Source organism: Oncorhynchus clarkii, chromosome 17 (assembly GCF_045791955.1).
Source record: "Oncorhynchus clarkii lewisi isolate Uvic-CL-2024 chromosome 17, UVic_Ocla_1.0, whole genome shotgun sequence".
NCBI classification, from domain to species: domain Eukaryota; kingdom Metazoa; phylum Chordata; class Actinopteri; order Salmoniformes; family Salmonidae; genus Oncorhynchus; species Oncorhynchus clarkii.
Genome location: NC_092163.1, coordinates 10121669 through 10193757, shown reverse-complemented (window position 1 = coordinate 10193757; position 72089 = coordinate 10121669). Strand labels below are relative to the sequence as shown.

The 72089-nt window shown below is 44.1% G+C and overlaps 2 protein-coding genes across 2 annotated transcripts; one reads left to right on the top strand and one right to left on the bottom strand.

Moving 5' to 3' along the window:
* The first annotated feature begins 26266 nt into the window (after positions 1-26266).
* On the top strand, positions 26267-41939 carry LOC139370549 (pancreatic secretory granule membrane major glycoprotein GP2-like). The gene is made up of 9 exons (XM_071110113.1): positions 26267-26376; positions 28769-29419; positions 29719-29907; positions 30591-30796; positions 35745-35896; positions 37313-37558; positions 37780-37939; positions 38405-38480; positions 41449-41939. The coding sequence occupies exons 1-9, from the start codon at positions 26310-26312 to the stop codon at positions 41937-41939; spliced, it is 2238 nt and encodes a 745-aa protein (XP_070966214.1). The 5' UTR covers positions 26267-26309.
* A 15318-nt stretch (positions 41940-57257) lies between these two features.
* LOC139369554 (polymeric immunoglobulin receptor-like) lies at positions 57258-69810 on the bottom strand. Its single transcript, XM_071108799.1, has 8 exons — positions 69535-69810; positions 69018-69329; positions 66977-67312; positions 66521-66844; positions 59593-59766; positions 59304-59402; positions 58921-58973; positions 57258-58654 (listed from the first exon to the last, which is right to left on the bottom strand). Exons 1-8 carry the CDS (start codon positions 69575-69577, stop codon positions 58316-58318), a joined length of 1680 nt encoding a protein of 559 aa, XP_070964900.1. The 5' UTR covers positions 69578-69810; the 3' UTR covers positions 57258-58315.
* Positions 69811-72089: the final 2279 nt, after the last annotated feature.

Below are 72089 nucleotides of genomic sequence, written 5' to 3'. Positions count from 1 at the left end.
AGCGTGATGTCAGTGTCTGAAACGTGGCTGGTTTTCTTTTTGTAGTCCTTGATTTCCTGTAAACCCTGCCACATACGTCTCGTGTCTGAGCGGTTGAATTGAGACTCCACTTTGTCCCTGTACCGGCATTCCGCTTGTTTGATTGCCTTTGCGGAGGGAATAACTATGCTCTTTATATTCAGCCATATTCCCAGACCTCCATGGTTAAATGAAGTGGTTCAGGCTTTCAGTTTTGCGCGAATGCCGCCATCCATCCACGGTTTCTGGTTAGGGGGACGATGAGCTGATAAGAGGAAGTCATTTCGATAAAGACATTAATAAGCTAGCTAGGACGGATGTGGTCAATTTAACTGTTTGTTTAGCACTTTGAAATGTACAGCGACAGAATTCAGAACATGGGTCGTTCTTACAGTATTTTCCTTGATCACCAAGTCAGAACTGTAGGATAAAAAAAAGGGGGCATATCAACAGACAATGAAAGCTCTAACAATATTCAGTGATGACATTTCTCTAAATCAGCCTATAGATTACATGTGCACCAACAAGTCAGAACAGTAGGTTAAGTTATGAGGGGTCTGGCATTCTCTGCATTTATGGTGCTTTCAAGCCAACTGGGAGGTCGGAAAAAAACAAGGTCATATCACGACATCAGTGATCTTCAGGTTAGAGCTCTAGAAAGAGGCCCGTGTCCCCGACTTGGAATTCAGAGTTGGATGACCAATCAAACCAATTTTTTCCCAGTCTGAGTTCGCTTTTTTCAGACTTCCCAGTTGTGTTGAACTCACTGAAGTTGGATGTCTGAGATTTCCCAGTTTCCAGTTGTTTTGAATGCTGCATTAATGCTCAGAGGGAGACGGCAGGGTATTTATTCCCTTTGAGTCAGAAACCAAAACTCCTCGAGTTTCCAGTTGTTTTGGAGGTGATTAGTCATAATTCGCGTGGGACTCTTACTGATGATGTTTTCTGTTTGAAAGCTTTTGAAAGACTCTCTCCAATAACAATTCTTTCCTCTGATCTGAATCCACTGATTCAGTCAGTCATCTGTATGAGTGCTCTTGTATTTCCCCTGTATACCTCTTGTATTCCCCCTGTATTCCCCCTGTATTCCTCTTGTATTCCTCTTTTATTTCCCCTGTATTCCCCCTGTATTCCTCTTGTATTCCTCTTGTATTTCCCCTGTATTCCTCTTGTATTTCCCCTGTATTCCTCATGTATTTCCCCTGTATTCCTCATGTATTTCCCCTGTATTCCTCTTGTATTTCCCCTGTATTCCTCTTGTATTTCCCCTGTATTTCCCCTGTATTCCTCTTGTATTTCCCCTGTATTCCTCTTGTATTTCCCCTGTATTCCTCTTGTATTCCCCCTGTATTCCTCTTGTATTTCCCCTGCATGCTTGCATTCAGTTCACCAAATATGTCTGTTATAAAGGCAAGGAGACATATTTTCTTACACAGAAAGTCAACCAAGTCTTTTTTTATTTGACCTCCATTGTGAATGACAACAGTTCCTCTCTCAATGTGAAACATTTTAGTCGTTCATGTCAGAGTTATACTGCTAACAATAGCATACATTCTTTGTTTAACAGTGTCACCTGACAAAGGTATTGATGTGGGTTTCTGGGCCTCTTCCTCCCCACTCATTGGTTTCACCATATCAATTGCGTCCGGTAATATCAACGTCTCTGCAATAGAGTGTAGTTTTATAGTGTAGAGGGCCGAGCCAATCACCTTGGGATGATTGGGCAGCGGTCAAGTCTAGACTTTACCCATTATCTATAGACACTCTGGTTGCATTTCATCTTTAGACTTTACCCATTATCTATAGACACTCTGGTTGCATTTCATCTTTAGACTTTACCCATTATCTATAGACACTCTGGTTGCATTTCATCTTTAGACTTTACCCATTATCTATAGACACTCTGGTTGCATTTCATCTTTAGACTTTACCCATTATCTATAGACACTCTGGTTGCATTTCATCTTTAGACTTTACCCATTATCTATAGACACTCTGGTTGCATTTCATCTTTAGACTTTACCCATTATCTATAGACACTCTGGTTGCATTTAATCTTTAGACTTTACCCATTATCTATAGACACTCTGGTTGAATTTAATCTTTCAGATTTTACCCATTATCTATAGACACTCTGGTTGAATTTAATCTGTCAGACTTTACCCATTATCTATAGACACTCTGGTTTAATTTAATCTTTCAGATTTTACCCATTATCTATAGACACTGGGTGAATTTAATCTTTCAGATTTGACCCATTATCTATAGACACTCTGGGTGAATTTAATCTTTCAGATTTTACCCATTATCTATAGACACTCTGGTTGAATTTAATCTTTCAGATTTTAATCATTTTCATTTCGGATTTGTAAAGTTAACCACATTACAATAATTTTGATATACAAACTGGATATTATAATGTATATATGTTTGTACATCAATACATTAATACACACCCCATATTGAACTGTTACTATCAGACCTCAATACATTAATACACACCCCATATTGAACTGTTATCATGTTACCTCAATACATTAATACACACCCCATATTGAACTGTTACTATCAGACCTCTATACATTAATACACACCCCATATTGAACTGTTACTATCAGACCTCAATACATTAATACACACCCCATATTGAACTGTTACTATCAGACCTCAATACATTAATACACACCCCATATTGAACTGATACTATCAGACCTCAATACATTAATACACACCCCATATTGAACTGTTATCATGTTACCTCAATACATTAATACACACCCCATATTGAACTGTTATCATGTTACCTCAATACATTAATACACACCCCATATTGAACTGTTACTATCAGACCTCAATACATTAATACACACCCCATATTGAACTGATACTATCAGACCTCAATACATTAATACACACCCCATATTGAACTGATACTATCAGACCTCAATACATTAATACACACCCCATATTGAACTGTGTTATTCGCTGAACACATCAGTCAATACTGAACATGCATAATTTTATACCTTAGTGATCAATACTGAAAATGTATCATTTTATATCATAGTGATCAATACTGAGTATGTATCATTTTATACCATAGTGATCATGTATTATTGATACCATAGTGATCAATACTGAGCATGTATTATTGATACCATAGTGATCAATACTGATCATGTATTATTGATACCATAGTGATCAATACTGAGCATGTATTATTGATACCATAGTGATCAATACTGAGCATGTATTATTGATACCATAGTGATCAATAGTGATCATGTATTATTGATACCATAGTGATCAATACTGAGCATGTATTATTGATACCATAGTGATAAATACCTAGCATGTATTATTGATACCATAGTGATCAATACTGTATTTTATTATTTTACTACTTTATCATTCAACACTGTTTTACTGTATTGCTGGAGTCCTGACCTCATAAATCAATACTGTACTTTACTTTATCATTCAGCAGTCGACCAGAACCAAACTTTATTAGTTACTAAACAGATCAGGTCTTCATTACTAGTCACATTCAAGGTAATGGTCATATTTTAAACATGTTTCCCTTGATGCTCAGTGTCCAGACATTAGAATAGAACAGAGCTGCCAAGACAGTGATGCTGACAGTTCATCAACAACACAATCTGAGGATGTCTGTACATACTATAACTCTGTGTCTGTGTTTCTGTTGTAGCTGTGGTCTGTGTGTTGTCAGGGGTGATTACAATGAGATGGAAAGAAGGAGGAAACGGTCACATCAACTGCCCTTATGATCGGGGGTATAACAAAAATCCAAAGTACCTCTCTAAAGGGACATACAGAGACAGAGTTGTTGTCATCCAAACCCAAACCCATCGGCACCCAGCGGTGACTCATAAAGGGAGATTCTCTCTGTATGACGACAAAAAGAGAAGAGTCTTCAGTGTGACCATCACTAACCTGGTCCTAGAGGATTCAGGGACCTACTGGTGTGGAGTGGATACCTGGGGACCTGATCAGCCAACTGAGGTCAGGCTCACTGTGGTCAGAGGTTGGTGTTTGAGAATGTATTCTTGTGTGCTTATGATTACTGTGACATGTTGTACTTTATATATTCGTGTTGATTTCTTTCTGTCTCTCTCTCTCTCTCTCTCTCTCCCCCCTCTCTCTCTCTCTCTCTCTCTCTCCATGACTCTCTATCTCTTCTCCTCTCTCTACAGCTCCTGTTCCTCCCAACCCTGGCTCCATCACCTGCAGACCTCTCCTCTCCACGTCACACCCATCACCAAACATCACCATGACAACTGACTCCTCAAACTCCGCTACTGGTACATATATTACCCTAAGGGGCACGGCTCACTAAAGAATGCACACCTACCTGATTGTTGGGGGGTTTTCACCTGACTTATTTGACTCATATGTTCCAACAGATAGGACCAATGGAACAGTAGGAACAACAGCATCACCACCCACAGACATGACTAGAACACAAGGTAACAACAGCATCACCACCACAGACATGACTAGAACACTAGGTAACAACAGCATCACCACCACAGACATGACTAGAACACAAGGTAACAACAGCATCACCACCACAGACATGACTAGAACACAAGGTAACAACAGCATCACCACCACAGACATGACTAGAACACTAGGTAACAACAGCATCACCACCACAGACATGACTAGAACACAAGGTAACAACAGCATCACCACCACAGACATGACTAGAACACAAGGTAACAACAGCATCACCACCACAGACATGACTAGAACACTAGGTAACAACAGCATCACCACCACAGACATGACTAGAACACAAGGTAACATAATGAACCCTCCCCAGCTAGCATTGAGGAATCGGCCCAGAAGCGGCCCTCTTCTGTCCACCGGAATTCAACCCTTTTTGACGGCATCTTACCAGAATCCCCCCATAAGCAGACTGGTACAAATGTAAAAAAATGTATACAAAATGATCCTATTTAGTCATTTTAAATATTACTATTATAAATTTTATACATACAAATTATACCCATCCACATAAAAACATTTTGTGTCGGATAAAACACCGTACACCTGGTGACCGTGTCAGTGTGCATGCGCCTGGCACACCACAAGAGTCTACAGCATGATGGGACAAGGACATCCCAGCCGGCCAAACCCTCCCGTATCTCTGACGACGCTGGACAAATTGTGTGTCGCCTTATCGGTCTCCCGGTCGTGTCCGGCACAGGTGTCGTAGCAACGTAGTTAACACTGCAATTTTTGCCTTGCACAAAGTATCAACACACTAAAATACTACTTCAACAGGACTCTTAAATAATTTAATGTAAATGCTAATTGTATTTTTTTAAATCACAGAAACAATGAGAAAATATTGGAAAATAACTAATGAAATGTTAATTATATAAAGCAACCCGTGTAACCACCTGCCAGAGAGTAGCCCCAATCAGCCACAGCCACAAATAATACATTTGGGACAGATAACTCTCACTGGAATCGGCCTGAGCTCAATCCCTGCATCCTAGCCATAAGTAATACTGCCCAAGACGGCACAGACGACCGACGATGACCGACGACGACTGAGTCTGAATCTCAGCCGAGTGCCCGACTCTCAGCCAGAATCGGCCCAGATCCACTTTGCTAGCTGGGTCAGCACCACATGACACTTAGAGATAAACCTCCAAGCACCATCCTGTAACATGGACTACAACTACCAAGCACCATACTGTAACATGGACTACAACTACCAAGCACCATACTGTAACATGGACTACAACTACCAAGCACCATACTGTAACATGGACTACAACTACCAAGCACCATACTGTAACATGGACTACAACTACCAAGCACCATCCTGTAACATGGACTACAACTATCAAGCATCATACTGTAACATGGACTACAACTACCAAGCACCATACTGTAACATGGACTACAACTACCAAGCACCATACTGTAACATGGACTACAACTACCAAGCACCATACTGTAACATGGACTACAACTACCAAGCATCATACTGTAACATGAACTACAACTACCAAGCATCATACTGTAACATGGACTACAACTACCAAGCATCATACTGTAACATGGACTACAACTACCAAGCACCATACTGTAACATGGACTACAACTACCAAGCACCATACTGTAACATGGACTACAACTACCAAGTATCAAACCCTTTTAAACTACAACCGTGAAGCTATAGATCCACCACCTGGTGGTGGAAACTAGCCATTACATCTTCATCCTTCAGACAGTGAAGGAGATTGAACAAAAAAGCATTGACTGATACTTGGTTTTAGACTAACAAATCTGCCTCTTACTATTGATACCTCATCATTAACATTTCATCTTTATTTCTGCTCTCTTCAACACCACCTGTTTCTCTGTCTAATGTTATCTTCCCTCCTCCCTCCCTCTGAAATGGTAGAAACCCAGAGGTACAGTACAGTAGAGACGAGCTAAATGTAGCATCACAGTAACATTATGCCTGAGTACTGTCTCTGGGTGTTCTAGGTGATGTGATGTTCTCTGGTGTTGTTCTGGGTGTTCTAGGTGATGTTCTCTGGTGTTGGTCTGGGTGTTCTAGGTGATGTGATGTTCTCTGGTGTTGATTTGGGTGATCTAGGTGATGTGATGTTCTCTGGTGTTGGTCTGGGTGTTCTAGGTGATGTGATGTACTCTGGTGTTGTTCTAGGGGTTGTGATGTACTCTGGTGTTGTTCTACTACTGCTGGGTCTGCTGCTGTTCATGCTCTTTAGACAGAGGAGAGACAGAGACAGGAGACCAACAGGTACACTAGTTATCACACGCAAACATTATTTTAAATAATATTTCAACAAATAAATATAGATTTTGTAAATAACAACATTTAATTCAAATTAAATCAAATAAATCATAGAAAATATATAAAAAAATAATTAATAATCTATGTTTGTGATCCTCTTCAGCATCCAGACTGTTGGTGCCTGACTCCATGACACCCAACCTAGATCCAAACACAGGAACCATCACTAACCCCATCTACGCCACTACAACCAATCAGAACCCAGATACAGCCTGTGACATCACAACCATCTATGCCACGGCAACCAATCCTTGTCCAGATGGCCTCTACTCCAATGTTGGTCCGACAGTGAGCTACACTACTGTCAACTTCTCCAGAGATCCAGCCTGTCTCCACTATGCTACTGTCAACTTCCCCAGAGATCCAGCCTGACTCCACTGTGCTACTGTCAACTTCTGCAGAGATCCAGCCTGACTCCACTGTGCTACTGCCAACTTCTCCAGAGATCCAGCCTGTCTCCACCATGATACTGTCAACTTCTCCAGAGATCCAGCCTGACTCCACTGTGCTACTGCCAACTTCTCCAGAGATCCAGCCTGACTCCACTGTGCTACTGTCAACTTCAGTAAAAACTCTGATGCTATTATCCACCCAGACACTGACCCAAAAGCTGTAGACACCTCATACTGTACTGCACCATTAAACACTATGCTACATAGTCTACTACTGTCACTGATCTGTTCGGAACAGAATTAATTAATGTTTTCATTTGTTCATGTTTTCATGTTGTCATTTAGTCATTCATTTGTGCTTTTAAATAATTTATTTATTTCATCATTCATTTGTTAATTAGTTCATATATTCATTTAATAATAAATTCATTTGTTTGTTCATTATTCATATTTTTTTTCATATCGTGTATTCATTTATTTGTTGTTCGTTCATTGATCATTCGCTAGTTAAATCATCTGTTCATTCATTATTTAGTTAGTTTGTCGGTCCGTCTGTTCATTCATTATTTGTTTGTTAATTCATTCATATTTTTATTCATTTTTAAAAATAATTATTCGTTTAATTTGTTCATATATTCATTAATGTATTTTTTGTTTGTTCATTCATTCATCGTTCGTTAGTTCAATCATCTGTTTGTTTATTTGTTATTTTGTTTGTCAGTCATTACATTCAGCACGTTCATTCATTCATTGTTTCTACTGTGAATGTAACACTGACTTGAACAAACAGAGACAGTTTGTAGCTTTTAGGAACCTTTGATTATTCAGTGTTTTTTACTCCACTTGATGGGAAATGAGACTCTGTGTATTTATCAATAAAGCACCAATATATTTATATGTGTTTGATACGTTACATTCTAGACATTACTATAAGTAGTCCTCCCCTCACCAGCCTCCACTGGTGCTGTCAGTAAACTCAGTACCTGTCTCATCAGCATGTACCACTGTCACTAGACACACAGAGCTGAGATGGAGGGAGAGAGAGATGGAGGGAGAGAGAGATGGAGGGAGAGAAAGGGGGGGAGCGCCATCCAGTGGCAGAATAACTCTGTTTCTCTTCTCTGTAGACATTCTCCAGTCTGCATGAGAGTGTATGAATGTATTTCTGTGTTATGAGAGACACCTGGACCAACCTGGAGAGAACACAACATTACATCAGGACCTATAGACACCTGGACCAACCTGGAGAGAACACAACATTATATCAGGACCTATAGACACCGAGGCCAACCTGGAGAGAACACAACATTATATCAGGACCTATAGACACCTGGAGAGAACACAACATTATATCAGGACCTATAGACACCTGGACCAACCTGTAGAGAACACAACATTATATCAGGACCTATAGACACCTGGAGAGAACACAACATTATATCAGGACCTATAGACACCTGGACCAACCTGGAGAGAACACAGCATTATATCAGGACCTATAGACACCTGGACCAACCTGGAGAGAACACAGCATTATATCAGGACCTATAGACACCTGGACCAACCTGGAGAGAACACAGCATTATATCAGGACCTATAGACACCTGGACCAACCTGGAGAGAACAAAAACATTATATCAGGACCTATAGACACCTGGACCAACCTGGAGAGAACACAACATTATATCAGGACCTATAGACACCTGGAGAGAACACAACATTATATCAGGACCTATAGACACCTGGACCAACCTGGAGAGAACACAACATAATATCAGGACCTATAGACACCTGGACCAACCTGGAGAGAACACAGCATTATATCACATGTGTTACTCATCTCTGCTGTCCTGCACCTGACACCTCTGCACCAGCTACACCCAGACCATTTACAGAATAACGCACCTTCTAAATCGAGTCAGCAGGAGGAGACAACCCCACTTTGGCGGTCGAGGAGCACGTCCAGCAGCATGCGACCATGTTGCAACGTCTCGGCACCCCCATGGATCCCGTGAAGGAGATGATGGACCGATTGGAGAGAGTTCTGCCAGCACCTCCACCACTACAACAGGCACCACAGTTCACCCCTCCTTCACCTGGTCCCAGTGGGATTCGGCTTGCGCTCCCGAGGGAGTATGATGGGACGGCTGCCGGATGCCAGGGGTTCCTATTCCAGCTGGAACTCTACCTGGCGACCGTCCACCCAGTTCCTTCAGAGCGTGTCCGCCCTCTTCTCCTATCTCTCAGGGAAAGTCCTGGAGTGGTCCAACACCGTATGGGAAAATCCTGGAGAGGGCCAACGCCGTATGGGAAAGTCCTGGAGAGGGCCAACGCCGTATGGGAAAGTCCTGGAGAGGGCCAACACCGTATGGGAAAGTCCTGGAGAGGGCCAACGCCGTATGGGAAAGTCCTGGAGAGGGCCAACGCTGTATGGGAAAGTCCTGGAGAGGGCCAACGCCGTATGGGAAAGTCCTGGAGAGGGCCAACGCCGAAGGAGAAGTGGTGTAGGACCATTACGCAGAGGTGAACAGGCAGGGGACGATGAGCGCACAGGAGTTCGCCTCTGACTTCCGGACCCTGGCAACCAGCGCAGGATGGAACGACAAGGCCCAGATCGATCACTACTGGTGCAGTCTGCGCTAGGACGTCCGTCGGGAATTGGCCTGCAGGGACAACACTCTCAGGTTGGACCAGCTGGTGGAACTGTCCATCCGGCTGGATAACCTGCTGGCTACACGCAGATGTCCGGAACGGAGCCTGTAAGTTCCATCCCCCAGCACCACTGCTCCAACGCCCATGGAGCTGGGAGGTGCTGCGCTTAGGGCGATCAGAGGAGGGGCTGTTCCCTGTGCCATCTGTGGCCACAGAGGGCACACTGCTGGTCGATGCTGGGGAGGTTCCTCTGGGAGTCGAGGCTGCAGGCAGGGCACTCTCGTGTCACCCCAGGTGAGTCGGCACCAGACTCACTCAGAGCCCCCTGTTGATCGCATGTTTTTTTTATACATTTTCCTGGGTTTTCCCCGCATTCCCAGCATAAGGCGCTCATATATTACGGCGCAGATGGGAATTTTATTGACAGAGCATTTGCCCATTGTTTAGGGATCCCCACTGTTCCTGTGGGTATTCCCTTCCCTGTGCACGCCTTATATAGTCAACCATTAGGGTCAGGGCTAACTAGGGAGGCCACCGCACCACTGGGCATGGTTACGCAGGAGGGTCACAAGGAGAGAATTAGTCTTTTCCTTTTTGATTCTCTTGCGTTTCCCATGACCCCACTATTTTGTGGCAAGAGAGGGCTCTAAAGGGGTGGTCACGAAAGTGCTCGGGGAGGTGTGTAGGGGTTTCCATCGGTGCAACTACGGTGGAAAGTTGAGACCAGGTCTCCACCGTGCACATCCCCTCTGAATATGCCGATTTGGCTCTCGCCTTCTGAAGAAGGCGACTCAATTACCACCCCATCGACGGGGGGATTGTGCGATAAATCTCCTGGTAGACGCAGCAGTTCCCAGGAGTCACGTGTATCCTCTGTCACAGGAGGAGACGGCGGCTATGGAGACACATGTCTCCGAATCCCTGGGGTAGGGGTACATTCGGCCTTCCACTTCACCTGCCTCCTCAAGTTTCTTTTTTTGTGAAGAAGAAGGATGAAGGTCTGAGCCCGTGCATTGACTATCGAGGTATCAACCAAATCACTGTGATAAAGTCAATGCACATGGCGTTCTTCTTCACAAAATTGGATCTCAGGAGCACTTACAACCTGGTGCCTAACCAGGAGGGGGATGAGTGAAAGACTGCATTTAGTACCACCTTAGGGCACTATGAGTACCTCATGCCATACGGGTTGATGAATGCTTCATCAGTCTTCCAGGCATTTGTAGACGAGATGTTCCGGGATCTGCACGGACAGGGTGTAGTGGTGTATATCGACGACATTCTGATATACTCCGCAGCATGCACCGAGCATGTGTCCCTGGTGCACAGGGTGCTTGGTCGTCTGTTGGAGCATGACCCGTACGTCAAGGCTGAGAAGTGCCTGTTCTTTCAGCAGTCTGTCTCCTTCCTAGGGTACCGCATTTCAGGGGTGGAAATGGAGTGACTGCATTTCAGGGGTGGAAATGGAGAGTGACCGCATTTCAGCCGTGCGTAATTGGCCGACTCACACCACGGTAAAGGAAGTGCTGCAGTTTCTAGGGTTTGCCAACTACTACCGGAGGTTTATCTGGGGCTTTGGTCAGGTAGCGGCTCCCATTACCTCACTGCTGAAGGGAGGACCGGTGCGCCTGCAGTGGTCGGCTGAGGGGGACAGGGCTGTTGGTCACCTGAAGGCTCTGTTTACCTCGGCTCCCATGATGGCTCATCTGGAACCCTCTTTGGTGTTCATACAGACCAGGTTCCCAGAACGCCAAGCACACGCACTGTCCCGGATGTATGACACAGAGGAGTGGTCCATGGATCACACTCCCATGCTTCTGGCCTTTTGCTTGGTGGCACCGGTGGGGTGGGAGCTGGACGCGGATATCAAGCGGGCATTACGCACAGAGCCCACTCCTCCCCAGTGTCCAGCTGGGCGTCTGTACGTTCCGTCTGCTGTCCACGACCGTTTGATCTACTGGGCCCACATGTCACCCTCCTCTGGTCATCCTGGCATCGGTCAGACAGGATGCTGTCGTGGGTTGGTTTCTGCGGCATTAGAGCCAGATCGAGGCTCCTGCAGTTGACGAATGGTTTATGCGCTCAGAGGAGACCTGGGACGCCACTCATGTGCACCTGCAGCGGGCCATGAGGCGTCAGAAGGCAAGTGCTGATCGCCACCGCAGTGAGGCCCCGGTGTTCGCACCGGGGTACCGGGTCTGGCTCTCGACCCGAAACCTGCCCCTCCACCTGCCCTGCTGGAAGCTGGGTCCAGCGGTTTGTGGGTCCATTCAAAGTCCTGAGGAGACTGAACGAGGTTTGCTACAGGTTACAGCTTCCCCTAGATTACCATGTTAACCCCTCGTTCCATGTGTCTCTCCTCAGGCCGGTGGTGGCCGTTCCCATCCAGGAGTCTGAGGTGCGGGAGGTTCCTCCGCCCCCTCTGGACATCGAGGGGGCCCCGGCGTATATGGTTTGAGCCATACTGGACTTGAGGCGTCGGGCGAGGGGCCTTCAGTACTTCGTGGAGTGGGAGGGGTACGGTCTGGAGGAGAGATGCTGGGTGCCGGTGGAGGACGTTTTGGACCCTTCATTGCTGTGGGATTTCCATCGTCTCCATCCGGATCGCCCTGCGCCTCTTCCTTCGGGTCGTCCCCGAGGTCGGCGTCGACGCGTGGCTCGGGGGTACTGTCACGACTTCCGCCGAAGTCAGTCCCTCTCCTTGTTCGGGCGGCATTCGGCGGTCGACGTCACCTGCCTTCTAGCCATGACCTATCCACTTTTCATTTTCCATTTGTATTATCTTTGCTTTACACACCTGGTTTCAATTCCCCAATTATTGTGGTAAAGAATGGTAACGAACATCTAGCCACTCGAGAGCGCCCTTACCTGCCGATCTATGTATTACGTCTCCGTAGTCTAGCATGGGTAGGATGGTCATTACGATAGAGGAAACCAAGTCAAGAATTGAACTTTAGCCTGCAGCTTTGATATGTGGTGAGAGAAGGACAGTGTACTATCTTGTCACGCCTGTTCCCGCTCCCCCTCCCTGGTGCTCGAGGGCGCCAGGCTGTTTGTTCCCTGCATTGATGTCGTTAAACAACATAATAACTCTAAATCATACAGGAATAAGCCAGCCATGAAGCTTAATTATAAGCCACACAATAATTTATATTTCCTGTTGCTGCAGGATTATTTTCCTGCTGTGAGAAACTGGTCAAATTAAGATACAACACCTGTAAACAGAGAATCTGATGTAATTTAATCTTGTTCCTGTCTTTTATTTTCTTCATTATTTTCTACTTAATATTTCTGTAATGTGCTCTGTGTGTAGAGGAGTCAGGCGCAGGACAGCAGATGTGAGTAAATAAACATAATTTACCCAAAATAGACAAATATAATACAATAAAGCGAGCCCACATAACGGACCGTCTTACATACAAACAATTACTCACAAACAAACATGGGGGAACAGAGGGTTAAATAATGAACAAGTAATTGGGGGATTGAAACCAGGTGTGTAAAACCAAGACAAAACAAATGGAAAATGAAAAGTGGATCGGCGATAGCTAGAAGGCCGGTGACGTCGACCGCCGAAAGCCTCCCGAACAAGGAGGGGGACCGACTTTGGCAGAAGTCGTGACAGTTTCACACTTAACTTGACTGAACAACAGGACCTAAATCATTTGAGGGTTTGCTTCCTTCTTCATCAATTAGACTTCATGATATGACCATATTTGGTTTTAGGCTCGTTGCTAAGGTGTTGAGTATGTTATTTACTAAGGCTTAATGTTATTTGTATTCCTTTATGGAGACATTTTTTTACGGAGACATTTTTTTTAAGCATATGCCAACTTCATACTCATGGATTCCCATGGGCTCTAAACATTAAATACCTAGCTCTAAAATTGTTCAAGTATGTAGAAGTGACTTAACACTAAAACAAAATAACAAAACTTGCTGTATCGTCTATAAGCCATAGAGAGAGGGATAATGCCTGTGGAACACTATGGCCCCGTTTCAAATGGCACCCTATTCCCTACTTATGGCACCCTATTCCCTATTTAGTGCACTACTTTTGACCATATTAGTAAACAAAAGTAGTGCACTATATAGGGAATAGGGTGCCATTTGAGTCTGTGTTTAGATGAGTGGGAACAGTTCACCTTTCCCTCAGCGTGAATAGTTGATATAATGTCATCGTGGTGACAACTGGCTATTGTTGGTCATCTAGAGCAAAGAGAAAAGGGTTTGGAATAAGACAAAGGGATCAGGTCAGATCTTTTGTTGTTATTAATCTGCTGATTCAGCGTGACTAAATGGAGATGTATTACGTGAGAGCGACACAGTTGAAACAGGCATATCTATAGTACAAACAGAAGACAAAAAACTTAAAGATAAAGGGAACAATGACAAGAACACTTAGAGGTAGCCTATCTGTCAGCACGGCACAGTTGAAACAGGCATATCTATATCACAAACAGAAGACAAAAAAAAACAGATTGATAAAAATGGGACAATGGTTATCAAGCTAGGGTGTATCCGAAAGCATGGCCAGGTCGAAACAAGCATATATACACTGCTCAAAAAAATAAAGGGAACACTTAAACAACACAATGTAACTCCAAGTCAATCACACTTCTGTGAAATCAAACTGTCCACTTAGGAAGCAACACTGATTGACAATACATTTCACATGCTGTTGTGCAAATGGAATAGACAACAGGTGGAAATTATAGGCAATTAGCAAGACAACCTCAATAAAGGAGTGGTTCTGCAGGTGGGGACCACAGACCACTTCTCAGTTCCTATGCTTCCTGGCTGATGTTTTGGTCACTTTTGAATGCTGGCGGTGCTTTCACTCTAGTGGTAGCATGAAACGGAGTCTACAACCCACACAAGTGGCTCAGGTAGTGCAGCTCATCCAGGATGGCACATCATTGCGAGCTGTGGCAAGAAGGTTTGCTGTGTCTGTCAGCGTAGTGTCCAGAGCATGGAGGCGCTACCAGGAGACAGGCCAGTACATCAGGAGACGTGGAGGAGGCCGTAGGAGGGCAACAACCCAGCAGCAGGACCGCTACCTCCGCCTTTGTGCAAGGAAGAGCAAGAGGAGCACTGCCAGAGCCCTGCAAAATGACCTCCAGCAGGCCACAAATGTGCATGTGTCTGCTCAAACGGTCAAAAACAGACTCCATGAGGGTGGAATGAGGGCCCGACGTCCACAGGTGGGGGTTGTGCTTACAGCCCAACACCGTGCAGGACGTTTTTCATTTGCCAGAGAACACCAAGATCTGCAAATTCGCCACTGGCGCCCTGTGCTCTTCACAGATGAAAGCAGGTTCACACTGAGCACATGTGACAGACGTGACAGTCTGGAGACGCCGTGGAGAACATTCTGCTGCCTGCAACATCCTCCAGCATGACCGGTTTGGCGGTGGGTCAGTCATGGTGTGGGGTGGCATTTCTTTGGGGGGCTGCACAGCCCTCCATGTGCTCGCCAGAGGTAGCCTGACTGCCATTAGGTACTGTTACGAATCCCTTTTTGGCCCGACAGTCTAGGGGGGATGGTAGTGAGACGCGTAACATAACTCATGTAAATTATAATTGTGACAAAGTACGTGTGAACGAAATAACCACGACAACCGAAATAATACCGTCAAACTCAGGGTTTATTTCTAAACACACGGTAATGGGGGGGAAGCAGGAAAAGGGGCTGAGCTGGACCCAAGGAAAGAAACAAATATGCAAAAACACCCCTAAGCTAGACTAGCCTATTTCAACAACAGCTAACTAACTAACCAAAAATACAGTGGGTGGTCCACCCAGTTCTAACTAGTGTTTTTAACAAAGTTTACCTACGGGTAGTGTATGCCCATGGGCGACTTGTCTTGGTTTCCCCTTTTCCCACCAGCAACAAACAAACACCATAACCAAAACAATACTCACAGGTGATGACAAAGTGCTATGGAGGTGCTCAAACAAAAGAGGAGGTTAATTAATACACAGAGAGCGAGCGAAGAACAGAGATCTACAAACATGGCATTACAAAGAGATTGAGCTCTCCTGAAATCTACAAGAACAGCGATCTACCAACATAGCATTACAAAGATTGAGCTCTCCTGAAATCTACCAAGAACAGCTATCTACCAACATGGCATTACAAAGATTGAGCTCTCCTGAAATCTACAAAGAACAGCTATCTACCAACATGGCATTACAAAGATTGAGCTCCAGAGCAAACAAATGATAGGGTTTTTAAACCAAGGGAAAGGAACTGTGATAGGGTAGGAAACAGGAGGAGGTGTGTCTTCTGATTGATGGGTTGATTGTTGACTGATTGGGGAGTGATGATTTTCACCTGTGAGGGGAGAAGGAGAGAAAAGAAACACAGGATACACACAGACACAGGATACCTGTATCCGTAACACTCCCACCCTTAAAAGAGCAACCCTAGGGGTTGCGACCACAGTATTTCAATGAATACTCACAACAAAGCAACAACCTTGCAAAACATACAGAAAACATTTTCACACACACACACGAGACAAAAACTGGTTACCCAATTTTGTCTTCGGTAACGGTCCGACACAATCAACCACCACATGCTCAAATGGTTCACCTATTACAGGTATGGGCACAGAGGAGCGGGAGGAATAACCTGATTTGGTTTTCCTGTTATCTGACAGGTGTGGCATGTCCGACAGGACTGAGCCACATCTTGTTTTAAACCTGGCCAAAAGAAATGTCGAAGGATCCGATCATACGTCTTTGTAATTCCTAAATGACCAGACCACTGGTGATCATGAGCAAGGGATAACACATTTTGTCGAAAGGCTGTAGGAATCACTATTTGGTAAACAGCATTCCAATCTCCACCCGCGTCAACATGGGATTTCCATTTACGCATGAGGAGATTACCATCAATGAAGTAAGCCACATTCTTCTTCTTCACCTCTTCTAACGAGACAACACTAGAAAAACATTTAGCAAGCTTGTTGTCAACCTTTTGGTTAGCAATCAGCTGCTCACGAGTAACTGGTAACTGTATTGCATCAGCAATAAGTTCAACGTTCTTTAATTCTTTCCTGGGCTGTTTGTCAGAGGTGATCAACTTCTCAGAGGTATCACACAATCCATCCTCTTGATCATCCTCTTTGAACAGAACAGTGTTCGACAAATCTATCACGTCACCCTCTTGTAGTGCCTGAGCACGAGTGACAGCACAAGCGGGGAACACATGTGGATAACTCTGTGCCAACTCATTCGAGAGAGAGTGGTCACTTTTATCCAATACTTCCAATACGGGTACTACCTTTCCTCCGGCAATATCGTTACCCATTATAAAGGTCACACCTTTCACTGGCAACTTAGGACGTACCCCCACTCTGAATATTCCACTGATTAACTCAGAGTGTACTTTCACAAAGTGCAACGGCACTGGGACAAAACCCATTTCAATACCCTGCACTAACACACTGGAACCACAGTATGTATCGTCAGATAAGGGCAACACATCAGACAATATAAACGACTGCGCCGCACCAGTATCTCTAAGGATTTTAACCGGACGCTGAGACGCTTCGTCATTCGTTAGGGACACAAACCCCTCGAAAATGAATGGTTCATAACTGCGGTCGGGGACTGGGTCTTTCAAACTGCAGTTACCCTTAGGCAGCTGTTTTGTTGTAGACCTCACAACCGTACGAATTAGAGCAACACCTGTTGGTGGCTTGGCACGAAGAGGCATCCCTTGTTTTCGTTTAAGTTTGAAGCAATCATTAATCATATGTCCCACTTTATGACAATAGAAACAGGAACGCTCATTCTTCTGGCGTGCTTGATATACTACTGCGGGCCGACTAGGGCTAAAGGTAGGAAACTCAGTGGTTCTACTCTCAGTATAAGCCGAAAACACACTCTTGTGCGTCAACACAAACTCGTCTGCCAACACAGACGCTTCTGCCAGGGAGGATACTTTCTGTTCGTTTAGGTAAACTACAATGCGTTCGGGTAAGCAATTTTTAAACTCTTCCAACAAGATTAACTCCCGGAGAGAGTTGAAATCAGTTACCTTACTAGCAGCATGCCATTTATCAAACAGATTTCCCTTATCTCTAGCAAATTCCACATAAGTCTTACTAGAAGACTTTCTATGAGACCTAAATCTCTGTCGGTATGCCTCAGGCACAAGCTCATAGGCACGAAGAACAGTAGCTTTGACCACTTCATAATTCAAACTGTCCTCCAGAGGTAGCGCTGACAAAACCTCTTGGGCTTTACCAGTTAATTTACACTGAAGTAATAGGCACCATACCTCTTCAGGCCACTTCAATGCTACGGCTATACGCTCAAATACACAAAAATAGGAGTCAACCTCCGACTCTCTGAACAAAGGTACTAAGGCTATCTGCCTACTAATGTCAAACGTGTTTGAGGACACAGCAGGTGAGGACGGCTCACAAACAGGCACAGTAGGAACGAAGGCTAGCCTCGCTGTCTCTGCCTCCAGTTCCATCTGGCGCATTTTAAACGTCATCTGCCGCTGTTCTCTTTCTGCCTCAATTTTACACATAATCTGCCGTTGTTCTCGTTCTTTTTCTGCCTCAATTTTACACATCTCCAACTGGAGAGTCTCTCGCCTAACTTGGGCTCTCTCTTCCACCTCTAGTTGGAACTGTGCTAAACGGACATCCCTTCTGGCATCACCGTTTGACAGTGGGGAGAGTGGATCAAAATGGGACAATGTGGCTGGTGTTTTAGCCTCGCCCTCATTATCAGACACCAACGGGCTTATAGGAGCAGTTACATCCCCTACAGGGTTAGTATGCTCAGGCAGCGGTAACACAAGCACTTGCTCTTCCAACAATACATTTAATACTAGCTGTTTAACCTCCGCCTTAACTAAACTCTGCGAAAACGATACTGAATAATGGTCAGCCAAGGTCACTAAATCAACTCTACGACATTTATCAAAAACCTCCCACGAAGGATTATCCAAAAAGGACTTCAAATCAAAAGTAGCCATCTTACACTACTTCACAAGAGCCAACAAAAATAGCAAACACTAATGCTACTTCAGCTATGACGCTCAACACTGCACTATACCACTACAACAATCTACATGAGCGGCATGGGTGTCAGTAAAGACAGATCCCGGATGAGCCCCCACTTATGTTACGAATCCCTTTTTGGCCCGACAGTCTAGGGGGGATGGTAGTGAGACGCGTAACATAACTCATGTAAATTATAATTGTGACAAAGTACGTGTGAACGAAATAACCACGACAACCGAAATAATACCGTCAAACTCAGGGTTTATTTCTAAACACACGGTAATGGGGGGGAAGCAGGAAAAGGGGCTGAGCTGGACCCAAGGAAAGAAACAAATATGCAAAAACACCCCTAAGCTAGACTAGCCTATTTCAACAACAGCTAACTAACTAACCAAAAATACAGTGGGTGGTCCACCCAGTTCTAACTAGTGTTTTTAACAAAGTTTACCTACGGGTAGTGTATGCCCATGGGCGACTTGTCTTGGTTTCCCCTTTTCCCACCAGCAACAAACAAACACCATAACCAAAACAATACTCACAGGTGATGACAAAGTGCTATGGAGGTGCTCAAACAAAAGAGGAGGTTAATTAATACACAGAGAGCGAGCGAAGAACAGAGATCTACAAACATGGCATTACAAAGAGATTGAGCTCTCCTGAAATCTACAAGAACAGCGATCTACCAACATAGCATTACAAAGATTGAGCTCTCCTGAAATCTACCAAGAACAGCTATCTACCAACATGGCATTACAAAGATTGAGCTCTCCTGAAATCTACAAAGAACAGCTATCTACCAACATGGCATTACAAAGATTGAGCTCCAGAGCAAACAAATGATAGGGTTTTTAAACCAAGGGAAAGGAACTGTGATAGGGTAGGAAACAGGAGGAGGTGTGTCTTCTGATTGATGGGTTGATTGTTGACTGATTGGGGAGTGATGATTTTCACCTGTGAGGGGAGAAGGAGAGAAAAGAAACACAGGATACACACAGACACAGGATACCTGTATCCGTAACACTCCCACCCTTAAAAGAGCAACCCTAGGGGTTGCGACCACAGTATTTCAATGAATACTCACAACAAAGCAACAACCTTGCAAAACATACAGAAAACATTTTCACACACACACACGAGACAAAAACTGGTTACCCAATTTTGTCTTCGGTAACGGTCCGACACAATCAACCACCACATGCTCAAATGGTTCACCTATTACAGGTATGGGCACAGAGGAGCGGGAGGAATAACCTGATTTGGTTTTCCTGTTATCTGACAGGTGTGGCATGTCCGACAGGACTGAGCCACATCTTGTTTTAAACCTGGCCAAAAGAAATGTCGAAGGATCCGATCATACGTCTTTGTAATTCCTAAATGACCAGACCACTGGTGATCATGAGCAAGGGATAACACATTTTGTCGAAAGGCTGTAGGAATCACTATTTGGTAAACAGCATTCCAATCTCCACCCGCGTCAACATGGGATTTCCATTTACGCATGAGGAGATTACCATCAATGAAGTAAGCCACATTCTTCTTCTTCACCTCTTCTAACGAGACAACACTAGAAAAACATTTAGCAAGCTTGTTGTCAACCTTTTGGTTAGCAATCAGCTGCTCACGAGTAACTGGTAACTGTATTGCATCAGCAATAAGTTCAACGTTCTTTAATTCTTTCCTGGGCTGTTTGTCAGAGGTGATCAACTTCTCAGAGGTATCACACAATCCATCCTCTTGATCATCCTCTTTGAACAGAACAGTGTTCGACAAATCTATCACGTCACCCTCTTGTAGTGCCTGAGCACGAGTGACAGCACAAGCGGGGAACACATGTGGATAACTCTGTGCCAACTCATTCGAGAGAGAGTGGTCACTTTTATCCAATACTTCCAATACGGGTACTACCTTTCCTCCGGCAATATCGTTACCCATTATAAAGGTCACACCTTTCACTGGCAACTTAGGACGTACCCCCACTCTGAATATTCCACTGATTAACTCAGAGTGTACTTTCACAAAGTGCAACGGCACTGGGACAAAACCCATTTCAATACCCTGCACTAACACACTGGAACCACAGTATGTATCGTCAGATAAGGGCAACACATCAGACAATATAAACGACTGCGCCGCACCAGTATCTCTAAGGATTTTAACCGGACGCTGAGACGCTTCGTCATTCGTTAGGGACACAAACCCCTCGAAAATGAATGGTTCATAACTGCGGTCGGGGACTGGGTCTTTCAAACTGCAGTTACCCTTAGGCAGCTGTTTTGTTGTAGACCTCACAACCGTACGAATTAGAGCAACACCTGTTGGTGGCTTGGCACGAAGAGGCATCCCTTGTTTTCGTTTAAGTTTGAAGCAATCATTAATCATATGTCCCACTTTATGACAATAGAAACAGGAACGCTCATTCTTCTGGCGTGCTTGATATACTACTGCGGGCCGACTAGGGCTAAAGGTAGGAAACTCAGTGGTTCTACTCTCAGTATGAGCCGAAAACACACTCTTGTGCGTCAACACAAACTCGTCTGCCAACACAGACGCTTCTGCCAGGGAGGATACTTTCTGTTCGTTTAGGTAAACTACAATGCGTTCGGGTAAGCAATTTTTAAACTCTTCCAACAAGATTAACTCCCGGAGAGAGTTGAAATCAGTTACCTTACTAGCAGCATGCCATTTATCAAACAGATTTCCCTTATCTCTAGCAAATTCCACATAAGTCTTACTAGAAGACTTTCTATGAGACCTAAATCTCTGTCGGTATGCCTCAGGCACAAGCTCATAGGCACGAAGAACAGTAGCTTTGACCACTTCATAATTCAAACTGTCCTCCAGAGGTAGCGCTGACAAAACCTCTTGGGCTTTACCAGTTAATTTACACTGAAGTAATAGGCACCATACCTCTTCAGGCCACTTCAATGCTACGGCTATACGCTCAAATACACAAAAATAGGAGTCAACCTCCGACTCTCTGAACAAAGGTACTAAGGCTATCTGCCTACTAATGTCAAACGTGTTTGAGGACACAGCAGGTGAGGACGGCTCACAAACAGGCACAGTAGGAACGAAGGCTAGCCTCGCTGTCTCTGCCTCCAGTTCCATCTGGCGCATTTTAAACGTCATCTGCCGCTGTTCTCTTTCTGCCTCAATTTTACACATCATCTGCCGTTGTTCTCGTTCTTTTTCTGCCTCAATTTTACACATCTCCAACTGGAGAGTCTCTCGCCTAACTTGGGCTCTCTCTTCCACCTCTAGTTGGAACTGTGCTAAACGGACATCCCTTCTGGCATCACCGTTTGACAGTGGGGAGAGTGGATCAAAATGGGACAATGTGGCTGGTGTTTTAGCCTCGCCCTCATTATCAGACACCAACGGGCTTATAGGAGCAGTTACATCCCCTACAGGGTTAGTATGCTCAGGCAGCGGTAACACAAGCACTTGCTCTTCCAACAATACATTTAATACTAGCTGTTTAACCTCCGCCTTAACTAAACTCTGCGAAAACGATACTGAATAATGGTCAGCCAAGGTCACTAAATCAACTCTACGACATTTATCAAAAACCTCCCACGAAGGATTATCCAAAAAGGACTTCAAATCAAAAGTAGCCATCTTACACTACTTCACAAGAGCCAACAAAAATAGCAAACACTAATGCTACTTCAGCTATGACGCTCAACACTGCACTATACCACTACAACAATCTACATGAGCGGCATGGGTGTCAGTAAAGACAGATCCCGGATGAGCCCCCACTTATGTTACGAATCCCTTTTTGGCCCGACAGTCTAGGGGGGATGGTAGTGAGACGCGTAACATAACTCATGTAAATTATAATTGTGACAAAGTACGTGTGAACGAAATAACCACGACAACCGAAATAATACCGTCAAACTCAGGGTTTATTTCTAAACACACGGTAATGGGGGGGAAGCAGGAAAAGGGGCTGAGCTGGACCCAAGGAAAGAAACAAATATGCAAAAACACCCCTAAGCTAGACTAGCCTATTTCAACAACAGCTAACTAACTAACCAAAAATACAGTGGGTGGTCCACCCAGTTCTAACTAGTGTTTTTAACAAAGTTTACCTACGGGTAGTGTATGCCCATGGGCGACTTGTCTTGGTTTCCCCTTTTCCCACCAGCAACAAACAAACACCATAACCAAAACAATACTCACAGGTGATGACAAAGTGCTATGGAGGTGCTCAAACAAAAGAGGAGGTTAATTAATACACAGAGAGCGAGCGAAGAACAGAGATCTACAAACATGGCATTACAAAGAGATTGAGCTCTCCTGAAATCTACAAGAACAGCGATCTACCAACATAGCATTACAAAGATTGAGCTCTCCTGAAATCTACCAAGAACAGCTATCTACCAACATGGCATTACAAAGATTGAGCTCTCCTGAAATCTACAAAGAACAGCTATCTACCAACATGGCATTACAAAGATTGAGCTCCAGAGCAAACAAATGATAGGGTTTTTAAACCAAGGGAAAGGAACTGTGATAGGGTAGGAAACAGGAGGAGGTGTGTCTTCTGATTGATGGGTTGATTGTTGACTGATTGGGGAGTGATGATTTTCACCTGTGAGGGGAGAAGGAGAGAAAAGAAACACAGGATACACACAGACACAGGATACCTGTATCCGTAACAGGTACCGAGATGAGATCTTCAGACCCCTTGTGAGACCATATGCTGGTGCGGTTGGCCCTGGGTTCCTCCTAATGCAAGACAATGCTAGACCTCATGTGGCTGGAGTGTGTCAGCAGTTCCTGCAAGAGGAAGGCATTGATGCTATGGACTGGCCCGCCCGTTCCCCAGACCTGAATCCAATTGAGCACATCTGGGACATCATGTCTCGCTCCATCCACCAACGCCACGTTGCACCACAGACTGTCCAGGAGTTGGCGGATGCTTTAGTCCAGGTCTGGGAGGAGATCCCTCAGGAGACCATCCACCACCTCATTAGGAGCATGCCCAGGCGAGGTAGGGAGATCATACAGGCACGTGGAGGCCACACACACTACTGAGCCTCATTTTGGCTTGTTTTAAGGACATTACATCAAAGTTGGATCATTCTGTAGTGGATTGTTCCACTTTAATTTTGAGTGTGACTCCAAATCCAGACCTCCATGGGTTGATAAATTTGATTTCCTTTGATAATTTTTGTGTGATTTTGTTGTCAGCACATTCAACTATGTAAAGAAAAAGTATTTAATAATATTTAATTCATTCAGATCTAGGATGTGTTATTTTAGTGTTCCCTTTATTTTTTGAGCAGAGTATATAGTACATACAAACGACAGAAAACAGATTGAAATACTGCACAGTTGAAACAGACATCTACAGTGCAAACATAAGACAAATAAACTGATTGAAAAACTGATGGAAGAAGAAGGGTGGAAATGACATTAAAACAAGGGTGTTGGCCTATCCAATAGCACCAGCAACCCATGACACATTGTCTTTATAACAGAGCCCGAGAGGTAAGAAGTCAGCAAAATGTTAAGTGGTTCTCTGGGATATTGTGAGGCATTATTTACCTCGTTAATCATACGGTGTTGGCCTAATGCCACCCACCCACCAGCCACCAGCCACCAGCCACCCACCCACCCACCAGCCACCAGCCACCCACCCACCACCCACCAGCCACCCACCCACCACCCACCAGCCACCAGCCACCACCCACCAGCCACCAGCCACCCACCAGCCACCCAGCCACCAGCCACCCACCAGCCACCAGCCACCCACCAGCCACCAGCCACCACCCACCAGCCACCAGCCACCCACCAGCCACCCAGCCACCCACCACCCACCAGCCACCCACCCACCAGCCACCAGCCACCAGCCACCACCCACCAGCCACCCACCCACCACCCACCAGCCACCACCCACCACCCACCACCCACCAGCCACCAGCCACTTGCCCTGTCGCTTAATTAGTTTGAAAACATCCATTGTATCTGCCGCCACCCAACAGAGCATATAGACTTTACCTTAACCACACCCCACGGTTTTATGGTTATGCATTCCTTACATCTCAACGATGATACAGATGTAGGATCGTAATTTGAGCCAGTTTGCTACAGAAGGAAAATAATCCTGTAGCAACAGAAAATGTGAATTACTATGTGGATTATAATTAGGGGTTGATACATTTTTTGTAAAATAAAATCAAGTCTGATATTTCTGAGTGGAAATTACAAACTTTAGAATCCTTCTTAAAACTCAAATACACTGGGAAATGTTCAGCAACAACAGAGTGATCAAATTAAGATGATACTGTAGTTGGGATCTATAGTTGTGATTAAACCTCTTCCACACCTATTGTTAGTCTGAAATCCAGTCAGTTTCGTCTGACATTTCACTCCATGTACTCTGTGTCATTGCCAAACAGTTTATCATGACAAGGAGTGGCAAGGAGTGGAATGAGAGCTGAACAGACTGGGACCCAGACTAAGGTATTGTCCCTGGGAATATTGCACAATGTGACCTGCTTCCCCCACTCCCAGATAACCAGTGTATAAATGCCTCGTTTACAGGTGGTTCCAGCAGTCAGCATCAACATTTGGTAAGTCAGTACTTCTCTCAGATCAATATTCATCCTGTATGGTTAAACAAAGTTATTTTTGGTTTGGTGAAATTAATATATCTGAACTGACTAAGTTTGAAATGTTATAATACCCTCCAGAGAATGTGTGTCCATGCTTAATATCTATTATTGTATTAGATGTGTTGTTATAATACCCTTCAGAGAATGTGTGTCCATGCTTAATATCTATTATTGTATTAGATGTTTTGTTATAATACCCTTCAGAGAATGTGTGTCCATGCTTAATATCTATTATTGTATTAGATGTGTTGTTATAATACCCTCCAGAGAATGTGTGTCCGTGCTTAATATCTATTATTGTATTAGATGTGTTGTTATAATACCCTCCAGAGAATGTGTGTCCGTGCTTAATATCTATTATTGTATTAGATGTGTTGTTATAATACCCTCCAGAGAATGTGTGTCCATGCTTAATATCTATTATTGTATTAGATGTGTTGTTATAATACCCTCCAGAGAATGTGTGTCTGTGCTTAATATCTATTATTGTATTAGATGTTTTCTAATGTGGTTTATTGCAGTCTTGTGACAGAAAATAAAATGTGTTTTATCACCATAGGATGACCTGTATAGATACAGTCAAATTAAATCAAGTCCAACTTGCATTGAAACGTGCCAGACGTTCCAGTGGATGTAAATTGTGGATAAAGTGTGGATGAATATAATAAGTGTATTTCCCTTCAGGTTGTGTTCCCCGTTTCTGCCCCTGTAGAAGTAACTAGTGTTGATGAGGATGATCCTGGTGGCTCTGCTGGTGCCTCTACTGGTTCTGTCCAGCGCTGGACATACCTCAGGTACACACATATATACTATATATTTAATACATCAACAGCTGGACATACCTCAGGTACACACAAATATACTATATATATTTAATACATCAACAGCTGGACATACCTCAGGTACACACAAATATACTATATATTTAATACATCAACAGCTGGACATACCTCAGGTACACACATATATACTATATATTTAATACATCAACAGCTGGACATACCTCAGGTACACACAAATATACTATACATTTAATACATCAACAGCTGGACATACCTCAGGTACACACAAATATACTATATATTTAATACATCAACAGCTGGACATACCTCAGGTACACACAAATATACTATATATTTAATACATCAACAGCTGGACATACCTCAGGTACACACAAATATACTATATATTTAATACATCAACAGCTGGACATACCTCAGGTACACACAAATATACTATACATTTAATACATCAACAGCTGGACATACCTCAGGTACACACAAATATACTATATATTTAATACATCAACAGCTGGAGATACCTCAGGTACACACAAATATACTATACATTTAATACATCAACAGCTGGACATACCTCAGGTACACACAAATATACTATATATTTAATACATCAACAGCTGGACATACCTCAGGTACACACAAATATACTATATATTTAATACATCAACAGCTGGACATACCTCAGGTACACACAAATATACTATATATTTAATACATCAACAGCTGGACATACCTCAGGTACACACAAATATACTATACATTTAATACATCAACAGCTGGACATACCTCAGGTACACACAAATATACTATATATTTAATACATCAACAGCTGGAGATACCTCAGGTACACACAAATATACTATACATTTAATACATCAACAGCTGGACATACCTCAGGTACACACAAATATACTATATATTTAATACATCAACAGCTGGACATACCTCAGGTACACACAAATATACTATATATTTAATACATCAACAGCTGGACATACCTCAGGTACACACAAATATACTATATATTACATTTGGAAAGTATTCAGACCCCTTGACTTTTACCACATTTTGTTACGTTACAGCCTTATTCTAAAATGGATTAAATTCATTTTTGATCCTCATCAATCTACACACTATACCCCATAATAACAAAGCGAAAACAGGTTTTTAGAATTTGAATAAAAATATAAATAACTTAGTTGCATAAGTATTCAGACCCTTTGCTATGAGACTCGAAATTGAGCTCAGGTGCATCCTGTTTCCGTTGATCATCCGTGAGATATTTCTACAACTTGATTGGAGTCCACCTGTGGTAAATTCAATTGATTGGACATGATTTGGAAATTGGACATGATTTCCATTCATATATGGAAGAAGTTTGGAACCACAAGACTCTTCCTAGCGCTTGCCGCCTGGCCAAACTGAGCAATCGGAGGAGAAGGGCCTTGGTCAGGGAGGTGACTCTGACATAGCTCCAGAAGGACAACCGTCTCTGTACCACTCCACCAATCAGGCCAGTATGGTAGAGTGGCCAGACAGAAGCCACTCCTCAGTAAAAGGCACACGACAACCCACTTGGACTTTGCCAAAAGGCACCTCAAGGACTCTCAGACCATGAGAAACAATGTTCTCTGGTCTGATGAAACCAAGCTTGAACTCTTTGGCCTGAATCAAGCATCACGTCTTGGGAAAACCTGGCACCAAACCCTACGGTGAAGCATGGTGGTTGCAGCATCATGCTGTGGGGAGGTTTTCAGTGGCAGGGACTGAGAGACTAGTCAGGATCGAGGGAAAGATGATCGGAGCTCCTTGATGAAAACTTGCTTCAGGGCGCTCAGAACCTCAGACTGGGGCAAAGGTTCACCTTCCAACAGGACAACGACCCTAAGCACACAGCCAAGACAACGCAAGAGTGGCTTCGGGACAGGTCTCGGAATGTCCTTGAGGGTAAAAAACAATTTAATCAATTTTAGAAATAGGCTGTAAAGTAACAACATGTGGAAAAGGTCAAGGGGTCTGAATACTTTCCAAATGCACTGTATATTTTAAACATGAAATTATTTCTGTTTATTCATAATGAATACTATATATGATGTAAACTATACTGTATAGCATTTGTTCATTTGATTTTTGCATTGTCTTATTTTAGTTCTGCCATATCTAACTCTGAACAAGATATTTTTGGTTAGAGTTGACAGTGCAGGGATACATGTATTGTGTGTTAAGTGTTTTTATACAGTATAATACTATATAAACCACCACACAACGGACTTTCTCTGCTCTTTAGTCGCAGAACCTAAAAATGGAAGCATCAAAACAATTCAGGTGTATCATGATACCTCAACCTAAAAAGACGATGAACCCATATATTCCCAAATTCCCACAGGTACGATTGTCACCAGCTGCGAGGCGTGTCACGAACAAGCCGTCTGCCGCACCTCCGCCATGGCAGGTGACATCACATGCACCTGTAAGAAGGGCTTCTCCGGAGACGGCCTCATCTGTTTACCTGGCCACACCGCTGCCGCCGACCACCATGCCCCTCGCCGTGTCCGCCGCTCCTACCCCACCTCCAACACCAACCTTGCCCATGTCCGGTTCAGCTGCGGCTTCAACGAGTGCGCCGATGGGGAGGACTGCATCACGGTCGACGGCATCCAGCAGTGCTCCAACCCCTGTAAGATCTACACGGTCCTAAACGACGCCTGGCGTTCCACCAACAACCACGTGGGCAACAAGCACTGTGACCGCAACGTCCGCTGGGACGGCTATTACCGCATGTTCATCGGCAACCAGAGCGTGTCCATGCCGGACAAGTGCGTGGATTCCTTCAAGTGCGGCACCCAGGCTCCCTTGTGGCTGGCGTTTCCTCCCCCCCAGCAGGTGGATGAAATTGTCCAGAGTGCAGTCTGCGCCAGCTTCAATGAGGACTGCTGCTGGGTGCAGTCTCAGCCCATCCACGTCAAGGCATGCCCTGGGAACTACTTTGTGTACAAGTTCGTCATGCCTCCCGGGTGCTACTTCGCCTATTGTGCATGTAAGGTTTTGCCTCCTGCTTTGCCAAGTTCTGAGTGGGGCTTGTTGTTGTTGTTCTGCCTTTTGAATTGAAGTTATTGTATTTTTAAACTGTTTACTGCTTAGTCATTCACCAGCTGGTTATATACACCATGATGTTCTTCTTATGGTCCTAGATATCAACAGTACTCAGCATATTCATCCATTCATTCATACAGGCGTATTGTATGATTCTGGTAATACCAGCATACTAGTTCTTTCAAAACATGAGTGATGAATGTTCCCTCATAACTGTGTCTCCTGTTTAACTCCTTGTTCCAGATGTGTCAGCTCCCACCACAACACCAAAACCAGTCACATCTACAGAAATACCAGTAGAGAACAATCGCACCACAACAACAACACAGTCACAGGTTGCCACGACTACGCCAAAAGCAATGTGTGGTACCTGCAGAGAGGGGGAGACCTGCGTGAGCACCGATGGGGTCACTTGGCGGTGTGAGAGGTCAGGTGAGTTCTCAGAAAACACCTGCTTGAGGACCGATGAGGTCACTTGGCGGTGTGAGAGGCCAGGTGAGTTCTCAGAAAACACCTGCTTGAGGACCTATGGGGTCACTTGGCGGTGTGAGAGGCCAGGTGAGTTCTCAGAAAACACCTGCTTGAGGACCGATGGGGTCACTTGGCGGTGTGAGAGGCCAGGTGAGTTCTCAGAAAACACCTGCTTGAGGACCTATGTACTCTCTTAGAAAAACAGGTGCTCTCTAGAACCTAAAAGGGTTCTTCAGCTGTCCCCATAAGAGAACCCTGTGAAGAACCCTTTTTTGGTGCCAGCTATAACCATTTTGGTTTCAGGTAGAACCCTATTGGGTTCCAAGTATAACCCCTTCCTGTACCCAAAAAGGGTTATCCTATGGGGACATTCGAAGAACCCTCTTGGAACCCTTTTTTCGAAGAGTTTATATGAGAATTTGTAATTCCTTCTTTTCATTTTGAATAACTAATTTTCTGTTGTCTTTATTTTCTCATCCCTCTGTCTCTCTCTTCCTCTCTTACAGATCAGCCTGTTTCTCATCCCTCTGTCTCTCTCTTCCTCTCTTACAGATCAGCCTGTTTCTCATCCCTCTGTCTCTCTCTTCCTCTCTTACAGATCAGCCTGTTTCTCATCCCTCTGTCTCTCTCTTCCTCTCTTACAGATCAGCCTGTTTTGCTGCACCCAGAGGTAGTATGTGGGCGGAGCCTGGTACAGGTGGGTCTCAACAGGACTAACCTGGAGGCCGCTGGTCTGGACGCCACCACCACTAACCTGGCCGACCCCCGGTGTAACGCTCACGAAGAGCGTGGCGGCATGGTATGGTACCAGGTGGAGCGCAAGGAGGGCGCCTGCGGAAACACTCTGGAGGTGAGAACAGACCCCGACCCGTTCACCCAGTTCCTCACCAAAACTATCAAAAGAGAGCACTTGCTGTTAGACATAACCCTGGATACCAGTCTCTTTAGCTAATATTTCACTCGTTGCCAATCCTTGTCATTGCCAAAGACACAGGCCTTCAAATATGAACAGTCCATTTATTGCATGTTTATCACCAGCCAATGTGACCAGTCACACCAGAGAAGCTCTCGCCCTTCAAACTTCCCCGCCAGTTCACTGTGAGCGCTGTAGCCTGAAGCCTATTTTATATCCAGTAAGAAAGAGCAAGGTATTTTTTCCCTCTAATATATATATATATATATATATTTTTTTTTTAAATTGAATTTTCATTTTATTTTTTATTGCTTAAAGTAGGTGACAGAACTATTGTAGTTTGCTACTTCTGGGACATGCTTGGGCTAAAAGTAGGTGACAGAACTACTGTAGTTTGCTACTTCTGGGACATGCTTGGGCTAAAAGTAGGTGACAGAACTACTGTAGTTTGCTACTTCTGGGACATGCTTGGGCTAAAAGTAGGTGACAGAACTACTGTAGTTTGCTACTTCTGGGACATGCTTGGGCTACTGGTTGAGCGGAATACAGAGAGGTTGGAAGAGAGAGAGGCCAGCGGAGATGCATGAATTGCACAAGGATGGAACAGTGAAAACAGATGGTTTATTTTTTAATGTTGTATTTTAACACGGAAGACATATTGAGGTCTAGGTCTCTTATTCAAATGCTTCGTAACACAATATAAATATACATACGTATACACCACCGTTCAAAAGTTTGGGGTCACTTTGGGGTCACACAGAAATGTCCTCGTTTTTTAAAGAAATTCATTAAAATAACATCAAACTGATCAGAAATACATTGCAGACATTGCTAATGTTGTAAATGACTATTGTAGCTGGAAACGGCTGATTTTGAATGGAATATCTACAGAGGCGTACAGAGACCCATTATCAGCAACCATCACTTCTATGTTCCAATGGCATGTTGTGTTAGCTAATCCAAGTTTATCATTTTAAATGGATAATTGATCATTAGAAAATATGTTAGCACAGCTGAAAACAGTTGTTCTGATTTAAAGAAGAAATAAAACTGGCCTTCTTTAGACTAGTTGAGTATCTGGAGCATCGGCATTTGTGGGTTCGATTACAGGCTCAAAATGGCCAGAAACAAATAACTTTCTTCTGAATTTTCCTGTTTTCCTGTTCTGAGAAATGAAGGCTATTCCTTGCGAAAATTTGCCAAGAAACTGAAGATCTCGTACAACGCTGTGTACTAGTCCCTTCACAGAACAGTGCAAACTGGCGCTAACCAGAATAGAAAGAGGAGTGGGAGGCCCCGGTGCACAACTGAGCAAGAAGACAAGTACATTAGAGTGTCTAGTTTGAGAAACAGTCCTAAACTGGCAGTTTCATTCAATAGTACCCGCAAAACACCAGTCTCAACGTCAAAAGTGAAGAGGAGACTCCGTGATGCTGGCCTTCTAGGCATAGTTGCAAAGAAAAAGCCATATCTCAGACTGGCCAATGAAAAATAAAAGATTAAGATGGACAAATAATGATGGGCAAATAATATAATAAATCATTAGAAACATGTACACAAATAAACATTATTTCAGCATTATGCTATAATGAAGCCAAGATACGTTTTTAGGAAAGGATACATTTCATTTGAGGGCGTGTGAGGTGCGGTGGAGGATTTGATTGATGTTTCCTTATAGGATGTACAGGGCCTTCAGAAAGTATTCATACCCCTTGACTTATTTCACATTTTGTTGTGTTACAGCCTGAATTCAACATAGATTACATTTTTTTTGAAATTCGCACACATCTACACACAATACTCCATAATGACAAAGTGAAAACATGTTTTTAGACATTTTTGCAAATGTATTGAAAATGAAATACAGAAAAAACTCAGTTACATAAGTATTTACACCGCTGAGTCAATACTTTGTAGAAGCACCTTTGGTAGCAATTACAGCTGTAAGTCCACGTTGGTAAACTTCCCTACAGTACGACCAGGAATACCACTTCCCTACAGTACGACCAGGAATACCACTTCCCTACAGTACGACCAGGAATACCACTTCCCTACAGTACGACCAGGAATACAGGAATACCACTTCCCTACAGTACGACCAGGAATACCACTTCCCTACAGTACGACCAGGAATACCACTTCCCTACAGTACGACCAGGAATACCACTTCCCTACAGTACGACCAGGAATACCACTTCCCTACAGTACGACCAGGAATACCACTTCCCTACAGTACGACCAGGAATACCACTTCCCTACAGTACGGCCAGGAATACCACTTCCCTACAGTACGGCCAGGAATACCACTTCCCTACAGTACGACCAGGAATACCACTTCCCTACAGTACAACCAGGAATAACACTTCCCTACAGTACGACCAGGAATACCACTTCCCTACAGTACGACCAGGAATACCACTTCCCTACAGTACAACCAGGAATACAAATTCCCTACAGTACGACCAGGAATACCACTTCCCTACAGTACGACCAGGAATACCACTTCCCTACAGTACGACCAGGAATACCACTTCCCTACAGTACGACCAGGAATACCATTTCCCTACAGTACGACCAGGAATACCACTTCCCTACAGTACGACCAGGAATACCACTTCCATACAGTACGACCAGGAATACCACTTCCCTACAGTACGACCAGGAATACCACTTCCCTACAGTACGACCAGGAATACCACTTCCCTACAGTACAACCAGGAATACCACTTTCCCGAAGCGGACCTCCACCCTGGACATGGGATCTTATCCCAGAGGCCGACCCAAAACAACCCAAAACAATTTGCTTACCGCCATCACACTGCACACTGCCCTATCCTATCTGGACAAGAGGAATACCTATGTAAGAATGCTGTTCATTGACTACAGCTCAGCATTTAACTCCACCCTGTGCAACTGGGTCCTGGACTTTCTGCCGGGCCGCCTCCAGGTGGTGAGGGTAGGAAACAACACCTCCACTTCACTGATTCTCAACACTGGGGCCCCACAAGGGTGCGTTCTCAGCCCTCTCCTGTACTCCCTGTTCACCCATGACTGCATGGCCATGCACGCCTCCAACTCAATCATCAAGTTTACAGACGACACTACAGTGGTAGGCTTGATTACCTACAACGACGAGACAGCCTACAGGGAGGAGGTGAGGGCCCTCGGAGTGTGGTGTCAGGAAAATAACCTCTCACTCAACGTCAACAAAACAAAGGAGATGATTGTAGACTTCAGGAAACAGCAGAGGGAGCATCCACATCAATGGGACAGTATTCGAGACGGTGGAAAGTTTTAAGTTCCTTGGCGTACACATCACAGACAAACTGAAATGGTCCACCCACACAGACAGCATGGTGAAGAAGGCACAACAGCGCCTCTTCAACCTCAGAAGGCTGAAGAAACACTCACACACTTTTACAGATGCACATTCGAGAGCATCCTGTCGCACTGTATCACAAAAGACCTGCCCTCCAGGACACCTACAGCACCCGATGTCACAGGAAGGCCAAAAGATCATCAAGGACAACAACCACCCGAGCCACTGCCTGTTCACCCCGCTATCATCCAGAAGGCGAGGTCAGTAGAGGTGCATAAACGCTGGGACCGAGAGACTGAAAAACAGCTTCTATCTCAAGGCCATTAGACTGTTAAACAGCCACCACTAACATTAGGTGGCTGCTGCCAACATACTGACTCAAATCTCCGGCCACTTTAATAATTAGATGTAATAAGGTATCACTAGTCACTTTAAATAATAGCAATTTATATAATGTTTCCATACCCTACATTACTCATCTCATATGTATATACTGTACTCTATACCGTCTACTGCATCTTACCTATGCCGCACGGTCATCACTCATCCATATATTCATGTGTACTAATTCTTATTCATCCCTTTACATTTGTGCGTATAAGGCAGTCGCTGTGAATTTGTTAGATTACTTGTTAGATGTTGTTACATTGTCAGAACTAGAAGCACAAGCATGTCGCTACACTCACATTAACATCTGCTAACCATGTGTATGTGACCAATAACATCTACTAACCATGTGTATGTGACCATTAACATCTGCTAACCATGTGTATGTGTCCCACTACATCTGCTAACCATGTGTATGTGTCCCACTACATCTGCTAACCATGTGTATGTGTCCCACTACATCTGCTAACCATGTGTATGTGTCCCACTACATCTGCTAACCATGTGTATGTGTCCCACTACATCTGCTAACCATGTGTATGTGACAAATAACATCTGATTTGGTATCATCTCATAGAACAAAATGTGTAAGATCTCCTAAGCCTGTGTCGACCTCAGACCTTATTTTCAGAGTTTATTCCAAAACCGTCGTCTTTCCACATACATTTTTTTCCCATAGGGAAGGCTGAATGAACCAGAGGTAAGGTTTTAGGACGACAAGCTTGGGAGCTCCACTGACGTGAATGGAGACGCCCTTTCTATTCATTCTTATTTCTATGATAGACACTGCCTTCTCACAAGGTAATTACAGCAGCAGGTCGTAACGGCTGTTTGTTGTTGTTCATAAGATTCTTATTCTATATTGTGCCAGATTTGCGCTCACCTCATGTTCCGTGACGTTGTCATGGAAAATATCAATGTTTTTTCCAACTACCAATCAGCAACTGCACCGTAAATACGACAGGACACTGAGCATTGAGATTGTCGAAAGCCAGTCTCTTTGGCAATGACAAGGAGTGGCAACAAATGGAATCTTAGATAAAGAGACATGTTGCCATCAACAGAAAATGATGAACAGATGAACTGGAAGACAATAGTCCAAGAATGATATTATTGTGAGAACTGGTGAGAGGTCCTCTCCTGGCTTCTAATCTTCTTCCCTTTTCCCCCTTTCACCAGACAAACGGAACGGACGCCATCTTTTCCAACAGTTTATTCATCTACCACGTTCCCGACGTGTCCTTCAGCCGACCTGTGAGCGTGCCTTTCTCCTGTGCCTACCCTCTGGAATCAGAGACCAGCCTGGATGTGGCCATCAAACCCTACCTGTCGTAAGTGGAGACGTGACGTTACAGTAAACACTGTAAAACATGGACAATGTAACACAACATCTTTGACCAGTTTTATCATTGGAATGTGATACAATACGAGGCAGCGGTGTACTTTAGGACCATGCGGACGCCTCCGAGTGGTTGGGTAGGCTGGGTATCCGACTGGATTTAAAAACAATAATAACTATGTCCCCCCAACTTCTAAAACCAAAGTTGCGCCCCTGTAACACAATGCAGGCTAACACATGTCAAGCTGTCAGTATTCTGTTAATGCGTAGACAGTTTATACTCTAAACCCGTGGTTCTTGATGATCCTTTAGATAACTAGTTAAGAGTTTATCACCTCCTCTGTTGTCACACCCTGACCATAGAGAGCCCTCTAGGTTCTCTATGGTGAAATAGGCCAGGGCGTGACTAGGGGGGTTTCTAGGTATTATATTTCTATGTTGTTGTGTGTATGGTTCCCAGTTGGAGGCAGCTGATAATTGTTACCTCTAATTGGGGATCATACTTAGTGTGTCCTTTTTCCCACCTGCGATGAGGGATATTGTTTTGTATGAGTGCCTATGTGCCCTACATATTTCACTATCGTTATATTTTTTGTTGTTTTGGAATTTTCACTATCGTTAAAATGTGGAACTCTACTCACGCTGCGCCTTGGTCCAATTATTCACTCGACGGTCGGGACATCTGTCCACTCACTCATCACAGTTCTGGTTGTTCTGGTTGTTCCACCAAGATATGTAGCTGAAGCTGGCTGTGTAATAGAGCTAAAACTATAATAATAAAAATAATAATTTCTTATCTAACTGATGGGCTCTGACTCCTACACTTGAAATATTGAATACCATAGTCAGGTTTCTACACCAGATGTTAATGGTTATCTGTAGGAGGAATGTTTGTGGTGGAGGCAGTTAAGCTTGGAATGTATTGAGTAAAGGAAAGGCAATCACATGGTTGCAGGAACTGATAAGGATGGAGAGATGTGGGTTAGTGAGGAATGGAGGTCAGGTCACATTGGGAGAAGGAACAGTTTATTGCCTGCATCACTTAACTTCCTGCCCAGCAATAAACATGTCATGTTTAGAGGGAAGGAGGATGCTCCACCCACTTTGGGGTCTATATATACTACCACTGGTGGAAACATGTGATGTTTAGAGGGAAGGAGGATGCTCCACCCACATTGGGGTCTATATACTACCACTGGTGGAAACCTGTCATGTTTAGAGGGAAGGAGGATGCTCCATCCACATTGGGGTCTATATACTACCACTGTTGGAAACATGTCGTTGTCATGCTGCTGTATGACCCAGTGGTGAATAAACTTGGTTTCAGCTTTACTAGACATCCGTGAGTTTTCTACTCTGTTTATTTGGAATCTAACAAAACCAAACCTCCTATTGGCCCATTTGACAGGCTGAAGGGTTCCAGAGTCGGTAAGGGCTCCAGAGTGGGCTCCAACATGACTCTGTACCACAGCGACGACTTCACAAAGGCTTACCCAGCGGGCGGAGTCACCTTGCCGGTGGGTTCCGTGCTGCACGTGGGCGTGTCCGTAGAGGAGTCCGAGACGGAGCGTTTCGTGGTTGTTCTGGAGGACTGCTATGCCACGCAATCCCCCGACCCTAAAGACATCATGCGATACTACATCATTCAGAACAAGTATGTGTGCAGGTGTCTTGGTTTATACTCAAGGAGGAGGTTTTCCCAGACACAGATTAAGGCTGGTCCTGGACTAAAAACACTTTACATGTAGCTTCTCCATTGAGAATGCTTTTTACTCCAGGATCAGGCTTATTCTGTGTCTGGGAAACGAACCCTAATGTTTGTGTATTTTGTGTTGCGTTATCTAACCTAAACCCATGACCCTCCCTGTTTACTAGATGTCCGACTGAATTCCGTCAGGTGAGGGTGGAGGAGAGCGGCTCGTCTCTCAGGGCTCGCTTCTCTGCTCTGCTGTTCCTGTACCAGGGGGACTACCGGGACGTCTTCCTGCACTGCAGACTCAGCCTGTGTGACCAGAGGAGCTCCTCCTGCACTCCAGTGAGTCCTGCATCTTTCCCGCTGACTCATCCACTCTGTCTCTGGTCTCACTCAGTTTGTGGTCTCTCTCTGGTCTCACTCAGTTTGTGGTCTCTCTCTGATCTCACTCAGTTTGTGTGTAGTGGTTTCTGACTCTCCTGAGTCTCTCTGTCTCAGTATCTGGTCTCTCTGGTCTCTCTGTCTCAGTGTCTGGTCTCTCTGACTCCGTCCCATCTCTCTGTCTCAGTGTCTGGTCTCTCTGACTCTCTCTGGTCTCTCTGACTCTCTCTGGTCTCTCTGTCTCAGTGTCTGGTCTCGCTGACTCTCTCTGGTCTGTCTGTCTCAGTGTCTGGCCTCTCTGTCTCAGTGTCTGGTCTCTCTGACTCCTTCTCGTCTCTCTGTCTCAGTGTCTGGTCTCTCTGACTCCTTCTTGTCTCTCTGTCTCAGTATCTGATCTCTCTGACTCCTTCTCGTCTCTCTCCTCAGGTGTGCGCCAAAAGGAAATACCGCTCTGTCACCCCCTCTGTCCCCCTCGAACCCCTCACCATCGGACCAATCACCTGTGAGTACGACCTCTTATCAATCAAAACCAATAATAGATGTCAATCAAACAAATTATGTTGATGTCAGTGATGGACACTCAGGTAACTATGTAACTAAATAACAGTGTATTTGTTTTTGACTTTCAGGGTCCCAAAATGAAGATTGAACTTGTCATGCTTCCTGTATCCTAAACAATTAATCCAGTTATCTAAATAATTTATGTAAAGTTCATAAATTATGCATAGGTGAGATGGGTTTATGTCCTAAACCAAGCCATTTCTTATTTAATATCTTACATACATCCAGTTATAAATAATGATATTTTAAGGATATTTTTATATTTCTCGTATTTCTAGAATGATTAGTAAAATATTTCTATTTGAACCAACACAATTTCATTGTTGAACCTTTAACTAAGGCTTGAGGCCAGAAAGTGTATGTTCTGATCACTAATGTTTGTAATGTGAAAATACATGGACATCTAGTTGGGATTATATCAACACAAACATCTCCCTTTTCTAGTTTAAACTGCAGCTATAATATAATTTCATCCTATTGCTCTAAAATGCTTTGTATGTGCAGTCATTTAATAGTGTTAATAAAATATAAATGATAAATATATGTATAAATGTATTAATGTGTGAATAATGTACTGGGCATGTAGTGTACTATTGCTATGGCTTAGTTCTTTCTCTTTGGGATCAGTCAAGACAATGATGAACCAGTAGGTGTCAGTATTACCCCAGAAACACTGGTAGAAGTCTGCATCATCACAACACAACAGCAGCCGACTTAGAAAGAGGAAATTCCAATGAATTAAGCAATGAATTAATTAAAAGGAAAATCTCTTTTCATCATTTTCATTATCGACAGCACGTTGTCTATATGTGAAAACGGCGCATTTCTTTACGTTGTAAAAAACAAATATAGAGTTAAAAAGTTATACCCGATGACATCATCAAAAGTTAAAACGTGGTAAAAACATTGGCTGTGTTCCAAAATGCGCACTTGCGTTCTGCGTTCTCCTGTTCTTTCAAAGGGGATCTTCCAAGAACACCTGAGAGAGCAATCTGTTTGGTATGGAAGAATGTAAAATCGCTTCAAATCTGTTTATATTTGAAATGCACTTCAACGTGACCTCTAACCTAAACAGGAAACTGTTTCATCACGCAGCCGGTGTTAACAAAGCTAGCATTGATGCTAGCTATCTTTGAGCAACTAGTTAACAATTCAGTGAACATCGAAGGTTACGCATGTAACCACGGTTATGTGAGCTATTGGATCACTCCAATATGGTATCCTTCCACGTGGCAGGATACATTCCGAGTTAGAATTTCAGATTAGTACTGTGTACCGGGTAGTGCTGCGACTCACCAACTTAAATAGCTGCAGCGCACTACTTCCACCTCGTGTCCTTTTCAAGGCGCTGTGAATCACCAACAAAAAGGATTGGAGTAATCCAATAGAGCACATAAACGGCCCAACTGGCCGAGGCGCAAATATCATTGAGGGGGAACTCCTCGGAGCAGTGACCACGATGTAGCTACTCCTCTAGTAGAATGCACCACTACAGCAGAGGTCAGAGGTCATAGGTGAGAGGCCCACGATGTAGCTACTCTAGTAGAATGCACTAGGAAGGTAGAAGCCGGCTGGCTTGCCGATATGCTGTAGTAATAGTGTCCACAATCCAGTGTGAAAGTCTTTGTATCGGTTGTCTCTGGCACAGAACTCTCTCACCATAGCAAACGAATAGCCAATCAGACTGCCGTATTGCCGGTCTGTGTAATGTAGGTGTCCATGGTAGACTCTCCATGTGGATGCAGAGACACTCTCCATGTGGATGCAGAGACACTCCATGTGGATGCAGATACACTCTCCATGTGGATGCAGAGACAGCAGCTCAGTAGACTCTCCATGTGGATGCAGAGACACTCTCCATGTGGATGCAGAGACACTCCATGTGGATGCAGAGACACTCCATGTGGATGCAGATACACTCCATGTGGATGCAGAGACAGCAGCTCAGTAGACTCTCCATGTGGATGCAGAGACACTCTCCATGTGGATGCAGAGACACTCCATGTGGATGCAGAGACTCTCCATGTGGATGCAGAGACACTCTCCATGTGGATGCAGAGACACTCCATGTGGATGCAGAGACACTCCATGTGGATGCAGATACACTCTCCATGTGGATGCAGAGACAGCAGCTCAGTAGACTCTCCATGTGGATGCAGAGACACTCTCCATGTGGATGCAGAGACAGCAGCTCAGTAGACTCCCCATGTGGATGCAGAGACAGCAGCTCAGTAGACTCTCCATGTGGATGCAGAGACACTCCATGTGGATGCAGAGACACTCCATGTGGATGCAGATACACTCTCCATGTGGATGCAGAGACAGCAGCTCAGTAGACTCCCCATGTGGATGCAGAGACAGCAGCTCAGTAGACTCTCCATGTGGATGCAGAGACAGCAGCTAAGTACACTCTCCAAGTGGATGCTTAGGCAGCAGCTAAGTAGACTCTCCATGTGGATGCAGAGACAGCAGCTCAGTAGACTCTCCATCAGTTGAGAACAAGTTCTCATTTACAACTGTGATCTGGCCAAGATAAAGCATAGCAGTGCGACTCAAACAACAACACAGAGTTACACATGGGATAAACAAACATACAGTAGAAAAAGACAGTCTATATACAGTGTGTGCAAATGGTGTGAGGAGGTAAGGCAATAAAGAGACCATAGTAGAAAAGTAATTACAATTTATCAGATTAACACTGGAGTGATAGATGAGCAGATGAAGGTGAGCAGATGATGGTGTGTAAGTAGTGATACTGGTGTGCAAAAGAGCAGAACAGTGAATAATAACAATATGGGGATGAGGTAGGTAGATTGGGTTATTTACATGTATATCATCGATACCATCATTAGAGAAAAGCAAAATGGTGACAGTATTTGTGGATGCCTGTTCTGTCGTTTTACACACAGCTCCTACTAGACCGTCAACTGTCACTTCATGTCTGCACAACCTTCCCAAACCTCCCTACAACATCCCCATACACCTCCACAACCTTCCCAAACCTCCCTACAACATCCCCATACACCTCCACAACCTTCCAAAACCTCTCTACAACATCCCCATACACCTCCACAATCTCACCAAACCTCACTACAACATCCCCATACATCTCCACAACCTCCCCAAACCTCTCTACAACATCCCCATACACCTCCACAATCTCCCCAAACCTCTCTACAACATCCCCATACACCTCCACAATCTACCCAAACCTCTCTACAACATCCCCATACATCTCCACAACCTCCCCAAACCTCTCTACAACATCCCCATACACCTCCACAACCTCCCCAAACTTCTCTACAACATCCCCATACACCTCCACAACCTTCCCAAACCTCTCTACAACATCCCCATTCACCTCCACAACCTCCCCAAACGTCTCTACAACATCCTCTAACCTCTCCACAACCTTACCAAACCTCTCCACAACCCTCCCAAACCTCTCTACTACATTTCTGCCATCTGGAGACATCAGTGTTGGTCCTTCACAGAGAACAGGTATGATGCACCTGTCACTTCCATCATTCTATCACCTTCAGACAACTATAATATGCTGCTATATAATGTTATCAGGCTATCAGATAATATAGACAGAATCAACTATATCTGGTCAGGCATTGGACACATCTCACTACTTCTCTTTCTCCCTTTCTCTCTCTCTTTCTCTCTCTCTCTCTCTCTCTCTCTCTCTCTCTCTCTCTCTCTCTCTCTCTCTCTCTCTCTCTTTCTCCTGCTCTCTCTTTCTCTCTCTCTCCTCTCTCTCTCTCTCTCTCTCCTCTCCTCTCTCTCTCTCTCTCTCTCTCTCTCTCTCTCTCTCTCTCTCTCTCTCTCTCTCTCTCTCTCTCTCTCTCTTCTCTCTCCTCTCTCTCTCTCTCTCTCTCTCTCTCTCTCTCTCTCTCTCTCTCTCTCTCTCTCTTTCTCTCTCCTCTCTCTTTATCTCTCCTCTCTCTTTTTCATGAATAAACAAAAGTGAAATAAACAATAAAAAGTGAACAGTAAATATTACACTCACACAAGTTCCAAGATAATAAATATATTTCATATTATGTCATTATGTCATATTATGTCTATATAGAGTTTTGTAACAATGTGCAAATAGTTAAAGTAAATAAGAGAAAATAAATATTTACAATGACGTTTGTTTTTCACTGGTTGCCCATTTCTTGTGGAAACTGCTGTGTGATTACACACTGTGGTTTTTCACCAAATAAATAAAAATGGGATTTGTTTGTGGATCTGTGTAATCTGAGGGAAATATGTCTCTCTAATATGGTCATAAATTGGGCAGGAGGTTAGGAAGTGCAGCTCAGTTTCCACCTCATTTTGTGGGCAGTGAGCACATAGCCTGTCTTCTCTTGAGAGCCAGGTCTGCCTACGGCGGCCTTTCTCAATAGCAAGGCTATGCTCACGAGTCTGTACATAGTCAAAGCTTTCCTTAAGTTTGGGTCAGTCACAGTGGTCAGGTATTCTGCCACTGTGTACTCTCTGTGTAGGGCCAAATAGCATTCTAGTTTGCTCTGTTTTTTTGTTGTTAATTCTTTCAATGTGTCAAGTAATTATCTTTTTGTTTTCTCATGATTTGGTTGGGTCTAATTGTCTTGCTGTCCTGGGTCTCTGTGGGTTGTGTTTGTGTTTGTGAACAGAGCCCCAGGACCAGCTTGCTTAGGGGACTCTACTCCAGGTTCATCTCTATGTAGGTGATGGCTTTGGAGAGAGAAAAAAAAATAGAGGTCAGCGCATATAGTTAAAATATGTCTCTTGTGATTGGTCGCCAGTGTGTGTATGTATCTTGTGATTGGTTGCCATTGACTCAGGTGTCTCTGGGTTTGCTGATTGTGGAGTAGATGAGAGAGATTAAAGTAGACAGCACGCGTCAAAGTAATTGATTTATGACCCTGCGTCATGATGATGTGTGCATGTCCAAATATGGGCCTCCGGCCCGTCCATCCTGTTCTTGTGGTCATGTGTTAGAGGGTGTGTGTTATTTTATATCTATAGTGCATCCTTTGAAGTGGTCATGGTGATTGATGTCTAGGGGCCTGGTTGAACTGGGGGGGTTGAGTGTTTGAACTTTTGGAACGTGTATGTCCCCCACCCCCAGTTTTATTGCCCTTATGGTTGTTATCTGATGAAGCAGGAATGTCCTGGGGTATTAGCTGTGGCATATGCATTATAAATGTCCAGAACAAGGCGTGCGAACCCAGAACAGTAAACACTATTTTTAAACATGGATTTTGCGATCAGTGGCAAAGCTGTGATGACTGTAACAACGGAAGCAGGACCGCGGCTGAAACATAGAGAAAGGGAAAAGTATACTGCCGCAATATACGATGCTCCAAAAAAAACGGTTTCTAAGTGTGTATAGAACCCAGATACCGCCCGCAACTGCGCTAAAAGATGAAGTGCTGATGTCTAATGGACAGCAATGGGGGTATCTGTTTGATTACTTGGCCTGTAGAGTCAAACTCTATACGGTAGCCGAAGGAGAAGAATATACCGACCAGACATTAGGAGTGGCCTATGGGGTTGAAGACTGGACGGTTTTTCGCCAGGATTTGTGTCCCGAACTGAGACGTATCACCAAGGGGTACAGCTTGTTCACAGGCTACGAGACCCGTTGGGAAGGTACCCCTGACTCCTCAGGAAGAGTATTTCACCGGGTGACAATACAGAGAAAGAATGGATTTCCCTGTGGCTGCGTGGAGTTCTATATCAGCACCGAGGAAATCCGCAACCAAAACATCCGGGATGGCGGTTTGGTCGGTGATATTAGGCTGCTTATTATTATTTAAAAGTTGGACTTTAATGGAATTGAAAATGTTGGAGTTGTTGGACGCTCTGTTTGTACAGAGCCAACAGCGCCAGAGCATTGTTCGGCTAAAGAAGTGCATAATATAAACGAATCCAGAGGATTACGACTCAAAGGAGCCCCAAGGAGCTACATCGTCAGAAGGGTCACCCCCCGAAGAAAACTAAGTTAACCACGCCCAGATACCCCGAGGGCTGGTTCAACAATAAAAGGAGGGTCCTTAAAACCTACAGTTCTTCACTTACGCATTAACCATGGATATTCCTACCGCATACCAGAACTCCGAAACGTCATGGGGGCCTGACCCTAAGGACTGTATACCGCGCAGCCCTACATTCTACTCCCCCCTGGCAAGACCCGCGACACCCCCTACATGTACACAGCCTGAGGACGTGTTTGATGGGGTGGTCAGTACTATTTTTGTGGACACCATCAAGGCCTCTGTAGCCACGCTTTTAGACGTGGTGATTGGAGAATATATGCGAGAAAAATGCATCGGTTGTGAGATTAATCACCCCAGCCAGCGCAGGCATCCATGCCTATACGACCCCCCAAGATACTACTTCTTCAACAATTTTGAGGCGCTGGTGAAAAGACTTTGGTCCTGCAGGTTTATACCATTGCTGGTCAGAGCCCTGGAGTCTATGGGCCTTGCGGGGACATGTATCCTGCAACGAATTCTGAAACAGGTAGCCGGTTAAGCAATGCTAAAGTGAATGAGTGGCTATCAGAGCAGGATGCGCACACTCTACATAAACCCGTAAGAAAACATTTTCCAAGAAATAGAGTTTTTTGTCCCAATTTCAGGCTGATCTATGTGACATGCAGGCCCTTGCAGATAAAAATTATGGAAATCGCTACATGCTAACGGTTATAGATATTTTCTCTAAAATATATCTTGTCCGGGTCTTAAAAAATAAGAGTGGTGCAGAGGTGACCCGGGCCTTTGACTCTATCTTGAAGGAAGGAGGCGCCCCCAAGAAAGTGCAGACTGATGGCGGAAAATAATTTTTTAATAATACTTTTCAGAAACTCATGAGGAAGCACAATAGAATACATTTTGCTACAGGCTCGGATTTGAAAGCTTCAGTTGTTGAACGCTTTAACAGAACTCTGAAGGAGCGGATGTGGCGCTATTTTACACCTCACAACACGCATAGATATATCGATATAGTTCAAGATTTAGTAATTGGTTATAACAATAGTTATCATAAGAGTATAAGGATGAAACCCTCCGAGGTCTCTTCTGAAAACTCTTTTCAAGTCTTTAAAAATCTGTATGGTTTGCTCCCCCTTCGCCGTAAGAAAAAAATACATTTTAAATTCATTGTGGGGGACTTGGTTCGTATATCCAAGTTGAGGGGTGTTTTCGAAAAAAGATATGAGCAAGGATACAGTGATGAGCTATTCACGGTTACAGAATGTCTGCCGCGCATACCCCCGGTCTACATATTAAAAGATTATGACGGGGAACTTATAGAGGGATCTTTTTATGAGAAGGAATTACAGAAGGTACAGGTGGGTAAAGACAAAGTGTTTCACGTGGAGGAGATTCTAGATCAAAAGAGAGAAAAGGGTCAAAAATGGGTGCTGGTCCGCTGGAAAAACTGGCCCCAAAAGTTCAACAGTTGGGTATTAGAGCAGGATGTGGTGGAGGCATCGGGGGTTAATTTAAACCCACAGGCATGATAAAATACATCCTCATTCGTGTGTACACCGGAGTGCATCATGGAACACAGCGGCTTCTACCTGACTCTCCCCAGTAATGCGTCCGCACATATATATCGTAATAATCAGAGTTCGAATTATACAACCAATTTTCCAAAGCCTATAGAGTTATCAGAGGCCTGGGAAGTAGGTCTCAGCGAGATTACATACCCCCATAGCTGGTATAATATCAAAGATAAGGACCGTGATTTTTATTGCAAAAAGTTATCGGAACCTGCGAAACTTATTAAGGTTAAAAAAGGGTTCTATAGAACCGTCGACAGGATCGTCTCCGAGTTGAATGAACGCCTATCGCAGAACAGTATGGAAATATTCCTCATGTACAACCCCATACATAAACGGGTACAAATCTCAGGAGATGCTTCCGGGGGGATAAAGACCGGCGGTAATTTAGCATACATGTTGGGGATGGGTCCCAATAAATGGACGTATGTGAAAGATAAATTATTCCCATTCCCCGCGGATATACATGCAGGATTTTACAACATATTTGTGTATACCGACATCATATCCTATCAAAGGGTCGGAGACAGCTGTGTGCCACTCCTGAGAACGGTACATATAGACGGAAAGGATGGGGACATAGTCACTGTCACCTACGACAAGCCACACTACGTACCTGTAAGCAAGAAATATATTGAAAACATTCTTGTTGGGCTTAAAACGGATCAGAACGAAAACATTGAATTTACTTATGGTAAAACGATTGTAAAAATCCACTTTAGACCCACCAAAACCTCTCTACATATATAACATTAGTATTATATATTTTATATACATAAGACATCTAAATTAAAATTATGGAACACCGACATCTCGACCCTAACTGGTATGTCTCATACTATGTTGATCAAGTGGGTAATGGGTTACCCGGCTATTATGGTTCCCCCACCATGTATGGTTCGGGGATAGGAGGTATATTTCGTAACCTCTTTAGGATGGTTTTACCATTTATGAAGAGAGGCCTCAGCATAGCCAAACCACATTTAAAATCAGCAGCAAAAAATATAGTAAGTGAGGTTGTAGCCAATGCTATGACCAGAAGGGCGTCACCAGATGTCGAGAGTCAAGAAGGCTCGGGGCTGATGATGTTGTCTCGAAGACCAAAAAAGAGACCTCCGGGTATAAGGCGCAGGCCTGCGGCTAAAAAACGGAGGTTAACGGTTAAAAGAAACTCAGTTAGTCAAAGACGGGGTAAAGTGAGGTCTGGAACAAAAACGGTAAAAAGAATACTCGGAAGTATTTTCTAAAAGAACAAGCACCATGGCTCTTTTACACCGCATGTCCTCTGAAGCTATAAAGACAGAGCTTGATCTTTTCACAGCTCCCTTAACCCAACATTCAAATAGAGAGGTCCAGTTATGTGGAGATAGCCCCACTCTCTGCCATTACAGACAACGGGCCCATAGAGTTTTTCATACCAGGCCACGGTGACAACTATCTGGACCTCAACAACACCTTCATTTGCGTCTAAAAGTGACCAAAAGAGATGGTACTGATTTTGCAAACGATGCCAAAGTGAGTCTCATTAATTACCCCGTGGCCACCATCTTCTCCCAAGTGGATGTGACTTTGGGTGAACGTCTAATCAGCCCAAGCAGTGCCACATACCCATACAGGGCCATCATGGAATGCTTACTCAACTACTCTGAAGACACTCTCAAGACCCAATTCAGCGCAGGGCTGTTTAGCAAGGATACTGCAGGAGTCTCTATGGAATCGACAGACCCATCCACCGGTGCAAATAAAGGACTGGAGGCACGGGCTCGCTACTGTGCAGAATCTCGAGAGTTTCATCTGCTAGGCCCTATACACTCTGACATTTTCTTTCAAGAACGTTTACTCTTAAATGCGGTTGATTTAAGACTAAAATTAACCAGGGCCAAGGATGAGTTTTGCCTAATGTCTGCAACGGACGGGGACTTTAGCTTAAAAGTGTTGGGGGCCACGCTTTTTATTAAAAAAGTGTCTGTATCTCCGGCAGTTCGTCTGGGTCACTCACAGGCTCTGATGAAAGGAAATGCCCTTTACCCTCTCCAAAGAATTACCATGAAAACCTTTAGCATACCTGTGGGCAGCAGAATCTGCAGTCAAGAAAACCTATTTCTAGGCCCTTTACCGCGATACGTGGTTATAGGTTTGGTTGATCACGCCTCCAATACGGGCAGCTTAAATAAAAACCCATTTAATTTTCAACACTTCAATGCAGAGTATGTAGCTCTGTGTCAGGATGGACGTCAGGTCCCTGCTAAGGCTTTCCAACCGCAATTTAACCGCAATTTAACCGCAATTTAATAACAACATATCTGTGCGAGAATTTTACAATCTATTCCTAGCTACCGGGAGGCATCTAAAAGATCTCTCTTTACCTATTGACAGAAAATGATTTTGCAGAGGGTTACACAATGTATGCTTTCAATTTATCCCCTGATAATGACACCTCAGGAAATCTGTCTGTGGTGTCCCAAGGTAACCTCAGGCTGGAAATGCGTTTCCGTACACCTTTAGCCTGTACCGTTAGCATGATTGTTTATGCCTGCTCTGATTCAATCTTGGAGGTGAATAGCCGAAGACAGGTTTTAGTAGATTATTATTAAGGATCGTTGAGCAAAGACATGAATGCTCAAGAGTTGGAAGGGCTCATGAACCGACTGATTGGAAAACAATTTTGCGGAGTGTTGGCTTGTGATGAATTACCTATGGAGAAATGGATGGTGCGGCCTGCCATGTTTATTGTCAATACCCATCCTAAACACATGCCGGGTGAACATTGGATAGCTGTGACATTAGAAGAGAAAGGAGGAAGAAAAATCTCAACTTTTTTTGATTCCTATGGCTTTCCCCCCGGTTTTTCACATTTCCCCACATCTATTAAATAATTTCTGACCAAAAACTACTCAAAGCTATACTACAACACCAAACAAGTGCAAGATAACCTTTCCACTACATGCGGTCAACACTGTGTATTCTACCTATGCCAAAGAGCCCGGGGAGTTTCTTTTGAAGATGTTATGTCTCTTTATAAGGATGATTTAAGAAGTAATGATAACGTTGTAGCTTGTTTTGTTAGAAAATATCAAAAGTGTTCAAATGTGTATCCTTTAAGAACGTGTAATCAAGACGTATGCTCACGCCAAATGTTTCAAGAATGCCACAAATGTTAAATTGCTTATTTTTTCAAATAAAATGTATTGAATTTAATCATAGTCATTCAAAAGTCATTCAAAAGTCTAACCACCCAGAGAGATCGGGATTAGGGAAAGGTCCGGAGGCGTTCAGGGGGGTAAATGGGTTATCGTCATTCATTTCATAAGGATGCGAGGGTTTTGGGGCGTCTTTAGGGGTGCTGTATCTCGTTGAAGGTTTGTGTTTTAAAGAGTGAATCTGTTGACGAAGCTTATAGTTGGGTACACCCTAGAGGGGAATGTTGAGGATGGCCAGGGCCTTAAGAAAATGAAGCCACCCTGGAGGTCTTCTGTCATCAGCAACCTTGTGGGCAGATGTGGTACTTTTAAGCAAGTCAAGCATATGTGAACCCTTGACAACAGAACCCTGAAGGATAAACTCTCCTTTGTCGTTCCAAGTAGCTGCCCCATTTTAGTCTTTTATCTTGTTCATAATGTAGCTAACATTTTTCCTGTTACGTGCCGGAACATGGGTTAACAAGTCATGCATAACTTTATCTTCAACAGGCATTTGATCTTCAGACGGTAAGCTCACAGGTACAGGCATTACAGGGGCTTGGCTCTCGCTATGCTCGTCATCTTTTAAAGGGTCCTGTAGGGAAATAGTTAAATGGCCTGTCTCTCTCTCCCCTTGTTTCACCAAGGCCAAATACCTATGCAAGAGGTTTGTGTATTTTTGGACATAGGGGTTCAATCCTTTTTGATTCAAAATATCCTTCATGGCCGTATCCAAATCATTTTCCGCTGTTTGTCTGATATTTTCGGGACCCTGCACTTGTTTTTTAAGTCTATCCAACTCTTGTTGTGGCACCAGATACATTTTATTGGCCATCACCCTATGTGTTCAACCCCCACGTCTGGCTGCAATAAGGCTGGTGATGAAGGGCACGGCTATACTTAGTAAAGGTAGAATAAAACCGCCAGACTGTTGTATGCTATGTCGTTTCTTTTGAAGACTGACCCTTTTATTGGCAAAGAGCTTGATCGCGGTCTTTTGTCTCTTTAATTTTTTAAATTGTGTCAGGGTGAGTGGAATGCGTCCTTTGAGAAGATTCAAAGCAATCTCACATAGGGATAATATGAGATCTGAAGAACAGTGACCCAAGATGGCCTTCCGTTCATTAGATGTATCCCCAACTAGGCTTCTCAAGAGGGGCAGGTTTATTTTTAAACGCAGAGACATAGCGGGTACTTTTTAGGAATGTACGCAGCCTGCCACTCCCACGGGAACAGACCTGTTCGTAGCCTCAGGTGTTCTGGAGTATTTGCTTTTAAATCCACGATTAAATAAGAAAATGGCGCTTTGGTAGCGTCCTCGTAGCTCTCCGTAAAGTAGGATTTCCTTCCCAGGTACATCTGCTGAGCTAGAGTGTTAATTTGTAGTTTGTCTATAGGATTTTTGAACAAAACCATGTAATTGGCGTTCAAACTGATGGTGCGGCTATTTTTACCTTGGTGAAAGACATTCAGGTTTCTATGATGAGTATATTGGGTAAACGCTCGGGCAATTTCAGGATGTTCGCTACCTGCAAATAGCATATCGTCCAAAACCAGCAGATTGTTTTTATGAGGAGGTAAAAGTTCATCAGACAGGGATTCAGGTATTACTTCAACAAACTTGATTTTTATTTTCTTCAACAATTCATCATACAGAGGTTGATAACAAGAATAACACCACACAACATTATCAGGCTTTTGAGATAACACATGTTCAGAATTCTCTAAAATACTTTTTACAAAACAAGTTTTACCACTATTCGAAGGCCCTGCGATTAAGGCCAAAAATGGTAGTTGTAACCGGGGGTCAAAACCTTCTACAGCAGTCATTATATCTTAATCTTTAAGACACCCTGTTGCTTGTAGCATAAGTCAGTAGCCAAAGGGACAATGTGGTCCAGTCAGGCAAAAGCAGTCTCTTGTCATAGACAACCCTGAATATTTTAGTGAGTGGGGCATTCCTCAGATGGAAGCCCTTTTTATCCCTAACAATCTGTTTGTAGGAGCTCAAAATCTCCAAGTCACTATTCCTGTCATTTAGGAACCCCTCGACCAAGCGTGTGATTGATTCCAAGTTTACACGCTGGGCATTTTCATAGTTTTGAGTCACGCCTTTGGCTTTCAACACCACATGATTCTTTTGAGTCCTAAAAGCATAGCTTTTGGGACCACAGGAGGACCATTCTGTGATATGGTCACCCTCTGCGAGTTCACTCGTTAAGCCACCCAGATAGTTGCTGAGTGGGGGGCTCCAATCCCCCGGTTTGCTTACATAGACCACAGAGTCTGTGTTGTGGTAAAGAACCCTCCTCTGAAGCTGCTCCATGAGCTTGTACAGTTCAAGTCGGCCATAGGCCATGGTAAATGCTGCAAGAAACACATTTACATTACCCGGGGGTAGAACCCACTTCTTGTTACGTCGCCAATGCACCAAGGCAATGTCTTGACTCAAGAATGAAAAATGTGAAATTTCGTATTGGTCCGAAAAAACAAATTCCAAAAATTCTTCGGGGTCTTTAATAATCGATGTTGTTAGCATATTTCACCTCTGCGCTAATTTGCCCCAAAGCGAATTTAAGTACAATTTCGACACATTTCGTTTGGTTTTGTTGATTTCTATTCTGTCAGGGTCAAGAAGGATGCCTTCTTTGTCGTGATAGTCTTGAATGTACCTGTCTTTGCTCTCTTGATCTGTGACCGATGCAGGATAGCCTGAAGCCATTTGCTTGCATCTCAAGAAGGTCTTGATGTACTCTTTAAAAAGAGTGTCTGATTTCTTGGAATAGTTCCATACTTCAAAGATTTTGGCCACACGATACCCCATCTCTAAAGCCTTAGAGAATTCAACTGTGACCCACACCCCTGTCAGGGCCCTTTCTTGATCGGAGTGATCACATGGGGTTTGTTGTTTGTTTTCACTGCAGGTGCGACAAAGGGGAAAGAAAAGTTTTCCTTGAGGGCCCCTGTAAGGCAACACTGGTATAAACAAACCCCTAGGAGGGTAGACTGTTGCTTTGATCAGACCAAAATAGTTTTGAGGTAAGTCAAAATCACAATGAATAATTTCCGGATGCCCTATAGGATAGCATGAGGAACTCATTACATGAGGATAAAGGGATGTCAAATCTACATAGCCTATTGTCTCGTCGGGTTGCGCTACATACCGCAATGTCAAAGCATTGGTACGGCCGCCATACAAGGCCTGTCGGGGTTCCAGGGGTTCTGGGGTGTCATAGCTGGAAAGGAAGGCTTGAACATGAGGATCAGACTTTTTGAGGGCGGTCCATTCGTGCTCCCACAAAACCACCACTTTTAGACCGTAAGTAGCCTGTAAAGAATCCAATTTGTCTTGAAACTCTTGGTACATTTCCCCAAAAGTATTTTGTGTTAGTACACACATGGTCTGGGGCACAAAGCAACCATGGAAGAAACAACCGTTGTACTCATACACGGTCTCAACCCCGTCAATCTGGGTGTAGCCATCTACATGGTAAGAGCCAAATGCCTTCTCCCCTCGATTCAAAGCATGTTGAATAAAAATGTCTTTATCCTGGGCCATATACTCCAACCATTGAGTGGACCCACTAGAGTATGACTTGAATTGTCGTCGGTAGTTGTCAGGCGAGGGGATAGCTATAGAGGCTGTAGGCAGAAAGTGTGTACGGTAGGTTTTCATTCATGCCGATGCAATAGTTGTACAACTCCAGGGGTCAATGCCTGCATCTTTGATTACCTCTTCTCTGAATCTGAGGCATCCTTCACGAAGTATAACCACATCATTGTCACAGTATGATTCCATCTCTTTATGCAAATCAAAGGTGCCATGTCTTACTGTCTCGTACCACGTCATGAATCTCTCACGCTCTTTGGGAGACATTTGATCACACCCGTACATTTCTGGGCTGGGATATGATCCGACATAATGTAGATTCTCCTCAGATGTGAAGAAGTGGGGGAACCAGCCTTTCACAGAGTTTTCAAAACCCAAGGCCTCTCGCATTTGAGCCAATCGCATGGGTAAGAAGCTTAAACTGTCAATGTATCTCTGGTTGAAGGCTGGGTCTACAAAACACAAGATTTTACTACCTTGAGCTATGACCCTGGGTGCCACGCCTTGCTGTATCAATGGATTCAGAAGCAGGTAAGAATCGTAGGCTCTAGTATTGTGGGCTATAAACGTGAAGTTTCTGTACTGGGGCTTTCTAAAATGTTTTAGAAAGAGTAGTGCACAATTGGATCCTTCTGCAGACCACTTTTCCCCCTTGAAGGTCGTGGTAGATACAAAAATAGGCAAATGATCCCCCGATTGCTGATTTGTCTCAAAATCATAGAACACATATTTCTCTGAATGTTCATCTTCAGCCAAGGGCTGAATATAACACTCGTGTGGCACTTCTTGAACCACTTCAGCGTCTCTGCTTTTCAAAGGCCCTTTACAGATTGGACAATGTATGATTCCACACACATGCGGTTTAGGGCTATCTAGTTTAAGGTTGTAATTGCAATGACATTTTGGGCATTTCTTGTTAATGGCACAAATGCTTACAGATTTACATGCCTTAGGGTGCCATGTTTCAATTTTGTGTTTATCGTAACAGTAGGTCGAACGACATGTGCGGTGGCAATCCTCACAGGGTGTCAAGTTTAAGGGTTGCATTGGGCACTCTGCATCTTGACATACTGAACAGTTATAACAGCACGAGTGCCCCCCCTTTCGGGTGTAGCCGGTATGGCAGGATGGACACACATATGGTGCGCCTAAAAATGCAGTGATGTTGGTAACGGCGTAGTAATGTTCGTTTTGCACATAAAAGTACAGAATCTGAGGATGCGGTTGGGGGGTGTTTTGGAACTTCAAGAGAGCTGCATTAGCTCTACTGTGGTACAAAACCACAATCTTGATATTCAGAAAGTTTTCAAATTTGACTATGTCCGAGAAAGCCACAGCATCCTGTATACCGAGACCCACACCCGTTTGGATCTCTCTAGCCTTTTGCAATGCCGTCAGATCCGTACATCCAGGGTTAAGTAAATGCGCTAGGCCTATTGCAAAACATAGCTTATTATCGGGATTGTGAACATTTATGAGGTAGGCCCTTTTATTGCTTATGATTTCGGACTGCATTAGGCTATCAAGTTTCCTTCTCTGCCCCCCACCACCCTGGGGTTGACGTATTATTTGCACTACAAGCTCGAGGGTCCGATCGGCTATGACGGCTAAATTTGACTGAACAAGGCGGTCTAGCAGCGCAGTAAATTGTTCAAGATCTGCTTCGCCATTGGGTAAAATAAGAGATACTGTGTTATGCAGGCTATCTCCACAAATTTCCAACTGTAAAACATCCCGTGGTTCGCCATAATCTCTTGCCGTCTCTAACAGATCGTTCAGAGTGTCCATTATCATTACGTAAAACACAGCATAGTCAAGATTCTGATTCACCCATAGAAAATTGAAAAACTGTCGAATCTCTGTATTGTTGAATTTATTCCGGTACACAACCCGGACACGTCCATCAATACCATCTCCCGACAGATTTATTAGACAATTTTCCAATTCCCCAAAAACATCATGTGGCGTTTCAGACTCTACGGACCTGGGCGTTACTGGTTGGTCTATCGCTGTTGGGGTGGCAGGGGCCGAAAATGTCTGACTCTCGTTCATCCGATTAATTAAGGTTATGAGGGCTTCGGGAATCTGTGATAACATGTTTTCATCGGGCGTCCCTGACTCGTTCATACGTTTAATAACTTCTAGGAGTTCTGGCGGTATCTGTGCTAAGAGGTTTTCAACTGTCTCAACTTGTTCCTGTAGTTCTGCCATTTGGATCATTAAGGATGTGCGTTTTTGGGTATTTCTGGAATGATTGGTGTTACATGTATGATTTTCGCGTCTGTATTTGCGTTTTTTAATCGGTTTGCGGTTTAACATGCATGGAATTGTTATATGCCAGAATAACATATCGTCTCTGTACTGTCTCTCAATTAAACCCTCCAGTCGTTTGTATAGCAAAACATTCCTCGATTTCAAAGCCCTGGAAAATACTGTGAAAAACCTTTCTTGTTCTACTGCAGGTACTGATGCCGTAGAATTGACGGGGTCGATAAGGTTGGCCGCATCACAGAATAGCTAGCTGGTCGTCAACATCTGAAATGTCATTAAAAACAGGTCTATCGGTTGTTTCATCGGGAATGTTCGGTGCGCCGGAATCCCCCAGCTCTAGATGTATGTGTCCGTCTGTGCCGTTTTTCGCCGGGAGGAGTCTGAATGAAAATAATACATACAAAAATACGTTATTAAATATACAAATATGTTAGATACATAAAATGTCAAATACATTGCAGGTATAATACTATATATTAACAATACATATTTAAAATACCTCGGCTTTTTTGGCGCTGGCTCTTCTGACGAATTGCGGATACCGAGGTCTCTAGGCTTTTTTAATCTAGCGTTCCCGATTCTGCAGGGCCTGTCTCCTGGCAGTCTGAAAAAACATTATTTGTCCTTGTTTTAACACATTCTATCATAAGAGGTATAACTAATAAAAAGACGTATAACTAATAACAAAAACATATAATGGTCTCATACCGTGTCCTTGGAGCGCCGGCTCGTGAAGCCGCAAGTTCCCTGCCCAGCAGTACTTTTCGGGAGGGGTGGATTCTGAGCAATGTACTTGGGCCACAGTTGTGCGTTTGTTGTTGGGGTCTGGAATATGTCGTGAGGGGCTGGAGGTTCCCGGGATTCGCGGTGAGTTTGAAAAAACGTTCGTACAGAACGGGAGAATTGCATCCAAGTCCCCCGATGTGTCAGATGTCCATAACGAATCCTTTATCATTCTTGGCTGTATGTCGGCTGTAAATACATAAAATAGCTTTTAAAATAGTACACACTATTTTTTTATTTTTTTATATAAATATTCTTGTGTATGTGATTAATTATAAGGACTTACAGCGAAAAAATGCTGATGGCGACTGACTGCCTGGTTTTTGAGACTGAGAATCCCCCTCATGTTGTTCCAGATCCGGTAAACCGCGTAAAAGCTGCGTAAATGTTTGGGATCCTAACAAACGTTAGACAATTGTTTGGGATCCTAACAAACGTTAGACAATATTACCAGTTATACGCTATATATACCCTTTTTAACGTATATTGGCATTTGGCCTGAAATACACAAATAACTCGGGTTTAATATTACAATAATATCCCGATAATATTCAAACAAATCTTAAAATATATTTTTCACTTACTCACCTCCAGAAATATCCATTAGGAGAGATTCACTTATTCAGAATATATTTTTTATCTGTCCGGGCAGCTAAATATTCGGGCCTTTGGGTTTGTGCTAAAGCTGTGCTAACAGTGTTAAAAATAGATGCTCCACGTTCTGTCCCTAACATGCTAAAGTACGTAAAGAGTTTGCAGGGACGTGGTGGGATTGTTTCACGAGATATCATGTATGCACCCCCCCCCCCCCCCTTGTATGTTTGGTTTAGAGACCAAAAGGCGGTGAATTCAAAGAGACATTCTGTCTACAACCGGTTTGGTGGGGTACCGGGGCGTTGATTAGATATCAGTGTTTAACCCGGGCGGTCGGCCGATATCTGGACATGCCGTATGCCTGATAGTGCCTTGGTTTCAAACGATTCTCTACAGATAGAGCGCTGGGACCCCTGTTGAACACATACCATTTGGTTTCTGTAATGCACGCACACACACACACACACACACACACACACACTCCTGCTGCTCCGTCACATGCACACTCACGCACGCCCCCTGATTCTCCATGTCTTTTTCCTTCGCGACAGAGCTGGGTGATGATGTGAAATACATTTTCCCATAGTTAAGGGTGAGATACAGTTTTTTAAATTCCTTTTATTGAATTCCAAAATATTTCATACAACCTTTAAGACATGTTTGAATTAAGTAACAAATTTGAATAATATTTAAACATGCATCACGAGTGTTTTATGTAAAAACATTGGAGGCCTGCAGTTGTACATTATTACAAACTTTAATAAATCGTAATGTTCATAACATACCATTGTAGGAAAAGACTATAAAATAATTCATGTTTTTTTCAGATATTACAGTTGTCTGCGCCAGACCCTAGCGTAAGAGAAAAGACCACTTCCCCCTTTAGTTAAATGGGTGAGATACATTTTCCAAACCAATGATTTAATTCTGAATATTTAACACATACATTTTAACACACGTTATAATTCAACATTTTTTACTATTTCTTACAGATAAAGGGTCCGGTTAGCCCTGACCATTATCCGTTTCCAATTCACCATCGCAAAGTCTTTTGCCCGCTCCATCGAAGCTCTGGACGTTTTCACTCCAGGGAAAGATCCGCCTTCTGCCTTGTGGGTCCTGGGTATGTCTCAACGATAACCTCGGCCAGCGCCGTAATTGTTCACGATTTTCGAAAAGACTGTCCAGCTTATTCATCAGTGTTCTGAAAATATGGTAATCGCGCCATTTAAAACTGAACATTATTTGAAAAAAATGTACATCCTTCCATGCTTTGGAAGATACATATGAACTGACCGTTTTCGAAGCATTTGCACTATCAAATTGTTCACATGCTAAAATTGTCACTCTGGAGTCCGGGGTATACGCCATTGAAGCGACTCTTAGGGCCATTAGATAATTTTGTCCGCAGACCTGTTCTTCCAACGCATATCCGGGCAGCCTTGAAGCACTCAGGGCGCGTTCCATTTGACACAGCGCTAGTCTTATTTTAAGCCATTCTCTCATCCTTAGCGCTGGAGAAAAACTCTCGGGTTCTGCCCGATAAAAGGGTTTGGACACGCTGTCTGTGAATATCTTAACCGTAGATTCCTCAGGTTGGAATATGTAAGACATATGTCCCACCATCAATCACCATGACTACTTCAAAGGATGCCATATAGATATAAAATAACACACACCCTCTAACACGTGACCACAGGAACAGGATGGAGGCCCATATTTGGACATGCACACGTCATCATGACGCAGGGTCATAAATCAATTACTTTGACGCGTGCCGTCTACTTGAATCTCTCTTAGATGGGAGGAGCCTCAGAGGAGCTGTGTGGATGATTGACTGTAGAGTAGACAGGGCTTTGACCAAAGTTCACAGTAGCGTAGTCACATGATGAAATGCCCACTTTAGCAATGGAAGCGGTGGCTTCATTGGGGCACCTGCCCTCTTTAGTAATAGTGACTCTGGCTTCATCGGGGAATCTGGGGATCTTGTGGAAATTGACGCTGGCGTAGTGGGGAGAGTCAGAGTAGCTTGTGGGTAAGTTGGCGGTGGCATAGATGGTGGAGGTCGCAGCATCTGAGTCTGACTGTAGGGGGCGCTCCATTATCTCCTCATAGTCACCGTCACCATGACAACCCTGGAAAGGAAGAAGAGAAGGAGGAGGAGGAAGAAGAGTATGGAGAGGGAGAGGAGGAAACGGAGAAGGAGGAGTGAGATACAAGGAGAGAGATAGAGAGGTGGGGTGTCAGAGAGAGAGAGAGAGAGAGAGAGAGAGAGGTGGGGTGTCAGAGAGAAAGAGAGAGAGAGAGAGAATGGAAGAAGAGACAATAGTATGACTAATAAAAGACAACTCATTGACATCTCTTTCAGTCCAAAAATAATAATTATAATACAGACACTGACCCCTTCATTGTTTCCTGTGTCTGGACTCACTCTGTGTGTTGAAGAGACAGATCCTGTGGAACACAACACACACACACATCACTCAGAGAGAGAGAGACGGGAAGAGAGAGAGAGAGAGAGAGAGAGACAGGAAGAGAGAGAAGAGTGCTTCACTTCCCCCAGAACCAGGCAGGTGTCAGACACTGCTCAGTGACTATTCATTCTCTTCTTCTCAACCAGGGACAAATGATGATGTAGATTTTATGCAAATTAATTTATCTGAACGGAAACTGAGATATTCGAAAAAGGGGAACATTCTTTCCATTTATAGACCTGTGTGAGTGTGTGTGAGTGTGTGTGAGTGTGTGTGTGTGTGTGTGTGTGTGTGTGTGTGTGTTTCTCACCTGTGTCCTTGTTGTATTTCCATCTGTAGACTAGGATCAGGCTGATCACCAGCAGTAACACTACCAGACTAACAGACACCATGATGACCACTGAGGTACCTGAAACACACACACACACGCACACACACACCTGATGACGGGTGTTCTGTAACCTGATTAGGTGTTCTGTAACCTTACTAGGTGTTCTGTAACCTGACTAGGTGTTCTGTAACTTTACAAGGTGACACCACATACAGATATGTCTACCAAAGTGAGACTCATACAGTTGAATTTGTAAACTTGTATTTACCAGATCCATTGAGGGATGATGATGATGATGGTAATGATGGTGATGATGATGATGATGATGATGATGATGATGATGATGATGATGATGATAATGATGATGATAGCGAGATGAAGGTGGCTGTGGGTGGGTCTGGTAGTGCTATTGTTGTTGTTGTTGTGGTGTTGGTTAGTGCCACTGAAAACAATGGACACAAGTATGAAAATGTTTTAGCAAGGTGAGGAGAAGGAGAGAGTAACATGGAGAGAGAGAGAGAGAGACAGAGATGGAGGGTGACAGAGAGTGGTGGTGGAAGAGGAAGAGAGAGATAGCGAGAAAGAAAGTGATAGAGAGTGATAGAGAGTAAGAGTGATAGAGAGTAAGAGACAGAGATAGAGAGAAATTGATAGCGAGAAAGAAAGTGATGCCGTACTGCACCGGCTCTGACGCTCGTCACTAACATTTTCAACCTCTCCCTGTCCGAGTCTGTAATACCTACATATTTTAAGCAGACCACTAAGGTACACTAAGGTAACCTGCCTAAATGACTACAGACCTGTAGCACTCACGTCTGTAGCCATGAAGTGTTTTGAAAGGCTGGTCATGGCTCACATCAACACCATTATCCCAGAAAACCCTAGACCCACTCCAATTTGAAAACCGCCCCAAGAGATCCACAGATGATGCAATCTCTGTTCCTCCTTGTTAGCCAAATAGCAAACTTTGCCTGAGCAAACAGAAAATTCAACAAAACACATTTGGCTTTCTCCTTATTCGAATTCCTGTATCCCGTTATAAACATCCCAACAGTAAAAACCACCCCCAACCTCTCACACAGACATTCCAACAGAGACATTAATGGCATTAACCTGGTAGACACAGAAAACACATGAATCACAGTTTCTTTAATTTTACAGAAAGGACACCCCTGCCCGATTCCCGGTTCAACCCGTGCCAACCAGCTGTTAGTGGCCAGGGTTCCATGAAGAACCCTCCACCAGAGGTTCCCTGACCTCTTTGGTACTGAGGGTTTGTAGAGCCCCCTCCATCTAAAATCCACCATACTCTCCTCCCCACATGTCCCCTGTCACTAATGTGCCTTCACTACTGTTAGGCTCCTAATGTTCCTCACCTTAATGCAGAGGTTGTAGATGGTTTTACCTCCCACCACCTCAAACGCCATCACCTGCAGTGGCGGAAACATTGGTGGCCCCTCCCTCTTTGGCCGCTCAAACACCCCCCTTACCGGCTCAGACAGCAACCTAAGAGACGTTATTCCTGTTTGTTGTGCCAGGACTTCCGGGGTTTTCTACCCCTCCTCTCCCAGCAGTCTCAGGTCACCCAGTCTTTGTAAACCCGCTGCCATCAGTTGCCTCTGCAGGGTGGCCGACTGTACCGATCTCAAAGGGATGGCTGGGTTGTTAAGATAGGCTCCTCCCACACCCACAGCCCAGGCTCCAAACCCCCTTCTCGTGTTAGCAGCTGCCAGGCCCTCAGCACTGCAAAGTAAAAATCTGACCTGCTGTACTCAGCCTCTCCAGCTTTATGAAGAACAGCTGCCGGTCCAACACTAATCCGCCAGCTCTCCTCAGCAGCTGCATGCTGGTTCCCTCCAGCTAACATCAGTATGGTACAGCAGTCTCTGTACCTGCCTTTAGCTGGAAAGCAGCCTTCCTGCTCTCCAGTTCCACCAGGCCCTGTTCTCCTTCATGGACAGTCATGTACAACACTGCCAGTGTTGGGGGGGGGGGGGGGGGGGGGGTTGAGGACAGCCAGTTTATGCCACAGGGAAGATGCCACCAGGTTGTTGATTATCAGCACCCTCCCTCTATATGACACTTGGGTCAGGAGCCACCTCCACCTGGCCAGTCTTGACACCACGGCCTGTGACAGCCCCTCCCAGTTCTTCCTGACCCACTTCTCCGAGCCCAGGTACACCCCCAACACTTTAAGCCCTTCACAACCCTAATGCAAACCCCCTGGAAGCAGAGGGGCCCTATCCCCCCATGCCCCACATAACAGAGCTTTGCTCTTGCTCCAGTTCACCTTACCTGAAGAAGCTCCCTCGTACACCTTCAGACTAGTCTCTAGTGCCTGCATATCCTGACCATCACAGAAACGTCATCTGCATATGCTGACACTGCTATACCTGTCACCACATCCATGCCTGTCCAGCACACTCCCTGCAGTCTCCTGCGTAGCAGTCCTAAAAAAGTCTCAATGGCTAATGTGTATAACTGCCCAGATGGAGGGCATCCTTGTCTAATGCCCCGTCTCACCCAGACTGACCTACTGAGCCCCCTCCCACCTTGACCATACATGATGCCCCAGCATACAACAGCTTCACACAGGTCAAAAACCTCTTCCCAAACCTAAACATCACATTAAAGAGATACTCATGGTCCACTCTATCAAAAGCCTTCTCTTGATCTAAAGAGACCAGTCCAAAGTTCACATTAGAACCTCTCGACAAGTCCAACATGTCCCTAATTAAGAACAAGTTGTCCGTGATTGAGCGTCCCGGTACAAAATATGTTTGGTCCTTATGTACTATCGAGTCCAGATGGGACTTCAGTCTGTTAGAGAGGACCTTGGCAATTTTCTCGTAGTCCGCACAGAGTAATGCCACAGGCCTCCAGTTCTTAAGTTCACACAAGTCCCCTTTTTTGGGCAGGAGAGTCAGCGCCGCCCGACGGGAGGACATCTGGGTTACGGCCTCTGCCAGTTCATGGGACTACAGAGGAATGTCCATTTCATCCCTCTGTGCCAGAGAGAGCTTAGGGAGTCCTGCTATCAAGACCTGAGCACACATAGGATCACACACTTCTGCCCTATACAACTCAGTATAAAACTCCACAGTCCGCTCCCGCATCTCCCCCAACAGAGGTCACCCGCCCATCAGACAGCCGTAGATGATGCATACCCTTGGCTTCACGGCTCTGTCTTTCCAACCCAAAGAAGAAGGAGCTGGGAGCATCCATCTCCTTGAGCATGGAGAACCTAGCTCTTACAAGTGCTCCCTTTGCTTTAACCTGGAAAAAACTGCCCAGGTCCCAACGTAATTCAGCTAAATTAGCCTGAAGGCCTACATTGCCTTGCCCCACCATCTCTACCTCCATCGAGCTAATACAAGGCTCTAGTTGCCCCAGTACTCTCCTAGCCTCTGATGATGAGAGAGCTGTGTAGTGTTGACAGAAAGCTGAATTTGAACATTCCCCAGATCCCACCATTGACTCAGAGACTCATACTCCTCTTTTCGCTGCCCCCACATGTCCCAAATGGTCTGGAAACCTGAGCAAAAAGTGGCACCTTGAAAGAGCTTTACATTGAACTTCCAATAGGATGCCTGCCTGGGCCCTGGTGAAATAGACAGCCGAGCCATGGTTATGTGGTGATCTGAAAACCCCACCGGGAGAATGGTAGCACCCAACAGCCTATTGCTCCGATTCCTAGACATGTGAAACCGATCAAGTCGGGCTGCACTCACCCTAGCCCCAAAAACCTTCACCTATGTATACGGTCTTGTGTTTTGATGTTTAGTTCTCCAAACATCCACTAGGTCGAACTGATGAATGATGTCCCTTAACACTCCCACTGACACTGAATGAGGCTCTTACCCATTTTTGTCAAATCCATTGAACAGTTCCAGTCCCCTCCGACCACCAGCGTCTCCTCAGGCGCTACCTGTGAGAGTTCCTGTCCCCTCCGACCACCAGCGTCTCCTCAGGCGCTACCTGTGAGAGTTCCTGTCCCCTCCGACCACCAGCGTCTCCTCAGGCGCTACCTGTGAGAGTTCCTGTCCCCGCCGACCACCAGCGTCTCCTCAGGCGCTACCTGTGAGAGTTCCTGTCCCCTCCGACCACCAGCGTCTCCTCAGGCGCTACCTGTGAGAGTTTCTGTCCCCTCCGACCACCAGCGTCTCCTCAGGGGCTACCTGTGAGAGTTCCTGTCTAAGACTCCCAAATAGAACCCCTCTCTCTCTCTCTCTCTCTCTCCCTGTATTAAGCGCATACACATTTATAAAGACAAAACCCATGTTGTTAATTTCTGCTTTAACAACAAGCAGCCTACCTTTACACACCTCTTTTGAGGAGCAACGTTTTACAGACAGCCCCGGTGCTAAAGGACTGCCACCCCTGCACTAAGATTTGTCCCATGGCTCAACACACAGACAGCCCAGGTGCAAAAAGGACTGCCACCCCTGCACTAAGATTTGTCCCATGGCTCAACACACTTGCCCCTTTCCACCAGAGCCCCAAATCGACTTCATTCACCACATCACTATGTGTCTCCTGCAGAAACAACACCTGTACTTTTTTTTGTTTTACATATTCACCCAACACACTCCTCTTTCCCGAATGGCGCCATTTATATTGAGCGAGCCTACCCGAAGAGTCTCCATAAGAAGTGGGAGAAAAGCCAGCAGAGAAAGAGACCAATAGCAAAGCTCAAAAAGCCCCAGTGTCAGAAATAAATTAAACATCTAAACAGTGTCTGAAGGTAAACCTTTACGCACTGTTGTGACCCACTTCCTCAACCTAAACCGTTTCCTGGGTGAGAGGACACCATGCCCCTCATTTTTCATAGCATGTTGTACTGATATTACAAACTTCTCGGATCAGAAAAAAAAGCCTCAAGATTAACTTTTTTACACTTGGTCTCATTCAGGAACCTTGTCAGTTCTCTCAACGTGAACTTAGACCCCTCTGCTTGACTGGCTGTCAGCTCCGGGCCCATTGAAGAGGAGTCTGAAAAAAATAACTCCTCTTCCTCAGACTCAGAGTCCTCAGACCCAGCCTCATCTACACCACCCTCCATAACATGACGAGACCCAGCCTCATCTACACCACCCTCCATAACATGACAAGACCCAGCATCATCTACACCACCCTCCATAGCCTGACTAGACCCTCTCTCCGCTACCCCACCATCTCTAGCCTGGCTAGACCCAGCCTCCGCTATCCCACCATCTCTAGCCTGACTAGATCCAGCCTCAGCTATCCCACCATCTCTAGCCTGACTAGACCTAGCCTCAGCTACCCCACCATCTCTAGCCTGACTAGATCCAGCATCAGCTACCCCACCATCTCTAGCCTGACTAGATCCAGCATCAGCTACCCCACCATCTCTAGCCTGACTAGATCCAGCATCAGCTACCCCACTATCTCTAGCCTGACTAGATCCAGCATCAGCTACCCCACCATCTCTAGCCTGACTAGGCCCAGCCTCATCTACACCACCATCCTTGGCACGACTAGGCCCTTTATGTGGGCACGCAAAGCTCTTATGCCCCAAATTCCCACACTCAAAACACTGTAGACTATCTGTCTTGGCAAACCCTGTATAGAGCCCCTCCCCGTGTCTCATTTTAAAATGCACATTTAGTTGTTGTTCATTGTTGTTCAGAAACATAAACACTTGCCTCCGGAACAAAACAACGTGCTTAACGGCATCTGCCTGAAAGCCTGCTGACATGAACACCGCTAGCAAACTTACGAAAACGACTCAGCTCTTTCCTGATTTGATCATCCGTAATAAACGGAGGCAAATTTGCAACTACCACTCTTGACAAAGGGGTAGAAAGAGGTGAAACTGGCACCAACACATCCCTTACAAATGTTCCACTAGCAATTAGACTACCAACCAAATTTGCTCGTTTCATGAACACAACCACAGCTTTGTTCATTCTAGAAGCAGAATGTATAAACTCAGCTCCTACCTGTTCACCGACCGCGGGCAGAACCTCCTCCACCTTAACTCCATTCTCAGGAACACACCTGAATCCATGCTGTATCGACAGCGTCTCCTCCGCGCTAGGCTGAGAAGCCATCGCGCACACAACACCTTCCAAACCCCAGGAAACTTACTCTGTCCTCTTCCAGCCTAGCTTTTAAAAAACTGTGGATACCGCTAAAACAAATATTGCATTAACCCTCCACCACAGAAAAATAAAATTGAAAGAAAAGACCAAGAAAATAATCAAAAGACCAAACACTCAAACTGATTGTCACGTTCTGACCTTAGTTCCTTTGTGATGTCTTTGTTTTTGTATGGTCAGGGCGTGCGTTGGGTGGGCAGTCTATGTTCTTTTTTCTATGATTTGGTATTTCTGTGTTTGGCATGATATGGTTCTCAATCAGAGGCAGCTGTCAATCATTGTCCCTGATTGAGAACCATACTTAGGCAGCCTGTTTTCACCCTTGAGTTGTGGGTGATTATATTTTCTGTTTAGTGTGGTTTGCACCTGACAGTTGTGCTTTTTTTGTTTCTTTGTTTGATAGTGTTCAGTTTAAATAAATAACATGAACAAGTACCACGCTGCGTATTGGTCCGATCCTTGCTACTCCTCCTCAGATGAAGAGGAGGAGATCCGTGAGAGTGAGTGATAGTCTCTCTCTCTATTTCTCTCACGCTCTCAAAAATATCACATGACAACTGCAGGGTTCATGATGACATTCATACTGAAACTTGGGGTTTTATATCTTGAACACATGACTGCTTAGTGATACTGAGACAGATATAGAAACACACAGACATTACAGAGGAAGTTACAGTGTTCTGGTCCAGTGTCTTTTCACACCACTACAAACACACAGACACACCCAGCCTCCACTAACACACTGACTAACATACTGTAGTTATTGCTATATCTAATAGCATGATAGAATAGAATGCTATGTATTACTTACGCTGTCAGACATAACATAGTTACTGCAGGTGGACAGCATGAGAAGCAGAGGAGGCTGGTGGGAGGATAAATAGGAGGATTGGCTCATCCTAATGGCTGGAAGGAATAGATAGAACGGTATTGATCCTCAAAGACACACATAGTTTCCATGGTTTCCATGAGTTGATACTTTTCCATCCGTTCCATTCCAGCTTTCACAACGAGCCTCTCCTCCGATATCTCCTCCCACCAGCCACCACTGATGTAAAGAGTTGATCCACTCACCCACAGAGAGGATAAATCTAGTGGAGTCTGCAGGTCTCCATCTTCTATCAGATCCACACCAGTATGTCCCAGAATCCTCTGGTCTCAGCTCTTTGATGTGCACTGTGAAGACGGTCTTCTCACGGTTATCAAACAGGGAAAACCTGCCACTGTCGGCCATTTTGTTCTGTATCCTAGATGTTATCTTATCTTCACATGTTGAAGGACTGTCCCCTTTACAAAATAACTTATCTTTCTCCTCATTCTCCCGTGGATATTTACACCAGAGACTGACGACCTCCCCAACATGTCCTGTCTTCTTTACAGGTCTGACGTTCCTCCAATCTGTGAGGGACATTAAAAAAACACATGCAATAATGATTTTAATTAAACTACTTTTGTTGCATACAGTAGATGTGACTGTATCTTGTGTGTTTATGTTCACATGTTAAAGAGAAAGAAGAAGTTTATACTCACTTATAACACCCAGCTTCACCTGTGTGATCAGTGTAATGTAACGTTGTTTTGTCCTGCTGGTTTCTACTCCACACCAGTAGGTCCCAGTATCATCTCCAGTCAGGTCACTGATGGTCACTGTGGAGAATCTCTCTCCTCTGTTGTCAGACAGAGATAATCGCTGTACGGTGTCAGATATTTTGTTGTTTTTGGAGTTCATGGAATTGCAGATGAAGCGATCTTGTTCCTTGCAGAAATACTTGATGTTGTCCTCATGGTCCTCTGGATATTTGCATCTGATGGTAGCTTGTCCTCCCAGAAAGGCCGTCTCTGTGACTGACTTTAAACAGCAGTAATCTGTCAATAGGAACACACATCACAACCTTAGTCTAGTACTATAGACTGACTTCTCACAGCAGTCATCTATCAATAGGAACACACATCACAACCTTAGTCTAATACTATAGACTGACTTCTCACAGCAGTCATCTATCAATAGGAACACACACCACAACCTTAGTCTAGTACTATAGACTGACTTCTCATAGCAGTCATCTGTCAACAGGAACACACATCACAACCTTAGTCTAATACTATAGACTGACTTCTCACAGCAGTCATCTGTCAATAGGAACACACATCACAACCTTAGTCTAATACTATAGACTGACTTCTCACAGCAGTCATCTGTCAACAGGAACACACATCACAACCTTAGTCTAATACTATAGACTGACTTCTCACAGCAGTCATCTGTCAACAGGAACACACATCACAATCTTAGTCTAATACTATAGACTGACTTCTCACAGCAGTCATCTGTCAATAGGAACACACATCACAACCTTAGTCTAATACTATAGACTGACAGCAGTCATCTATCAACAGGAACACACATCACAACCTTAGTCTAGTACTATAGACTGACTTCTCACAGCAGTCATCTGTCAATAGGAACACACATCACAACCTTAGTCTAGTACTATAGACTGACTTCTCACAGCAGTCATCTGTCAATAGGAACACACATCACAACCTTAGTCTAGTACTATAGACTGACTTCTCACGGCAGTCATCTGTCAACAGGAACACACATCACAACCTTAGTCTAGTACTATAGACTGACTTCCCACAGCAGTCATCTGTCAATAGGAACACACATCACAACCTTAGTCTAATACTATAGACTGACTTCTCACAGCAGTCATCTGTCAATAGGAACACACACCACAACCTTAGTCTAATACTATAGACTGACTTCCCACAGCAGTCATCTGTCAACAGGAACACACATCACAACCTTAGTCTAATACTATAGACTGACTTCCCACAGCAGTCATCTGTCAACAGGAACACACATCACAACCTTAGTCTAATACTATAGACTGACTTCTCACAGCAGTCATCTGTCAACAGGAACACACATCACAACCTTAGTCTAATACTATAGACTGACTTCTCACAGCAGTCATCTGTCAACAGGAACACACATCACAACCTTAGTCTAATACTATAGACTGACTTCTCACAGCAGTCATCTGTCAATAGGAACACACACCACAACCTTAGTCTAGTACTATAGACTGACTTCTCACATCAGTCATCTGTCAATAGGAACACACATCACAACCTTAGTCTAATACTATAGACTGACTTCTCATAGCAGTCATCTGTCAATAGGAACACACACCACAACCTTAGTCTAATACTATAGACTGACTTCTCACAGCAGTCATCTGTCAATAGGAACACACACCACAACCTTAGTCTAATACTATAGACTGACTTCTCACAGCAGTCATCTGTCAACAGGAACACACATCACAACCTTAGTCTAGTACTATAGACTGACTTCCCACAGCAGTAATCTGTCAATAGGAACACACATCACAACCTTAGTCTAGTACTATAGACTGACTTCTCACAGCAGTCATCTGTCAATAGGAACACACATCACAACCTTAGTCTAGTACTATAGACTGACTTAATTGACTAGTGGTACTGATTATGTAATAACATATGTAGCTAAATTAATTTTATAAAGTTAAAGTAAGTCTCTCACCCTTCTTCACCTCCAGCTCTACCTTGGTATAACTGTCAGGTATAATAGGTTTGTCCACTCCACACCAGTAGGTCCCTTCATCTTGTCTGGTCAGTTGTCTGATGATCACCTTGACGTAGTTTCCTCTAGTGTTGTCATACAGAGAGAATCTACCACTGTGTAACCAGGTGTTCTTCAATCCAGTTCTGATTTGATCCCTTCTGTTGCCATCAGTGAAATATTTTTGATTGTCGTCATGATGATGTGAATATTGACAGTAGATGATGACAGTTCCTCCAGAGTATCCTGCCACTTTGAAGGAGCTCAAACAACCTGTCAATCAGACCAGAGAATGTATATTTGATATTCCACATATTCACAAACAAAAAAGTTAAAGTTTCCTGAAGTCCCCAAAAACAATATTTTAAAAAGTAAATCTGTAGTGTTCCCTGATCTGATGTAGCAGCCTTTATAAGAAGACGTTGATGTTATTAAGATGTTATTACATTGTTATAGAGAGTTATAACAAGCTTATTACCTGTCATGAAGGAGAGGAGGATGACTATCAGCAGGATCCTCATCTTGTTGTGTCCTCTCCAGGTTGGTCCAGGTGTCTATAGGTACTGATATAATGTTGTGTTCTCTCCAGGTTGGTCCAGGTGTCTATTTGTCCTGATACAATGTTGTGTTCTCTCCAGGTTGGTCCAGGTGTCTATAGATCCTGATATAATGTTGTGTTCTCTCCAGGTTGGTCCAGGTGTCTATAGGTCCTGATATAATGTTGTGTTCTCTCCAGGTTGGTCCAGGTGTCTATAGGTCCTGATATAATGTTGTGTTCTCTCCAGGTTGGTCCAGGTGTCTATAGGTCCTGATATAATGTTGTGTGTCCAAGTCTACAACTCTCTCTGTTCTCTCTCTACATATAGGAACTTAAATACAAACTTCATGTACTTTATGTACTCCCTCCCTCTCTCTCTTCCTCTCTCTCTCTCTCTCTCTCTCTACTAGTTCAAACCCTCCCACCAGATGTTATTTCTGACAGCTCCTCCCTCTTCCTCCTAAACCAATCACATCTTTATTCCTACATCACACAGCAGAGAGAGAGAGAGAGAGAGAGAGTGTGTGTGTGAGAGAGAGAGGGTGTGTGAGAGAGAGAGAGAGAGAGAGAGAGAGAGAGAGAGAGAGAGAGATCAGTGAGAAAAAGAGAGGGAGAGAGGCCTCTCATGACACAGAAACACAGTCGAACACACTGGAGAGAAACAGAGTTATTCTACCACTGGAGGGTGACCTCCCTCCACCTGTCCCTCCATCTCTCTCTCTCTCCATCTCTCTCTCTCTCCATCTCTCTCTCTCTCTCCATCTCTCTCTCTCTCCATCTATCCCTCTCTCCATCTATCCCTCCATCTCAGCTCTGTGTGTCTAGTGACAGCACCAGTGGAGGCTGGTGAGGGGAGGACTACTTATAGTAATGTCTAGAATGTAACGTATCAAACACATAAATATATTGGTGCTTTATTGATAAATACACAGAGTCTCATTTCCCATCAAGTGGAGTAAAAAACACAGAATAATCAAAGGTTCCTAAAAGCTACAAACTGTCTCTTTTTGTTCAAGTCAGTGTTACATTCACAGTAGAAACAATTAATGAATGAATGAATGAATGAATGAATGAATGAACAAAATAATGCATATATGAACAATTCAAAATAATAATTATTTGTAAAAATGAATAAAAATATGAATGAATTAACAAACAAATAATAAATGAATGATTTTAAAATACAATTTTATTTAGCCCTTCATACATCAGCTGATATCTCAAAGTGCTGTACAGAAACCCAGCCTAAAACCCCAAACAGCAATGCAGGTGTAGAAGCACAGTGTAAAACACCAATGAATGAAAACATTAATTAATGATGTTCCATACAGATCAGTGACAGTAGTAGACTATGTAGCAGAGTGTGTAATGGTGCAGTACATTATGAGGTGTCTACAGTAGTAGACTATGTAGCAGAGTGTTTAATGGTGCAGTACATTATGAGGTGTCTACAGTAGTAGACTATGTAGCAGAGTGTTTAATGGTGCAGTACATTATGAGGTGTCTACAGTAGTAGACTATGTAGCAGAGTGTTTAATGGTGCAGTACATTATGAGGTGTCTACAGTAGTAGACTATGTAGCAGAGTGTTTAATGGTGCAGTACATTATGAGGTGTCTACAGTAGTAGACTATGTAGCAGAGTGTTTAATGGTGCAGTACATTATGAGGTGTCTACAGTAGTAGACTATGTAGCAGAGTGTTTAATGGTGCAGTACATTATGGGGTGTCTACAGCTGTTGGGTCAGTGTCTGGGTGGTTACTAGCATCAGAGTCTTTACTGAAGTTGACAGTAGCACAGTGGAGTCAGGCTGGGTCTCTGGTGAAGTTGACAGTAACATAGTGGAGACAGGCTGGATCTCTGGGGAAGTTGACAGTAGCATAGTGGAGACAGGCTGATCTCTGGGGAAGTTAACAGTAGCATAGTGGAGACAGGCTGGGTCTCTGGTGAAGTTGACAGTAACATAGTGGAGACAGGCTGGATCTCTGGGGAAGTTGACAGTAGCATAGTGGAGACAGGCTGGATCTCTGGGGAAGTTAACAGTAGCATAGTGGAGACAGGCTGGATCTCTGGGGAAGTTAACAGTAGCATAGTGGAGACAGGCTGGATCTCTGGGGAAGTTAACAGTAGCATAGAGGAGACAGGCTGGATCTCTGGGGAAGTTAACAGTAGCATAGTGGAGACAGGCTGGATCTCTGGGGAAGTTAACAGTAGCATAGTGGAGACAGGCTGGATCTCTGGGGAAGTTGACAGTAGCATAGTGGAGACAGGCTGGATCTCTGGGGAAGTTAACAGTAGCATAGTGGAGACAGGCTGGATCTCTGGGGAAGTTAACAGTAGCATAGAGGAGACAGGCTGGATCTGTCGGGAAGTTGACAGTAGCATAGTGGAGACAGGCTGGGTCTCGGGTGAAGTTGACAGTAACATAGTGGAGACAGGCTGGATCTCTGGGGAAGTTGACAGTAGCATAGTGGAGACAGGCTGGATCTCTGGGGA

What these genes read in the sequence shown, in the direction of transcription:
- LOC139370549 (XM_071110113.1), top strand. Translation starts at nt 26,310, where the DNA reads ATGAGGATGATCCTGGTGGCTCTGCTGGTGCCTCTACTGGTTCTGTCC. An exon ending in CTACTTCGCCTATTGTGCAT is followed by an intron (nt 29,420 to 29,718) that starts GTAAGGTTTTGC and finishes TCCTTGTTCCAG; the next exon opens with ATGTGTCAGCTCCCACCACA. An exon ending in GCCATCAAACCCTACCTGTC is followed by an intron (nt 35,897 to 37,312) that starts GTAAGTGGAGAC and finishes CCCATTTGACAG; the next exon opens with GCTGAAGGGTTCCAGAGTCG.
- LOC139369554 (XM_071108799.1), bottom strand. Translation starts at nt 69,577, where the DNA reads ATGAGGATCCTGCTGATAGTCATCCTCCTCTCCTTCATGACAG. An exon ending in AGAGCTGGAGGTGAAGAAGG is followed by an intron (nt 67,313 to 69,017) that starts GTGAGAGACTTA and finishes TCCTATTGACAG; the next exon opens with ATTACTGCTGTTTAAAGTCA. An exon ending in ATCATCCCTCAATGGATCTG is followed by an intron (nt 59,403 to 59,592) that starts GTAAATACAAGT and finishes TGTGTGTTTCAG; the next exon opens with GTACCTCAGTGGTCATCATG.